General features: G+C 37.6%; 2 protein-coding genes and 1 pseudogene across 4 annotated transcripts in view; 1 reads left to right on the top strand and 2 right to left on the bottom strand.

The window, feature by feature from the left end:
• The window catches only part of LOC582362 (enhancer of mRNA-decapping protein 3), a 12,805-nt gene extending 1,522 nt beyond the window's left edge, over nucleotides 1-11,283 (top strand). The window contains exons 2-8 of the mRNA XM_782313.5: nucleotides 555-797; nucleotides 1,332-1,474; nucleotides 2,667-3,164; nucleotides 3,740-4,081; nucleotides 5,298-5,451; nucleotides 6,012-6,229; nucleotides 8,083-11,283. Coding sequence (XP_787406.3) covers nucleotides 631-797; nucleotides 1,332-1,474; nucleotides 2,667-3,164; nucleotides 3,740-4,081; nucleotides 5,298-5,451; nucleotides 6,012-6,229; nucleotides 8,083-8,417 — 1,857 coding nt within the window. The 5' untranslated portion in view covers nucleotides 555-630 and the 3' untranslated portion in view covers nucleotides 8,418-11,283. The remainder of the gene's footprint in view (nucleotides 1-554; nucleotides 798-1,331; nucleotides 1,475-2,666; nucleotides 3,165-3,739; nucleotides 4,082-5,297; nucleotides 5,452-6,011; nucleotides 6,230-8,082) is intronic.
• An 8,774-nt stretch (nucleotides 11,284-20,057) lies between these two features.
• On the bottom strand, nucleotides 20,058-48,761 carry LOC764011 (neuronal acetylcholine receptor subunit alpha-7). Of its 3 annotated transcripts, XM_011675847.2 has the most exons (10): nucleotides 48,623-48,761; nucleotides 43,676-43,720; nucleotides 42,943-43,052; nucleotides 41,319-41,581; nucleotides 40,306-40,500; nucleotides 35,848-35,934; nucleotides 28,404-28,513; nucleotides 25,876-26,076; nucleotides 24,163-24,279; nucleotides 20,058-21,008 (listed from the first exon to the last, which is right to left on the bottom strand). In XM_011675847.2, the coding sequence occupies exons 1-10, from the start codon at nucleotides 48,653-48,655 to the stop codon at nucleotides 20,829-20,831; spliced, it is 1,341 nt and encodes a 446-aa protein (XP_011674149.1). In that variant the 5' UTR covers nucleotides 48,656-48,761; the 3' UTR covers nucleotides 20,058-20,828. The 3 variants fall into 3 exon arrangements, with proteins under 3 accessions (XP_011674149.1, XP_011674150.1, XP_011674151.1); XM_011675848.2 differs by lacking the exon at nucleotides 24,163-24,279 and having other exon boundaries at nucleotides 20,058-21,011; XM_011675849.2 differs by lacking the exon at nucleotides 24,163-24,279.
• A 7,287-nt stretch (nucleotides 48,762-56,048) lies between these two features.
• On the bottom strand, nucleotides 56,049-58,769 carry LOC115920525 (annotated as a pseudogene).
• Nucleotides 58,770-72,089: the final 13,320 nt, after the last annotated feature.

Raw genomic sequence — 72,089 nt, 5'->3', positions numbered from 1 at the left:
TACTGATTTTTTTGAGATAGCGAACTTAGGTCATGTGTGAACTTTGGTCACACCACCATATACAGTGATGTGCTGTTAAAAACGTGGACAGCGATGTGCTGCCATCAGTTGGACGCTTCCTTCAATGCCTTTTACTCTTTCTCGATATGTACATTGTACGTCGGGCGCTCCACTTACCGGTGCCGGTACCGCTTCTAAACAGAGACTGAAATGATGTACATTATATGGGTTAGTGAGGTGAGATTACACAACAGTGACTGTTGTAAAGTGGCTTCTGTTGGCAAAAGAGGACAAACCATCTCTTTTAAGAATGCCTTCAGGAATGCCTTGATTTGTATTGGTAGGAGTCTAGAGATCTATGTGTACATGTAGCTAGTATGATAGTATCAGTTACTTATTCTTTTCATTGATTGTTATTTTCTAGATTATGTGAACAACAGCAAGAATATGACTTTCAGCAGAGAGAAAGTATTTGTGGGCATCAGTAGAAGATGTGGCTTGTTAAAGATGAATTAGTACTAATACAATCATTTAATTTGTTGCTATTATTCTAGATTTCCTGGACCAAAGAATTTTAGAAGCTTGACTGTCAGCCGAGATTCAATTTGTGTTTAATACTTGGTAGAAGACATGGCCAGTGAAAGCTTCATCGGTAACTACCTGTCCCTAGACTGCGGGCCAGCCCTAGGGACATTCCAAGGTGAAGTGTCTTCTGTGTGCAAAACAGGACAAACGATCTCTCTCAGAAATGCCTTCAGGAATGGTGTCAAGTATGGTGTCCCTGAAGTAACAATGAGGTCAGTTGTAATCTAGTTTTCCATTTATTTCTCTCCATTTTGAAGTTGAACTAAAATTATTATAACTTTGTTTAATTTTTTAATTTTTTAATTTTTTAGAATTTAGAATTTCCATAAATATATTATACGGGTAGAGGCGTGAAACTGAAATGTGCCATTTTAAATTTGCAAATGTGACGTGCAATCTAAAAATGCTCATATTTGTTCGAAACACTAATTGACAACACAGTCACAGAAATAATTATGAATTTGTGGCTTCAAAGTCTTATTTTGGTGTGTAAGTTGTTAGAGGTTCAGTAGAAGTTATTAGACCTTTATGCTTGAATTTCTCGGATATCAAGTCATTAAAAAACCTACACAGGTATGTAAACAACAAATTCACAACAAATTCAATTTGGAAAAAGGTACTTAACATGTAGATTTTAATGGTTCTTTTACCCAACCAATAATAAAAGCTCAATTAGATCTCCAGTTTGTGAACGAGTGTTGCTCATGCAAATAGTAACCAAGTTTGATGATGCCTTTTTAATCCAGAGCTTCAGACATCAAAGACCTGAAAATCCTGAAAACCAGTGCAGATTTGAAGGCGGAGGCGGAAAAGAACAGAGCGATTATCAAAGCTGTCAACAGTAAAGGAAAGTCAGAGGCAGTGAATGGAGATGCCGTCTCTAACAAAGGTACATGTAGGTTTAATATCACATGCTACAAGTTTGGCCAGGGGGATTAGACCACCCTGCAAGGTTGCTGACAGGTGGTTATCTCATCTAGTCAGCTCTCAGTTAACATAAGAAAAAGAGGATAATGGGGACCAGCATTGTTTGCTATATGGCGCAAGTAGTGTAGTGTGCCTTTAATATCACATGCTACAAGTTTTTGTCAGTATAGAAGGCAATCATTGTGCAAAGTTTAATAAAGACAACAAATGTGTAAAAAAGGGCTTTCTTGTATGAATTGATTTAGCCTCCCTCAAGTTCAGATCAATTTGAATCATTCTAATTTGAATCTTTATTCAACCTTTATAAAACAATTTACAATGACAGTAATCAATATAATGGTTAGGATCTCATAAGAAGCAGAAATCTGCTTGTACATGTAATTGGGGCCCTGTAACAAAACAATAACAAGATAATGAACATAAATATTAAAAAGTAAAAGACTGGCATAATACAAGCACGCCCATACATTCCAACAACACATACACACACACACACATTCATAAAGAAAGTTTCACAGAAAGAATAGAAGGGAGCGAAAAATAGGAAAGAAAGAAATAAAAGTCGAAGAAAGAAGGAAAAGACAAAAATGTAAAAGAGGGATTCCTGTTGTTGTTGTTTTACTGTTTACTGGCGTGTATCATTCATTTATGAGTATTTACGCCTTTCTTGTAAGAAATGATATATAGCCTCCCTCAGAAGTTCAGAAATACATGCACTTTCCAGATATCAGACTTCCTCTGTATCATCTGTATTGTATGGTATGCAAGATAACAAATTTGGAAGCTTTCTATTTTGGATTCATTGGTATCCTTGTGTTCACATTCCCAGTGAAAAGTTTCTATGTTAAGTATTTTATTTATCAGAGCATGAGTGCACCCTTTCCAGGGCCAAGTAATCCTGTCAAAAGAATATGTGGTGTAAAGGCAAGTTTCGCCAAAAAAAAGGGGACCATGGGGGATCAACGGGTACCGCTTAAGCATTGTTGGCTGTATAGAGGGCGCAAGTAGCTTCAAGTAGTAAAGTCCTGCTTTAATAGTGTTAGACTTCGATAAGAGTTATGTTGGACAAGAAATACATTGTATCCACCTCAAGCCATGTGTAAATATATATATAAAGTACCAGTATTAAATTACCTTTGATCCTGTTTGTACAGAAACTTCCAACAACAAGGTAAATGGGGAGCTGAGTAAAAGCAGCCTAACTGCTGTCAGGAGATCAGGAAACACAGAACGAGCTCACAGCAAGTCACCGCACAGAAAGGCCCCAACAGGAGACAATAGAACAACCAATGAAACTAGCGCAGAAGGAGGACCACATAAGAACAAGCACCAGAACAACCTCAATCACAGCCAGCGGTCCGCCTTTCACTCGCCCAACCGGAATGAGAACGGAGGAGTAACGGACTCGCAGGCGGGTTCGGAGAAAGCGAGGGTTGGGTTCAAAGCGAAGCGCTCTGCGTCGTTCACGATGCCCCAGGGGAAGGGGGATGACGGTGGGAGCGGGAAGTCTTCTGGTAGACCGGGGTTTCAGAGGGTGCACAGCATGGATGGACTGAGCAGACAGGGTGGCAATGAGAATGGTGGAAGAGACGAGGAAGAAGGCAGGCAAGGAGGAGGAGGAGGAGAGAAGGGAAGGAGAAGAACTACTTCTGGTAAGAATACACCTTTTGCTTGTCAAGACTCTGTTGTACCTAAAATGTTAGATGAATAATCTTTCATATTTATCATCTCACTTTCAAATTTTCAGGGATCTCGTTGAGTTTCTTCTATGATTATTGTACTGGCATTTGGCAATGATAATGATTTATCTGCGACGAAACCATAGATGTGCTGCAAACTTACTGTACATATATGTAAATGTCTAACATTGGTACAGGCATCAATTTCCTTGTATGTTTTTTGCATTCGTGGTTATGTACTGTATATGTAAGAGGGGTCGCTGCATCAAGTGACAATAAGAGGAAAATAACCTAACTCAGGGATAGAATTTTCAACACAGTCTTTGCTGAAGAAAACAAAAGAGAGCATGGGAAAAACACATTGAAAGTTGATTATCATGCTTAAAATTTTCTCAAACAATATTACAGAGTTTAGTATTGATTATGTTTGAAGTAAAATTTGAGGTTTATTCAAGCAAATATCAAGGGATAACGTAACATTCAATTAAATATAGCATCATCATTTGCATTATTTTGCTCTATACCTCTTCCCCTGCTCTTCGATGTAGGAAACCACGAGAGCAACCACACACGATCCTCGCCCGTCAAGATCAGCGGAGGCAACACGCGCAAGCACAACCGCGGAGGATTCAACTCCCGCAACGTTGAGTGCTTCAGTGCCCCTGTGGATACCTTCCTCAACGATGACTTTGACTTTGATTCAAACTTTGCCTTGTTCGACAAGGACAATTTTTACGAGGAGTTGGACGCCATGGGGGATAATCGACCTACATGTAAGAGGCAGGGACCAAGGAACCTTCGCTTTGATGAGAACATTTTAGAGAGGAGAGAGTCAGAAGAAGGGAAGAGGATTACATGCCCAGATGTAACAGGCAGGTGGTATCATACAGGTAAATTTGTCTCTCATTAAAAAAATCCAAACATTTAATTAATTCCTATCAAGAGTCAATTTATAGGAAAAAAGGATGGAAAGAGAACGTGTATATTGATTCTTTAACGATGACAGTGGCAAGTCTATACAGTATGATAAAAAATATTTTACATGAAATATCCTACCCTAAAAAATATATTGATTTTGAGCATGGTGCTATTTGTCGTCCTTGCATATTGGTAATGGGCCAATGTATGTAAATTGTATGTGATATGAGATCACAAAATGTTGTCATAAATGTCTCTGTATTTACAGAAACATCTACATGAGGGATGCCACTTTTCAGGCTTTAGACCCCCCCCCTCGACATTTTTCGCGATAATTTTTTAACGCAAGAAAATCTTGCACTGAAATTTTGTGAATTTTTTCTTTCGAGTCTTGCGCATCTTTTGAAAGAAATTTTTCGAAAATCGGACCTACCATTACAAAGTCACGTGTTCTTTTGTCTTTGCATGTCAGCCCGAAAATCGCTCATTTTTGTGATTTGTGTACAAAACATATGGAAATCTCATTTTTCAAATAAAGAGATAAAGCATTGGTTATTTGGTCTTGTTTATAGTTGAGGTGTTTATTTTGGGGTCAACATAGTTGAATTATAGTTGGAAATGAAAAAAAAAACAAAAAAACAATAAAATACATAAGTTAAAAAAACAAAGAAATACATAAGAAATTATCAAAACAATAGATAACATAAGGAATAACCCTGGTTTTTCAATTTGTTGTGTTATATTATTATTCCAAATGGTCTAACAAATATATGTAGTGAGAAAGAATGCTTAAATATGAATAATGTCTGATTTATGGGCAAAAATGTGAATTTTATGACCTTATTTGCATAAATTACCATAAATATGCAAATGAGTGAATTTTTCAAAAAATTGAAATTACCATAGTATTCTATACACTTCACTTGACATGTATGCAAATTTTCGAGGCGATCGGGCGTTTCACGGCCGAGATCATACATGTAGGGGGGGGGGGCCTTAGAACCCCCCCCCCCCCCCCCCCCGGGCAATGCAGTTTCAAAATAGCCCGGGCTAAATAGGGTTAAGGCCCAAGTGCTCAGTGACACATGAACCACTTTTTCTCAAAATGCCAAAAATGGAGATACGTCTTTGTGTCACTGACCCCTCGATATCTGTAATACTAACTGTTAAAATGTATGGATTGTGTAGATACAGACATGCAGATTCCAGGGATAACACCCGAGTTGAAGGCCAGACTGATGTCATCAGCGACTAAAGCTGGTCTTACTGTAGAGAGGAGACTTGAATCAGTAGGACTGTGTGCAGCTCAAGTCGCTCTACAGCTATTAGATAAACAAAGAAGGTAAACTTATAGACTTGGTATGTAACCCCGAGCCACAATGGTTGTTCTGTTTACTATTTTTGATAAACAGGGGGGGTTTCAACATGAAGCTCTCCCAATGAACATTTCAATGAGTAGAATATGGGGTGCATCAAAGTTTACTGGTATTGTAAAAGAGTAATATGATGTAATGATGTATTCAACAGTATGTAAATTATTGTCAAAATCTGGCATGTACATCATGTAAAACGTTTGTTTATAAAGGATATAGAAGATACACAAACTGGAGACAGAGACAGAAAGAGGGGATGGGAAAGAGGGAGGACGAGGAGAGAAAGAGAGAGAGAGGGAAGGAGGGAGGGAGGGGCAGGCGAATGTAGATAAATGTCTTGCTAAAGATTGTAATAGTGCAAAACTGGTGCTTGAACCGACATAATTGTAACCCCTATGTGTATGTTTTACCTATTGGACTATGCCAGAATTGAGTAAATGGAAAATGTTCAAACACTGCCCTGATTTTGAATACATGTAAATTATGTAGGCATCTGATCATCGTTCCTCTGTTTTTTCAATCATCTCAGAATACACAGCAAGAAGAGAGCCACGGAACCATCGGTTGTAGTCCTGTGTGGTCCTCACCTACAGGGTGCCCAGGGGGTCAGCTGCGCCCGTCACCTTACCCATCACGGGTGCACAGTCACCCTCTTCGTACCAAACTTTGTCAAGATGCTGGAAGAGCTGAAGCAAGAGATTGACCTGTTTGATGTAACCGATGGAGTTAAGCTACAGAGCTACAAAGGTAATTCATACAGTATGCAAGCAATCTGTCCTTATAAGACCACCTGTATGTAAAGGATGACTTTTTGTGTATTCCCCTAATTTGGACTTTTTTCAGGTTTGACTCTGTGTATATAAAGGCCCGGTCACACAGAGAGGACGCATGGGGAACGCACGGCCAGCGCATGGGAAATTTGCAATTTTGGCCAGTGCGTTGTCGTGCGCCCAACTTTTGACACCAAATGCATAGCGTGTTGCTAGCGCGCTGAGCGCATACAGGGCGCATACAGTACGCATACAGACCGTACCCAGAGCGCACATGATAACAACTTCCACGAATGCACAGCGTGTTGCTAGCGCGCTGGACGAATGGTCCACGCATGCACCGCGTTCTACGACGCACGGCCAGCGCATTGGAAATCGGAAAAGGTCGTGTGCCTAACTTTTGTCATGATTTTGGAAAAGCTAGCGAGCTGACACAAAATGCACAGCGTGTAGCTAGCGCGCTGTGCGTATACAGGGCGTGTGCCCCGCGTATGTCTGGCGCTGGTCTAGCGCGCTCAACGCACGTCTGGCGTGCCTTTGGCGTGTACATTCATGCGTCGAGCTCCGCGCACACTTTTGAGCATGCTCAAAAAATCCTGACGCACACAGCGAATGACGACGAATGCATAGCGCTGGTCCAGCGTTGGTCCAGCGCGCTCGACGAACGAGTAACGAGTGATGACGCACGCCTAGCGAACGACAACGCACTGGCCAAAATTGGAAATTTTCCATGCGCCGGCCGTGCGTCCCGCATGCGTCCTCTCTGTGTGACCGGGCCTTAAGGAAGACATTCAAATAGGGGAAAACTTAGACCCCGTTCTCACTCACTTTGAAAGTGGTCTTAGTTAGACCGCTCCAGAGGAACGGGTCTTGAGGAACGGTTTGCGAGCGTTCACACTTCGAGCAGTTTTTTATGGCTCAAACCGCTCCACGAGTCAAAGTGGTCTTGTTGCTATGGCAGCTCAGGTCAGCAGATCAATTTTTTTGCGCGCGGAATACAAACCGTATGTACCGTACTACATGTTTCGCACGGAACGTCACTAGCTCACTTCCGTTCAAAGTACGCTTCCGTTCACATTGCACGTTAGAGCGGTCCAAACCGCTCTTAATAAGACCCGTTCCTCAAGACCACCTCGGAAGGTGGTCTTCTGGAGAGGTCCAGAATTCCACTTCCTGGACCACTTTGACCGTTCTCACTCACCTAAGAACCGCTCCTGAGGAACAGGTCTTAGTTAGACCGCTCCAACGAAGTGAATGAGAACGGGGTCTAAGTGATGCAAATGCCTTGTATTTTTTGTGTTTACGTGTTTACATGATTTTGTTGACAATTACTTATTTTTGAGAATGAACTTTAGTATTCAGATCGAATATAACACACAGGCAATCGAAGATGAATATTACTTGTTTTTGTCTCTTGTCTTAGAAAACAATTGAAAATTCAGGTTGAAATTGTCTTTTAAATTCATTACCTGGCCATTTAGAAATAAGCAAATGAATAAGTATTTAAATTCACATGCTGGTTTCATAGTTCAATGTATACCACATGCTCCTCCATGTACATTGCATGTAGATACTTTTTGTTTGTACGAAAATACTGCATGAATGTGTACAAGTGTGTCTTTCTTGGGAATCTGACGTTTAATGGAGAAGTTTTGCATTGCTAAAAGAAGTGTGTGATAAGTGGTTCACTAGGGTAAAGCAAAACTGTGTAAGCTATTCTGCGTGTCTTCCTGGATTTAATGAATGAAATCTATTTTTAGTGTAAGCTGTGTTGGTTTGGAACTTTGGATACTTCCATTAGATGTAACACTGTGTATCTCTCTTCCTCAGATCTTCCCAAGAGCACTGACCTAACCGACATCGTGATCTGCGCCTTGGACAGACCCAATGACACCATCACCCAGGACCAAGCCTGGTACCGGGGAGTCCAGCAGTGGCTCGCGGACACCAACAAGGCCCCCATCCTCTCCCTGGACCCCTCCAACACCCAGTCCTTCTCCAGCCAGTGGGGCGTTGCCGTCGGTCTCCCCCTGGACTACACCAGCAAGGTGGGTGAGTTGTACCTCTGTAGTTCAGGTATCCCCAAGAAGGTGTTCGACGAGGTCGGTATCCGCTACATGTCTCCCTTCAGTCGGGGACTTTTCGTTCTCCTGGATGTCTCTTAGCAGACGATGGTGAGGCGTGTTCAAGTGCAATGCAATGAGAGAACGAACGGATGCATCATTGATCAGGGGCCCGTTTCACCAAGCCTTTTTTCAATGACAAATGACAAAAATCAGTGACATATCTGCTTGATAACCAATCAAAAGCAAGGATTTCGGTAGCTTATAACAAAAACTGTCATTTGTCACTGATGACAAGTTTTGTGAAACTCCCCCCAGATATATCAGGGTTTCGGGTGCTGCAGTTTCTTCTGCTACTCACATGCATGTTTCTTACCAGTTAAAGTAAAAATATAATACAGAGATCCTTTAAAAAAGTTAAAGGTTGTACATTAAATCAAAAGAAGGTGTTTTGAGGGAAATGTGATATTTACATTTTGAAAAGTGACTGTTTCAGAGCAAAAATGTGCTCAGAATTGACAGATAATCCCTAAGTGTGGAAGCTATCAAATAAAGATTGTCAACTAGGGCTCCAGGCTACTCTTTGTAGGGGTACAGAGTGACGTTTTTAGGATCTGGAAGCAATGGATCCTTGACAATATGAGACATTTAAGGGGTCTGTGGTGACTTCCTGTGTTTCCATGTGTACGTGACCGCTCTTTGTGTCAGGCCTTGCATTGACATTTCAATTGGACGTTGATGATATATGCCAAATGTAGACATTAAGAATTTATCACACTTTTTCTGTGTAATGGATACATGTATATGATAGCAGAGAGAGATGGCTCTAATATTTAGATACATTGTGATCATCTTACTCCAGATGAATACATTGCATTCATTCATTACGGTCGTTTTTCTACATATTACTTTTGTCCATAATATGATCCGTGTCTATGATGTGAGTCTTGTGAGATGAAACCAATTTTATGTTTGAATATGTAACAAGCTATGCTTTTTTTTTATATTAATGTCCAAGGAAGGAGGAGGAGTGTCAGTTCAGCTTCCTAAGATTTAGTTTAAAATAGTCAATATTTTTTGCATGACAATATGAATTAAAGGCATAATGTGAAAGCTCATTTGATGATAATGATCTTTCACATAAAGACGGAAAAAAGGAGGAAGATGCGGCAAATTTGTGTTACAACTTACTGTACAAGTAAACTTTGTACATGTATGTAACCCTTTGTACTCTGTAGCTGAAATTTGGGGCATTATATTTTGTAATTTCCATTTTATAAAATGCTAAAATTTATATTTCTTGACCAAAAAAATGTATGTGATGTCTCCTTGTTGTATTCACTTGTGATTTATACATAATGGACTTCCTGAGCTATAGTGAGTATGTAGGTACTCACTGGTTCAGATATCGTCATGCTATTCAATGATTTATCTTTTTGAAAGATTTATTATTTTAATACATTGAATAGTTGTGACAATACCTCACAAGTTATTTTGTGTACCATGTAAGGAGTATTGTTGTATTTAGTTTGTTTGTTTGTTTGTTTGTTTTGTTTTGTTTTTAGGGGGAAATGGTTGTCTGTGATTTAATCTGATATAAGGAAAGTGAATTCTACGGTGCATTAAATGTAATTTTTTTTAAAGTATTTTCGCTCCATAAATTAGTTGGATTTTAGAGATAGAACATACCGTCGACAGCCTGCAAGAAGGTCATTCCTGCAGCAATTGACATTACATACCTCTAAGTTCCTTCTTCCCGGCAGCTGACGATACATAATATGAGACTGCAACAATAATCATTGACTTGCAAAATAGTTTTGAAGGTATTTGTCATCAATTGTCACATACCAAGGCTAATTTTGAGTTCTTGTCATAGAATTTTAGTTTGATGGAAAATGATCTACAGTCGTTCTAAATTGTTAATTCATGGAGCAGATGGGTCGTCGAACAACTTGTTCTGAACTGTAGACCAGCAAAAAAAGAAATGCTAGAAATCCCATCCACTGATCAGCATATTTGCAATCGCACCAATTCCATTGTGTGTTATACACTTTGTTAAGACTACTACACCTGTAACTTTAAATCTTTCTTTCTGTGCTGGTGATACATTTTATGTTATACATTTTCTACCAAAGACCCAGTATCATATCATTTATATGTAATATTTTACAATTCTCGCTTGATTCTGTAATAATTTACTTCCATCATTACAAAGACCTACCTGTACTGTACCAGAACTCAAGATTATTTCTAGTTCTACTAATTCATTCTTATACATTACTATTTTTGTTTAAAGGAGCTTGCAGATTTTGTAATGTATGAAACATATGTTTGGTATTTATCTTCTTTAATGAAGAATACATAGGAATGATGGAAGAGAATAATTTTAGTGACTATATTTGATGAAAGATTTATGCAAAACATGAGAACCAAACCTTATAATGGTCCAGTATTATAGTTATACTTAAATGCGATGGTAATATTTTGTGTCAAAGTTTAAATACTATTTTATATATGAGCTTGTTATTCTTTTTTTTCTTTGAATTTCTTTCTTGCTCATGTACCAGAATATACCTGATTAGACTCATTTTCCTTTAATCTGGTATTTTGACTTACAAATTAGAAATAACAAGTATTGTGTATCTTCTTATCATGACATATAGCCAAACAGAATATGTTTGGTCTCACATTTCAAGACATTAATGTCAACACAATATATGATATAATATATGCCAAATGTGTATTTTTGTCATGTTCCTTCTTTTTCTGGAAAGGTTATTGATTTTTTGTTTTGTGATTCATATTTTAACAAACAAAACATATTTTGGGTTTGTTTGTGTGTTCTGAGCAATTGCTCTTTTCGTGTACAGTTAACAACTAAATTATTTATACCCTTACCAAGTTTTGTAATTTGTTAAGTTTGTGAAAAATGTATTTGTTCCAGTTTATCTTTGTAGAGAATATGACATTTTGAAGCTTACATCTAAAAGTATTCAATAATCCAACCAGTCTACCTTTCATTGAAATTCATTCTTGAGTTAAAGGTAAAGACCAGTATTGGAAACGCCCCAATTTCAAAAAATGAAATGGAAGCTCTCATTACCAATCGTGTGAAAGAATATGTTTTGACTAATACATGATGATAAAAAATTTGCCGGGAAACCGCCTACTAATTCATATATTTGGTAAATTTGTTTCTCTCATGGTCTGTGAGAGATATAGGGTAGTCCCATATACATCTTTCTGTGTATAGTGCTTGTAACTTTACAAAGAATGGGCCAAATTTTTTATCATTTTGATGATTCCAGAACCTTGCAGATGCTAGATGATCAACCTTTTCTGATCGATTCCACAACTTTTCTTTCACAATGCAATCGAATGACCATAACTGGTCTTTACCTTTAAGCAAAATACAAAACATCAAATTTACGATGGGTGTAAATAATTATGTTGGTACCGGTATATGTATTTTCAGAATTAGAACATGAATTACCCAAGTCTCACTGGCGAGACTGAACCCAGACCAAAAGAAAAAAAAACTACCGGTTTATTGTCCTTGATGGTTTGTTTGAAATAAGAATTTTCGCTTTGCAATCAGTTTATCTGTGTGATTGAGGTCCACATTTGAGACCATACTTGTTTCACAGATGCACTTACATGTACCTTGTAATGCATGACTAGGGGGACGATGTTCTACAATGTTGTTATTGTGCAATTAATGTATGGGCATGGAGATAATTGCATAAAACTTGATGGTACGTTTTTAAAGGTAAAGACCAGTTATGGTCATGCGACTGCATTGTGAAAGAAACGTTGTGGAATCGATCAGAAAAGGTTGATCATCTAGCATCTAGCATCTGCAAGGTTCTGGAATCATCAAAATTATAAGAAATTTGGCCCATTCTTTGTAAAGTTACAAGCACTATACACAGAAAGATATATATGGGACTACCCTATATCTCTCACAGTCCATCAGAGAAACAAATTTACCAAATATATGAATTAGTAGGCGGTTTCTCGGCAAATTTTTTATCATCATGTATTAGTCAAAACATATTCTTTCACATGATTGGTAATGAGAGCTTCCATTTCATTTTTTGAAATTGGGGAGTTTCCAATGCTGGTCTTTACCTTTAAGTATGAAGTAGGTAATCTTGAGAACACTACCTAAAACTATGAAATACAGTGAACGTGTAGGTGACCTACATGTAGTAGGAGAGACTGGGTGGGGATTCAGGGAATATAGCTGTAAAGCTTTAGGGCAAAATAGTGTACTTCTGGTATTTATGTAATCAATCTAAATAACAGTTCGATGTAACTATTAACATTCCAGTGGTACATGAAGTTGGTGAGCTTGCAGTGCAATAAGTTACAAAAATCATTCACAATAATTTTGAGCCAGTCAGTAAATGTGTTTTGATTAAAAACTAGAGAGTAAACAACGCAATGACGCGTAAGTTAGGATGAACACAAATTTTGAATATGGTAAGCTATTGAAACCGTGGCATGTGATTGACTGAGAGCATCCTTGCCATAGAAATCTAGCATTTGTTATTGATAACAAGTTGTATGAAACGGGTCCTAGATTCTTCCAATCTTTAATAACAGGGAAATAAGCCAAAGGTTAACAGATTTATATATTTCAGGAAGTAAAGGACCATAATATGTGTTTTTATGTGTAACAACAAGCTTGGGATATAATATTGTTTCAAGTAAAAAGTAGGAATTGAATTGTGGTAAATGAAGGTAATATTGCACTGTTGGCCAAAGCCTAAAAAAACTTCTAGACATGTTTGCTAAGATGCAAATGAAGTCTAGTTGTTGTATTCAGATTTTGATCATCATTAGATAATGGACCTCCATGTATGTGTACAGTAAGCCCATATGATTTGCTACTGTCCGAAGAGGTGGAGACACGGCATGTTCATAGATATGCATGCATGTGATATAATCATGTTGTGCTAACACGCAAGAAGTTTAACATCATCTGTTATTGTTAAGGACCAAAAGGGCGTTAACTCTGTGTTATAGTATATGAGTTAACGCCCTTCTGGCTCCAAACAGATGAAATGATAGTTGTGTATGTGTATCTCCCCCAAGGCCCTAAAAGACCTAAGAGAAAACTATTGTGTGTTTATAAAAGAGTTTTCTTTGTGGTTCAAATGTGACAAATGTATGATTGACTATGGCTGCTGTGCAGAGCATGTTGTTTATTTTGTATTTCTATGTTCTTATGTTCATTGAAGCAGCCTTTAAAGTTACTAACTTTGACTGCATTGTGCAGGAGAGGAATCACTTTAATCTGCATTTAGTAGGGGTAGAATGGTGGGGAAGGGGTGGTGGGGATAGGGGAGGGGTAGCAGAGCTTTGTTTGTAAGATGCAGGGCTGTGTTAAAAGATAATGTTGTACACATTGTTCCAAGAATACGCCAAATGGACAAATGAATATAAATAGTCTAACTGGGATGATCGGTTTTATTTCATGTATTGGGGATAAAGTGGTGGTGGTGGGGGGAGATAAAAATGTATTTAAGAAGCTTGCCATAAAATTATCCATGCTGCCAATTTTCTGCAAAGGTACATGTTTACTGACTGACAAATAAGCCACTTTCAATAGATTTGTGGCAGTTTTACATGTACATTGTACATGTAGGCATTTTTTTATCCCTTTTTTTCTGAGGATTTAAAATAATATTTGTTTCGTTTAGGCAAGTACTTCTTATACATATGTATTGTCTTTGCATTGTCAATTAAACATGACGTTTTGTACCATGTAGCATTTTTTTCAATTTTTGGTTGATACCACCATGATAATTTTTGTTGATTTTGAGCCATGTATGTTCCATGCTCAAATTGCATTAGATTTGAACCTGTAATGTACATGTATGTATTGTCTGGTCAGTGCTAACATTGTTCTGAGTGACCTCTGAAAGTTGTGTTCATTGTCTAAATCATGAGTCATAACTTGTCTCTTCATATTGCCTTCCATGTACAACTGCGATATTTCCTGAATCTTTCCTGTAGCATTTTTTTTTTTTTTTTTTTTTTTTTTGAGGGGAGGGGGGGGGGGGGTCATGATTTGGATCAGTCGTGAAATGGTATTTAGAAACAAGAAACGATCAGTAATTAATTTGCCCCTCGAGTCTGAATATCGTTTAATGAAACGCCTGTTTAAAAGCATCATTTCGAATATACTGAACCTCGTATTTTATGAAAATCATATACATGTAACTGGGTGGGGCTTATCGTGAGTGTGCAAAACTGCCCGCTGATATTGACCAACTGTTGTATCAATCGACCTCTTCACAATTTGTTTCTTTATACAACATTTCTTAATCTGATGCTGCTTTTTAGTCTGCACTCTCCTTTCTTTATACGTTTCTTTATATAAGTTTTGTATAAATTTCAACAAGTTTAAACAGGGCCGCAGGCTATGAGTTATTCCACAAACCAACCTACTTACTAATGTCAAGGGCAGGTACATGTTTAAGTTGTCCTTCGCCCTTACAAAATCTCCATAGGGAGAGGAGCAAATTGTGTAAATTCAGCTGCCGGTCACATTTTGTATTAAAACATTGGTAAGGAGTGAGAAAACGTAACAGTAATCGCTCTGGTTCTGAAGATGATAATTGGAAATTATATCTTGGCTCTTCCACTATTTGTTGATTTTGTTGACAAGAAATCCTATGCCTAGGGAAATTTTGAAGGCAGCAGTTCGTCAGTGGCTCTTTCATTATTTCACGTTTTAATGTCACAACAAACTGGTGCATTGAAACCTGCTTTAGCAACCACCAGTATAGAAAACCCACCTGTATAAAGTACAGACCACCTGTCTACAAAAACCACATTTTTAGTTTCCCTTGAATACCGTTTCCCTTGAGTGATCTGTTTTAACAGGTTTCACTGTATATGAATGTTTATGAGGTCAGCCGTATCTTGCCCTTTTGATAACAATTCATATGGTACCAAAAAAAAATCAGGTAAACCAGGAAACACCTCCCTGGGTAAACCTCTATCGGTAAGTGTTTTTGTACAAGTAATATACATGTACATGTAATGTGATTCAGTCTTCGTAATGCTAATATTAGCTCGTACACACGTGGTCATTTACAGTCGTACCTCAGTACCGCATATTTCCTGTTCAGGATAGTATAAACGTGATTTTGTTTAACGATTGGGTCTATTTTTGGTTTGATGTTGGTCTCATGGGTTTAACCGGGGTAACAAAGGAGGTTAAAAAACAGTTGACTTTAATGTTATTATTGTTTAAATGTCAAATTGGAAGTCTGTATTGTATTAGGGAGATTTTTTTTTTTTTTTTTTGGGGGGGGGGAGGGGGGAGGGGGAGGGCAGGGTAGGGGGGGGGGGGGTGACAACAGACAATTTAAATGTTATTATTGTTTAAGTGTCAAAATGGAGTCTGTATTGAAGACTAGGGGGGGTGAAGGGATGATGAAAAGTATTAGCACCTGATGAATATTTGGTTTTATCATTATTGGGTGCTATCATTTTGCATTGAGTCAAAGCGTTTGTTAATCTGAACAGGTGATATAACTCAATTAATCTTGTTAATCAGTAAACAAATTAATTCAGCTACTGTGTATTCAGTTAACGTGTTTGGAAACAGTGCAAGAGGTATTATACGTAAGGATTCAAGGATTAGTATTTTTGTACTTTGAATACATGTCCACCAGTTTAATATGTTGTTATATTATGTTCGCTGTAAGAATATTGTTTGATTTTATGAAGTTATTATATGATATATGTGATGTATGACATGCACATCCGCTGCAGGTGTCATGCTGATGATAAAGAACACCTGTTCTGAATAACTTGCAATTTTTTCCCAATTTATTTTCCAAATTTTTTGAAAAAATCTTTGTTAATGGAACGGGGCATTAAGTAGAACGTGAGGAACCGTAACACTAAATAATTGTTTTCAAACTTTTAATGGGAATGGTTATTTCTTCCTTTATAAGTTATAACCATACTGCATACTCGGGTATCAACCAATTTCTCCTCAACTGATATTTTGTAATATATTATTTGTTATTACTTTTTTTGTTGCTTTTGCTAGTACGTTCTATTTCTTCCCATCGATTTATTTCTTGAAACTTTCTTCAGCGTACCTTTACTTTGAAATAAAGAGGTTAAGTTCATAAATACTGGTAAACGTTCTTAATAATATTCTGAAGGGGGGGGGGGGGGGGGTAGGGGTCATTTTCAGATATTAAGTGATTGTCAAAAGCTTGCAACTTGGATTTATCAGTGATAAGTTCATTTGCCAATTATGAAAGTTCATTGTCATTGCATGCATTGGTGACAATAAATAATGAACTCGGTTACAATCAGTTCTTTCATTTCATTTGTGTGTTTTTGTTGAAACAGAGAAGAAAACTATGTATAGATGGTTGGTAGGTGAATGAAAAATTTTGGTGAGGATTGTGATACATGGATGGTTGACGACAGGCGATGGAGGATGATGTCGAATGAGAGATAAGGAAGTGGAGGGAGGGAGAATAAAGGGATATAAAGGGGATAGAGGGAGAGGGGTGGAGTTTGATTATAGAGTGAGTGAGAGAGGGGGAGAGAAAAAAAAGATGGAGAAGAGAGGGAGGAGGGGAAAGTAATCAGAGAAGGAGGTGATGACAGAGAGAAAGAGAGAGAGAGAGAGAGAGAGAAAAAAAAAGAGACTGACAAAAGAGAGTATGAGATGGGATGGAGGAATTTATTTAAATTAACTCCTCAAAAAGTTATGCAATTCCAAGTATTAGCGTTGATATCTCTCTTGTTAGTACATTATCGTACCTTACGTTGGTATCATTGAAAAGCATGTTTATATTACCCTTTACAACGAAGCCCATTTGTAATGATTATGTAATCACGGAATATGCAGTACACCTAAATATGGGCAAAAAGTCAAAAGAGCAATGTTGCAAAATGCATAGTTGTTGTTGACGGTAAATTCTTCATTTGTTTGGAGGATGGATTGTGTTTTGAAGGAATAACAAATGCATTATGCAACATTTTTAAAAAGGAATTTATCTCTGTCTGTCTCTCTGTCTCTGCCTCTCTCTCTCTCTCTCTCTCTCTCTCTCTCTCTCTCTCTCTCTCTATATATAGAATGACCGTGACATTGCTCATTGGGAGTAAGAGAAGGGGATGGAAGGATGGATAAAAAGAAAGAGAGTAGAGGGGAGAGAAGGAGAGAGATGGAAAGTGAAGATGTGATACCGTTGGTTATTAATGTGCATATTTTTTCTTCTTTTTAACCCATGGATGGCGCACACATTGAAGGTTGTGAAATATCATCGAGTCTGACAAAAGCTGATTAACACACACATTTTGATATTTTCCCATGTTTGATTTCATTTTCATTCCTTTTCATTCGTTAAGACACAGTCATGACACAATTAACATGATTCAAATTCAACAATCATTTATAATGTCTCGAGGAGTGTGGTAACGCTCATTTTTGAAGTGTCAAAGCTAATCCTATTCTACTATATCATTTGTACAATGTCCCCAATAACGAGACTAGACTATTCTGTAATTTGCCCCGTTTGGAAATAATAACTATCAACTTGTGTCAAATTTTTTAAACACTATTTGGTGCGTCCACAAAATAGCCACAATATAGACAAAAACATTTATCTTAAACATACATCATTCCGAAAAATTATTCCCCGAGACCCCGACTTTATATATTATGTAGAACTATACAAAAAAGCATCATTTACAGAAACTCTCGCCGTTGGAGAAGAACAGTCAAAAATTCTCTCAAAGAGGGATATCGAAATTCACATTCTCGAATATCACTCTGCATGTTAACATTATATTTCTGACATAACATTGTTTAAAAATCTTGCAACAAATTTCTCCGCAACTCAAAAATAATAATAACAAATCATAAGGAAGATATAAAAAGTAATTATATTCACATTTAACTGCGCTTCATTGAATCTACTTGACCGCTGCAATTGAAGGTACTGTATATCAGCGAAATATCTCCTACTTTGTTATTAATGATATAATTCTAGTCAAAATGTTATTAGCATTATGATAATTTATAGTATTTCTGCTCCACCGCTGCGACCTAGTATTTTCATTAACATTATGCATTGAGATGGCCCATGAAAAAATAAGAATCCCTTTTCCAACAAAAGATGTTCCTTATGCTGTGGTTATATACCTTAAAAAGAGTCGTCTTATTTACATATTTTTCGTCATGATCTGTTACATTCACCTTAGTCTAAAGACAAGGGCGTCAACATGCTCTCAAACGTAATGAGGGTGTGGAAGGGGGCTGCCCCCTCCCACGGAATGAAATTTTACAATTTTGGGGTGTTACAAAAAGGCATTTAATGCATTGTAGAGTTTTTTTTAATAAAACCCACACAAATTAATTGTGTTTGTGACTGTGTGGTGTGTGTTTGTGGGGGAGGGAGGCAAATGCTATGTTGTCTTTTTTTTTTGAAGTGGGGGGGGGGGGCAATTTCCCCATGCCCCCGCCTTTTGACGCCCCTGTCCAAAGACAAATAACGAATGATGTACGTCACAAGAAGAGTCATAGCCCTACATTTCAGCCATGATAAGAAACAATCAACGGGTATAAATCATAAACGGATATTCCCGAAAGTGATATCCTCAATTACATTCATACCGGTACTCTGTACATTACAGAATTAACGAATGCATTTCATAATCCGTATGCCAACGCACTCAAAATATGCCATTCACAGATACAATATTCGACCAGCGAAACATACAGTTTTCGGAAAACGGAGAACAGTAGTGTTAAATAGAATGATAACGAAGTACACAATACAATACTCAAAGATTGAAACATCTATCTAAAATATATTATTGTATCTAATAAAATTTGCCGCTACATGTCCTTGAAGATATAACTTACACAATCGTATCAATCCAATCTAAAGATTATGTATGAACTACTGTAGAATGGCAAGGTTCTCAATTTGATATCTTTTGTAAGTTAATCTTGAAACCTAGTTGAAGAAAATAAACGCTGTAGTAGTTTATTAACTCAATATTTGATCATTAAATTTAATTTGTTAGCTCTAACAATTTTTGATCTACTTTCTTATAAGTGTAACCATATTTCTTTTTTTCAAATTGACTTCTGCTATTATTGTGACTACTTGCGAGTTGCTAAAACAATAAAAAAACAAAATTAAATGGAATTTCTAAGTAAAATGCTATTTGATGTTTTTGTTCTATTTTTTAGTAATTTTCGGTAAATATGATATATATATATATAAAACAATGCAAATTGATAACAATCAATAATTACGAGAATCAAATTATTATTTGCTTTTGGTAGAAAATGCACACATTTAACAATACGTTTCTTTTTCAACAACGTGAAATCATCACATTTCTATTCTAACTAAATTCCAAGAGAGAGCAAATCCAGCTTCTATTTTATACTCGTAATTTTTATCTCAAACTTTCCGTTATAAAAAAGACAATGCGTTAATCAATAAGCGATATGTATACATTAATTTATGATACAATACTGAAAGATTGTATAATATATCAATAAAAGTTTACAAGATACACAAAGAAAGTCTTCAAATAAACTTATGATATCCACGTAAATAATTATTATGTCTAAAATCGTACCCCACGCATTTATGATTTTTAGATAACTACATTAAGACCTGCTCAGATTCATCACTTTGGAGTATGTTTGAAAGAAGAACATGAACAATACGTACATTTTTCCCTTTTAAAAATACTTTACTCAGCAAAATACACAATTGGTGAAAAGAAGCAATCTTGTTATAATAGCTAAAGTTATATATACATCTACCACTATATCCACTGAAAAGCAATAAACACCTTTTTATCAAGTTCGCCAAGCAGAAGGTATTTCAAATCACGTTTTTCAAAAGTATGGTTATTTCCCTCAAAGTTTCCCCGTAGTCTGATGTTTGTCTCATTTTTTTAAAGGCCAACGTAATATTTGAAATATCTTTGCCTTCCATATCATTAACAATCAATCGAGTCATAACCTCTCCTTGAAAAGGCTTCAATTCGTCGATCAGAGCTGTCTGGAAGACACTTTGTTGCTGACACAAAGGTATTCCTCGACGAAGACGTGAATGAGCTCGAGCTCGAGCATGAATGACATCGAACCATGTCCGCATGGCTCGAGACGATGATGTCCAGGGATTTACTCCCCAATGAAAGTGTGCAAACGTCTTTTTGGAAACCGTTGTAATGGTTGTCGAGCTCGTAAGTGTTGAACGTTTCAGATAGTTGTGGCGACAAATATTCAAGACTTAACGATTTCCCAATGTGCTCGGATGGGGTAAGCACGACAAAGTTCCGAACGACAAAATGATGCAATCTACCGCATCTGTGTAATTTTCGACAATGGCAAGTAGAGATCAAAAAGCGCGACAACTAACGGTTCTGCCTTTCATCATAAATCTCTTGTTCAGCATGGTAACCAGTATTTCCGAGTCTTCCCCCGACATCGTCCGACTAGGGGTGGTCGGAGAGGATGACGACGGTGGCGACGACCGTGAAGATGGTTAGGAAGACCATGGCGAAGCGGTCGATGACCATGGCCGCGAACTTCCAGTCATGGATCTCGTCGTCTTCCATGTCCTTGAGTTTGTAGCGTTCGGTCAGAAAACGGACCTCCCTTATGATTAGATCCAACTGCTGACGATAAAGAGTAACATAAAAATCAAGATAAAGATGGGCACTTCAGTTTTTAAGGTCATACATGCAATATGGATACGCCTTTGATGCCCTGTGTCCCAATGGTCATGTTGGTTCTATCTTTGGGAAGGGGCAACGTTACAAAACTCCGACAGGGAGGGGGGGGGGGTCACACCCCACCTCCTCTAGCAACGACCCTGCCAGCATATATTCCTTCTTAATATTGGGCGGTAATACGACCAATGGGATGCATTTTATAAAACCTATTTTTGTGTCCAATTTGTCTATATTCCTATCATGGTTAGAATTCGAGTGATGGGACTATTATGGCTAATTGCATTTTTCTTTCTATACAGTTCTTGGTCCTTTAGCTCGATTTTTGTTTTGAATTTACTGGAGATAAGGCATTTAGACCAATGTGACATAACTATATACTCGAATACTTTTAACAGAACTTTGTTTTTCCTGTTCGTGCGCAACTGATCATACCCATGTTTTGGAATTAAACAGATATTAACAATGAGAATATCTGTTATTTAACCGATGTTACAAAATCTTTAAAAAATATATAAGAAACCTCGAAACAATTTGCGTCGCCAATCAAACTGTTTATTAAAAAAGAACGTTTCCACATACAGAAATGGTGTCAGTACAGAAGAGTTTCTCTGTCAATAGTCCATCGCACTATGATCATGATGATAAATTAATCTAACTAGTGTTTAGTCCCCGAAGGAAGAAACATAATATACAAAGTGCAAATTGAAAAACAACATCATTGAATTTATAACATTATCATGAATTAACATAGAGGCCGAAGTTATACAAATAATCAACAAATCTCACAACTATTCTTCGTTTTCAAACTGTAAATAGAGAAAATTGCATATTGAAGACAAAATTCAGATAATATGCAATATGGTAGTGATTTCCATTTTAGAAGCGTATAGATGTAAATGCTATACATGGATGTAGGCTCTACTCAGAAACAGAATAATTATGTTCCTGTTGTAGAATATATTGGCATGAAAGAGACTAAAATATGAAAAAAAATAAGTGCAACAGGCAAAATAAGATAATTTGTGATAGTTATAGATAAATTTGTTCCATCGAGGAACTTCCAATGAAAGAGAAGGAGAGAGAAAAACACCTGCCAACTAGAAATCACATGCGGTTGATGCAACGCACGACATGGTAGTATGTGCTGAAAACAAACACCGCAAAAACACACGAGTTATAAATTAAAAGTAAAATTTTATAACACTGCCAATCAGATGCAATGCATTGGCGTGTCCATAATGGTTAACGGGAGGGGGGGGGGTGAGGTCGTTTAGGCAGCGCCGCTTTCTGTTCACCCATTGGGTTGTATTTTTTTCCTTAACCTTCAAACAGAGAACGGGAGGTGAACCCCCCCCCCTCCCCATTTCACCCCGACGATGGACACGCCTCTGCTATAAAAAGATAACAAGATTCTTGGACGCGCCAGTAATACTAATATAGGTGAAGAACTCTATAGGAACAAAATTTATCATTGTATAAATTATCGTACACCCGTGCAGCGAAAGAAACGTGCGTGGGTCACATTATACTCGTAAGATAATTGAACAATTAAGAGAAGAGTTTATTCATCTTTTCCCACAAATACTCGTTTTGCATAGCCTGCCTGCCACTCCATAAAAAGAAGCAGCAACCCTTTATTTACGAACCTCATTTACCAATTAATATGTCTGATATTTTGAAATGTATCCAATTCTCGCGCGTTTTTCTATTTCCGATTTGAGTTTTAAAACTAAGCTAATACGGGAAGTCACCAATTTTTCATTTTCGTGTGAAAACAGTATAAGACCTTATTCGACATCATATCATACAAATTGTGTTATTCGGTGTCATGTAAATATAGCAGAAACTTTAGAAATCCATTATGAACAGCCACTGGGGAATTTTCCCAGAAAAAAAAATCATCTATATTGGGATAACCTGGTGTACTGGTGCCGTACGATTATATCTTATTAGTGTGTTATAGATCAACCAATGAGAGGTAAGCTTTAATGCAGTAACCATGGCAACGAGTTTGAGATATGACTGGTAGAGAGGTCACTATACGTTCAATCATGGGCTTTTGATATGCCTAAAACACCTGAAAGAGGGTGAAAATAATAACTAAACAATCTGCGCAGCACCGGTTTTCAGACACCTGATTTGGAACGAAATTGAAGGCATGCAATATATCAAAGTTCACTGCGGTTCAGAATCTGTCGTGTAATTACATATTCAGCTGTACATAAATGGGTGCATTTTGGCCGAACATGACGAGTAAGGTCGGCTGTGAAGACCTTTTTTCACCTTCTTTCTTTAAACTGTGTTAAAGCTATCAGATGACTTGATGAAAATGCTCGGTATGAGTCAGGATACTCAGGAATAACCCGAGTCTTGGTATCCATAAGTATCAATTGGTATCAACTAAACTTTCATACAATCATTGCAATGATGGAAAGTCATTAAAGGTAACTAAAAGGGGAAAATGCACTGCACTCTCTTGTTCGATTATAAACGACATTGAAGAGTTTGTCGTAATCAAGGTTTTGAGGCTTGAAATATTCAAAACCTTTGCAAATCATGCATGCTGTACAAGAAATAGTGCCTTGCAGAGAACAAGAAAGAAATGGGTATGAAAGAGTGTCGCCATAATGTGTGCAAAGTGAGGTCAATGGGCAGTCGGAGAAAAATCCGCTTTTCAAAGACAATGAATGTCCCCCATTAACGAGACAAGTTCCGCATGAGTGAACAATTGTGACGATTAGGCAACGTCGCTCGCCGCAATCTTGCGTAGAATATTTTAGCATTGACATTTCCGATTTGAAATCTGTTTCGTAATTTAAAAAAATCTCCATAGAAAGTGGGCTATCATTTTTTGTCATCGACTTCTATAATTATCGGAGATATATTTCAGGGTAATATGAAACATAGCAGGGAATTTTTACATGACTTTAAAAAAAAAAATGAAATCGGACAAGACACTGCCATAGTGCAAAGCGGCTCAATGATCGCGCGTGTTCACTGATCAGTACGGAGCTTGTACCGTAAACGGAGGACATCCGATTGTCCTCAAAAAACGACCGTCTCGCAATGACTGATGGGGGAAAGTTGTCCTTACCTCACGTGAATTACCCTCTTTGCATGCTTTGTGATCCAGCATCATGGGCTCACTTTCCTCGTGGGCATAATTAGCGTACTTGATGCCTATCGTCTTTGCGTCATTTAAATACGTGCCCTGGAAAAATTATCAAATCAGAGAGAAGGACGAGTTTTTTTCAGTCATGTACGTGTGATTGTGATTAAAGTACATACTTTTAGGACTCTTTTTTGTCTTTGTGGTTGGAGTTATGTGCATGAACTTCAAGCAAAATTGGGTATGCTTTTTATTAAATCATGCTAAACGGTAGGATCACTCCTTTTAATGTTATTGTTGCAATCGTTTTGTATGAAGCATTGCAAAACATAAAACTTATCGATGAGATAAAGGAGCTTATTATGTACCGTTTTGTATAATTTTCTTGAGAATGTTACTGTTCATCTTCCATTCTATTTTCACAATATGAAAAATGAACATGATTTGTGTTCAAGGGGGCAACTAGTTTACAATAATTTGACGCTATCTCAATTTCATTTCTTTGCTATTAATGACAATACTAAAATGATCACACGTACATTTACGGAGGTGATTTGATAATTTTCCCCAAAAACTTGACCATATTACCTATCGTAATATAGCTAATTTTTTACAAGGGCAAAATCCTTATGGTTACAGGACATAAAAGTATTACAGTCTGGTTATGCTTGTATCGTCAACCCAAATAGTCATGCCAGTTAAGGAAAGTAGTAATCAAACGACATTCAAATATAGTCTTGAAGGGTGATTTGAAAATAGTGCATTACTCTGTTATACATCATCATTTAGTAATATCATTCCAAGTGATAGTACGTGCTTGACAGCATACTGTTGTTCTCTGGGGTATATCAGTTCCCCAGGAGAGAAAGAGTATTATAATTAAATTTCCAAACGTGCATAGATTTGTTTCTTGACCAAACTCTTTATCAAAAACATTACGAGAAAAACACTTCAAAAAACACCACCTGGGGGTGGGGGGGGGGTGTTATTATGGACCAAATCACTCTGTTAACAATTTACTCAAATGCTACATCCATAGAGATGATAAGAATGTTGCAAAGTAAAAATCAAACATCTTCTTAATGGCAGCATCGGGGGGGGGGGGGGCAGTCAACTCATATGTGAGAGACGGGTGGAGATTTGTGTTCCCTTTTTTGTTTCGTTATTGTTGTTGATTTAGTATAGGTGTAGAATATAAATAGGTCGACTACAGGTGACTTTGATTTGTCCTATTACCACCGTATAAGCATCTATTAAATGACGGATCAAGAATGATCATGATCAATTCCTTGCCCTAAACTTGTCTCTCCCTCCTAAAATCCTGGAACACCGATTGACATTATTAAGTTACCTAGGGGTATTGGTGGTATGGAGAAGTATATGCCATTCGTGATCTACTTTTCTATTTGAGCTTCCTTACTGGTGTCAGTGTCAACCTGATCAATGTAAATATCAGAACGAAAATCTCACACACTCCCACCCACGGACAACTATACTCCTGTAAAAGTACCATTAAGTAAAATAACGCCTCTATCGAGATTCTCCGGGAGTATTTGTCCGGACAAATGGTTGTTTCGGGGGTAGTTGTCCTCTGAAAATTATCTGATGGGATTGTCACGGCGGTAGTTGTCCTAGACTACAAAACAAAATCTAAAAATCCTATAGTATAACGAGGAAAAAGAAAAGAGTAGCACCCACCTGAGGGACCATCCCATTGGTGCCGACTTTCCGTTTGGGCGATCTGTCCATGAGCTGAATCTCTGTACTCGGACCGACGTGGCTGAAGACTGGAGGACCCATATCGTCACGAGAGGGCTTCGGCTGACACGGCGACCATTCCCTTCCGGGTCGCTTCATGTATAGTAACCATGGCAACCATTCTAGAAGCAGGCTGCGTTGCTATAGGAGGAGTGGATAGGGAAGGGGAGTGGATGGATATACTTTAGAAATACTGTGGGAAGAAAGCAGTGTGCCATCAGCAGATAAAGACGATCGCAAAGGCTTTCGAGACATGAACTCAAGGGCAAATTCAATACCCTATACGGTATATCCCATATGGTTCTAAATCACGTTCAGATTACGTAATGTGTTTGCGCAATAGTTTGCAAATTTACTATAAGATATGAACAAGGTTATCAAAATTGCCAAAGGTCTATTTTTCTCGAAAACCTTTGCTTTCGTGTTCATTGAAATTTGAATATTATTACCTCTATCAAACTATCGTAAATACAGCTGATATACTACTAATACTATTACTACTACTACTACTACTACTACTACTACTACTACTACTACTACTACTACTACTACTACTACAACAACAACAACAACAACTACTACTACTACTACTACTACTACTACTACTACTACTACAACAACAACAACTACTACTACTACTACTACTACTACTACTACTACTACTACTACTGCTATTACTATTACTAATACACGTACTACTACTACTACTTCTACTTTACACAATCCAAGGTTTGATTTTTTTCAACTGATATTACTACTTATATGTTAACACAAAACTCAGGAATCTAACAGTTGCAACATTTTTTGATAAATGTGTTGTTGTACATGACAACGATTGTTTTAATGGAAAAGACTTACACCAAAACACAACTCTAACTATTGACTTTGAACGAGACAGAACAGAAGATAATTCAATACCTCAAACGTTCTAGAACAACCTAAGGTATATAATCCTTAATTCGATACTTGTATTGTGTTCAGTTAGCTGAATAACAAAACAATAAACAACTTATATAACCACAGACACCACATATGGATTGATAATTATAAACGGATTTTTTTTTTCTTCACACAAATTCAAGCACAATTGGTTAGTATATATCATATAATGTCGGTGAAAATAATTTGGCAATTGGCAATGGAAAAAAGGAAAACCAGTCGACATACACCAAAATTACAAAGGTCAGTATAAAAGATTAGTCTGCAAAGCATCATGAAATGTGGACGAATGATTGTTAATTTAGGGATACATTGCGAAACACACCAAAAAGCAATGAAGATGATGAACCAAAATATTAGAATGATGTAAAAAGACATCCAATGATAATCAGCTTGAAGTACTTCACCGTTTTTATACATCATAACGGAGATGCATTCTATAAATATTACCTGTATTTACATGAACATTCTAAATAGTGCACTATTTTAGCAACCGCAGACTGAATTTCGATGGGAAAAGCTCAACGGAAGCAGAAATTCAAGACAAATATATATTATTCAACTTCATAATCATGATATACTATAGTGACTTCATTCAGCTCGTAGATGTAATGGTTAATAAGATATTAAAATTGCTAAATTTCATGACATATGAATCATACGAAACATCCAGGCAAGAAACTGTACAGTCCAAAGGAAAGGCATTATTGTGACAGCCAAGAAGAAGAAATGCATAAGATTAGCAGAATTTGTGTAAACGTAATGCCAAACATGTGTAAATAAGCGTGTTAGTGCAGCTTGTGTTGCGCGAGGTATCCCCGACATGGACTATCTAGACTTATTTTTCTTCTTCTTACCCATCTGCCCATGACGTGCGTTTCTGGGTGCCTGTAGTGCACGTTCAGAGTTAGAACCGTACTCACAACTGACATGGACACCATACATAGTACTGCGGTGAAGTACTTGGCTGCAAAGTCATGAAATTTAATTTTTTTTTCTCAATTAAAAAACAAATTTGATAAACAAATAAAATGAAATCAAGGGGGGAAAAAAAGAAAGAAAGAAAGAAAATGTTATGGTGATGAAGATGTGATGATGAAAATCATAGAATGATGCAATGCAGTGTATAGTGGATGCAAAGGGAATTAATGAAGGGCTGTCCGATGCAGAAGGAATTCAAGCGAAGTTTTGAAAGAATTCATTCAAGAAACAAGCGAATCTTTCTCTCCAACTTTGCTCAAGAGTCATTCTTTTATAATTTCTTAATACCCTGACGATCATTTTGGATGTTCTTTTTTTTTGAAAAAAAAAGGGGGGGGGTCGAGGGATTACAGTGCAAACGGGCCTTGTGAGTGATTCGAGGTAAATTTCACGAGATTCCTTCGAGCAAAGTTGAAAAGGGAGATTCGCGTCCCGTTCAGACGACGATGGCGGGTTAGTAATGTGAGCAGGCGGGTTAATTAGGTCATGATGGGTGTTTACATCTCGAACTCTCTTCTTTTTTCCTTCTTATATTTCCAGTTTCTTACCCAGGACGCCATAACATGAGAGTTGGGATGCCGGTAGTGAATGTTGAGGGTTATTACTGTAAACACGACCGATACAGCCACCATCATCAGGACACAGTCGAAATATTTGGCTATAGTTGGTGTGGAAGCGACAGAACGATATATCAGAATAAAAGGGTGTTCCATAAGAACTCGTAGATCATGTAAAGATTGTGACTATACGGTAAGAATGCCCGATCAACAACAAGTTCGCTAACAAATGAATTTCGTAATGAAATATCATTCTACGAATGCGTCCATACAGAGATTTTCCCCGCGATGTAAGCTTTGAATGAAATGCATTCGTTGTGCTTAGTCGATGAGTTAACGCTGTCAGTACAGTAGAGATGTCACACCGTGTTTCTCAGCACGATGAGAAATCTTGCCCCGGAGCTTTCCATATGCTATAAATGGTTCTAGGACACCTACCCCCTGGACATCCACCCCCGGATAACCACCCCCAGTCAACTACACACTAGGATAACTACCCCCTAGGGCAACCACCCTCTAGGACGACAACCTCCCGGGACAACTACCCCCCAGACAACTACCCTCGGACAACTACCCCCTAGGACAACTACCCCAGGACAACTACCCCCGGACAACTACCTCTAGAACAACTACCCCCATGACAACTACCACCCAGACAACTACCGCCTAGGATAGTTGTCCTGGGGGTATACGTACTAGAGGATGATTGTCGTAGGGGTAGTTGTCTGGGGGTAGTTGTCCAGGGAGTAGTTGTCCTGGGGGGGGGGGGTTGTCCTAGGGGGTAGTTGTCTGGGGTAGTTGTCCTGGGTGGGGGCACTCGTCCTAGAAGGTGGTTGCCCTAAGGGGTGGATGTCCAGGGTGTAGGTGTCCGGATACTGCTATAAATATTTCAGCTTGCTAAGAAACCCCCAGGTATGATAAATCGCACTGTAATATCACCGTATGAACAGCGAATTCAGATGGAATTATGCTGTCCATGCGGTATGAGCTATGTTTGCTTGCTGCATTTAAGATCTCGTTTCTATGACAGCGCAACCCTATCGAGTGAGGCCAACCAAATCAGGAGAATAAAAACTCGTATGAACGCATTCCGTTGCAAAGCCGTCCTCAACACAAAACAAATACGTGTAGAAAGAGTGCAAGTCTTTAAACTGAAGTATAGTTAGTGTCAGAAAACAAGACGGCTCAGAATGGGGATCTGCAACATAAAAATAAGAGAAGCCTGGAGGAAGAGCTAAAAGGTCAAGTGAATAAGATGAAATGTTAGAAAATAACCAACAATTAAATTTATTGGAACATTAAATTCATTCTGCAAGAACATGCATGATGTTATGCGTCATGAAATGTCAATAGGGTAGATATTTGATCTTGTCATTAAACCATACAGGAATCATATTTCATGGCAGAATTTGGTTTGCAAATCGATTATTCACATCATTTACTTCATTGGAAAAATAATATAGCTACTTAAGTAAGCATGTAATTGCGTTGTCAAGAAATATATTTCTTCTAAATCAATCAAAGGGATACAAAAACTCCAAACTAATCCAACTACCCCCATGACAACTACCACCCAGACAACTACCGCCTAGGATAGTTGTCCTGGGGGTATACGTACTAGAGGATGATTGTCGTAGGGGTAGTTGTCTGGGGGTAGTTGTCCAGGGAGTAGTTGTCCTGGGGGGGGGGGTTGTCCTAGGGGGTAGTTGTCTGGGGTAGTTGTCCTGGGTGGGGGCACTCGTCCTAGAAGGTGGTTGCCCTAAGGGGTGGATGTCCAGGGTGTAGGTGTCCGGATACTGCTATAAATATTTCAGCTTGCTAAGAAACCCCCAGGTATGATAAATCGCACTGTAATATCACCGTATGAACAGCGAATTCAGATGGAATTATGCTGTCCATGCGGTATGAGCTATGTTTGCTTGCTGCATTGAAGATCTCGTTTCTATGACAGCGCAACCCTATCGAGTGAGGCCAACCAAATCAGGAGAATAAAAACTCGTATGAACGCATTCCATTGCAAAGCCGTCCTCAACACAAAACAAATACGTGTAGAAAGAGTGCAAGTCTTTAAACTGGAGTATAGTTAGTGTCAGGAAACAAGACGGCTCAGAATGGGGATCTGCAACATAAAAATAAGAGAAGCCTGGAGGAAGAGCTAAAAGGTCAAGTGAATAAGATGAAATGTTAGAAAATAACCAACAATTAAATTTATTGGAACATTAAATTCATTCTGCAAGAACATGCATGATGTTATGCGTCATGAAATGTCAATAGGGTAGATATTTGATCTTGTCATTAAACCATACAGGAATCATATTTCATGGCAGAACTTGGTTTGCAAATCGATTATTTACATCATTAACTTCATTGAAAAAATAATAAAGCTACTTAAGTAAGCATGTAATTGCGTTGTCAAGAAATATATTTCTTCTAAATCAATCAAAGGGATACAAAAACTCCAACTTTTACTAGTCCCACTCCTTCTAATCGATGTCTTGTAAACAGTTTTTGCATATTACATCCCAAGATTCTTTACCTTCGACTATCAAAATGGGATATGTCCCAAATAAATCGAAACAACGTATTTCAAAATTATTGTAGGCCTATGAGTCAGCTTATATAACACTTTCCAATAATTCATATATAGGAAAAGATTTTGATATGTTTACCACTTAAAATTAATCGCAACTCCTGTATCTTAAGTTCCACACTTGCGATTAATTTCAAGTTGCGATTGATTTGAATCAATCGTAGCTCTTTATAATACAGTTCGCTAACAAAATGAATTTCGTAATGAAATATCATTCTAACTACGAATGCGTCCATACAGAGATTTTCCCCGCGATGTAAGCTTTGAATGAAATGCATTCGCTGTGCTTAGTCGATGAGTTAACGCTGTCAATACAGTAGAGATGTCACACCGTGTTTCTCAGCACGATGAGAAATCTTGCCCGGAGCTTTCCATATGCTATAAATGGTTCTAGGACACCTACCCCTTGGACATCCACCCCCGGATAACCACCCCCAGTCAACTAAACACTAGGATAACTACCCCCTAGGGCAACCACACTCAAGGACGACAACCTCCTGAGACAACTACCCCCAGACAACTACCCCCGGACAACTACCCCCTAGGACAACTACCCCAGGACAACTACCCCCCGGACAACTACCTCTAGAACAACTACCCCCATGACAACTACCCCCAGACAACTACCGCCTAAGATAGTTGTCCTGGGGGTAGACGTACTAGAGGATGATTGTCGTAGGGGTAGTTTTCTGGGGGTAGTTGTCCAGGGGGTAGTTGTCCTGGGGGGGGGTTGTCCTAGGGGGTAGTTGTCCTGGGTGGGGGTAGTCGTCCTAGAAGGTGGTTGCCCGAGGGGGGATGTCCAGGGGTATAGGTGTCCGGATACTGCTATAAATATCTCAGCTTGCTAAGAAACCCCCAGGTATGATAAATCACACTGTAATATCACCGTATGAACAGCGAATTCGGATGGAATTATGCTGTCCATACGGTATGAGCTATGTTTGCTTGCTGCATTTGAAATCTCGTTTCTATGACAGCGCAACCCTATCGAGTGAGGCCAACCAAATCAGGAGAATAAAAACTCGTATGAACGCATTCCATTGCAAAGCCGTCCTCAACACAAAACAAATACGTATAGAAAGAGTGCAAGTCTTTAAACTGGAGCATAGTTAGTGTCAGAAAACAAGACGGCTCAGAATGGGGATCTGCAACAAAAAAATAAGAGAAGCCTGGAGGAAGAGCTAAAAGGTCAAGTGAATAAGATGAAATGTTAGAAAATAACTAACAATTAAATTTATTGGAACATTAAATTCATTCTGCTAAGAACATGCATGATGTTATGCGTTATGAAATGTCAATAGGGTAGATATTTGATCTTGTCATTAAACCATACAGGAATCATATTTCATGGCAGAACTTGGTTTGCAAATCGATTATTTACATCATTAACTTCATTGAAAAAATAATAAAGCTACTTAAGTAAGCATGTAATTGCGTTGTCAAGAAATATATTTCTTCTAAATCAATCAAAGGGATACAAAACCTCCAAATTTTACTAGTCCCACTCCTTCTAATCGATGTCTTGTAAACAGTTTTTGCATATTACATCCCAAGATTCTTTACCTTCGACTATCAAAATGGGATATGTCCCAAATAAATCGAAACAACGTATTTCAAAATTATTGTAGGCCTATGAGTCAGCTTATATAACACTTTCTAATAATTTATATATAGGAAAATATTTTGATATGTTTACCACTTAAAATTAATCGCAACTCCTGTATCTTAAGTTCCACACTTGCGATTAATTTCAAGTTGCGATTGATTTTAATCAATCGTAGCTCTTTATAATACAGGGCTCTGATCGTAGAACCGATAGGTTCCGGGTTCGAAACGTAGTCGGTGCTCCAATGCAATTTTAAGTCACTCGTTCTCAATAACTAATTAAACGTTATCTAATCAGTTCATGAAAAATCACAATAAAAAATATTTAAAAAAAAACACATTTATTTTACTATCCCATTAAGAAAGTCCCTAGGACAACTACCCCAGGACAACTAACCCCGGACAACTACCTCTAGAACAACTACCCCCATGACAACTACCACCCAGACAACTACCGCCTAGGATAGTTGTCCTGGGGGTATACGTACTAGAGGATGATTGTCGTAGGGGTAGTTGTCCAGGGAGTAGTTGTCCTGGGGGGGGGGGGTTGTCCTAGGGGGTAGTTGTCCTGGGTGGGGGTAGTCGTCCTTGAAGGTGGTTGCCCTAGGGGGTGGATGTCCAGGGGGTAGGTGTCCGGATACTGCTATAAATATCTCAGCTTGCTAAGAAACCCCCAGGTATGATAAATCACACTGTAATATCACCGTATGAACAGCGGATTCAGATGGAGTTATGCTGTCCATACGGTATGAGCTATGTTTGCTTGCTGCATTTAAGATCTCGTTTCTATGACAGCGCAACCCTATCGAGTGAGGCCAACCAAATCAGGAGAATAAAAACTCGTATGAACGCATTCCATTGCAAAGCCGTCCTCAACACAAAACAAATACGTGTAGAAAGAGTGCAAGTCTTTAAACTGGAGTATAGTTAGTGTCAGAAAACAAGACGGCTCAGAATGGGGATCTGCAACATAAAAATAAGAGAAGCCTGGAGGAAGAGCTAAAAGGTCAAGTGAATAAGATGAAATGTTAGAAAATAACCAACAATTAAATTTATTGGAACATTAAATTCATTCTGCAAGAACATGCATGATGTTATGCGTCATGAAATGTCAATAGGGTAGATATTTGATCTTGTCATTAAACCATACAGGAATCATATTTCATGGCAGAATTTGGTTTGCAAATCGATTATTCACATCATTTACTTCATTGGAAAAATAATATAGCTACTTAAGTAAGCATGTAATTGCGTTGTCAAGAAATATATTTCTTCTAAATCAATCAAAGGGATACAAAAACTCCAACTTTTACTAGTCCCACTCCTTCTAATCGATGTCTTGTAAACAGTTTTTGCATATTACATCCCAAGATTCTTTACCTTCGACTATCAAAATGGGATATGTCCCAAATAAATCGAAACAACGTATTTCAAAATTATTGTAGGCCTATGAGTCAGCTTATATAACACTTTCTAATAATTTATATATAGGAAAATATTTTGATATGTTTACCACTTAAAATTAATCGCAACTCCTGTATCTTAAGTTCCACACTTGCGATTAATTTCAAGTTGCGATTGATTTGAATCAATCGTAGCTCTTTATAATACAGGACCCTGATCTTAGAACCGATAGGTTCCGGGTTCGAAACGTAGTCGGTGCTCCAATGCAATTTTAAGTCACTCGTTCTCAATTACTAATTAAACGTTATCTAATCAGTTCATGAAAAATCACAATAAAAACAATTATTAAAAAAAAAAACATTTATTTTACTATCCCATTAAGAAAGCCCCTAGGACAACTACCCCAGGACAACTAACCCCGGACAACTACCTCTAGAACAACTACCCCCATGACAACTACCACCCAGACAACTACCACCTAGGATAGTTGTCCTGGGGGTATACGTACTAGAGGATGATTGTCGTAGGGGTAGTTGTCCAGGGAGTAGTTGTCCTGGGGGGGGGGGGGGGGTTGTCCTAGGGGGTAGTTGTCTGGGGTAGTTGTCCTGGGTGGGGGTAGTCGTCCTTGAAGGTGGTTGCCCTAGGGGGTGGATGTCCAGGGGGTAGGTGTCCGGATACTGCTATAAATATCTCAGCTTGCTAAGAAACCCCCAGGTATGATAAATCACACTGTAATATCACCGTATGAACAGCGGATTCAGATGGAGTTATGCTGTCCATACGGTATGAGCTATGTTTGCTTGCTGCATTTAAGATCTCGTTTCTATGACAGCGCAACCCTATCGAGTGAGGCCAACCAAATCAGGAGAATAAAAACTCGTATGAACGCATTCCATTGCAAAGCCGTCCATAACACAAAACAAATACGTATAGAAAGAGTGCAAGTCTTTAAACTGGAGTATAGTTAGTGTCAGAAAACAAGACGGCTCAGAATGCGGATCTGCAACATAAAAATAAGAGAAGCCTGGAGGAAGAGCTAAAAGGTCAAGTAAATAAGATGAAATGTTAGAAAATAACTAACAATTAAATTTATTGGAACATTAAATTCATTCTGCTAAGAACATGCATGATGTTATGCGTCATGGAATGTCAATAGGGTAGATATTTGATCTTGTCATTAAACCATACAGGAATCATATTTCATGGCAGAACTTGGTTTGCAAATCGATTATTTACATCATTAACTTCATTGAAAAAATAATAAAGCTACTTAAGTAAGCATGTAATTGCGTTGTCAAGAAATATATTTCTTCTAAATCAATCAAAGGGATACAAAACCTCCAACTTTTACTAGTCCCACTCCTTCTAATCGATGTCTTATAAACAGTTTTTGCATATTACATCCCAAGATTCTTTACCTTCGACTATCAAAATGGGATATGTCCCAAATAAATCGAAACAACGTATTTCAAAATTATTGTAGGCCTATGAGTCAGCTTATATAACACTTTCTAATAATTTATATATAGGAAAAGAGTTTGATATGTTTACCACTTAAAATTAATCGCAACTCCTGTATCTTAAGTTCCACACTTGCGATTAATTTCAAGTTGCGATTGATTTTAATCAATCGTAGCTCTTTATAATACAGGGCTCTGATCGTAGAACCGATAGGTTCCGGGTTCGAAACGTAGTCGGTGCTCCAATGCAATTTTAAGTCACTCGTTCTCAATAACTAATTAAACGTTATCTAATCAGTTCATGAAAAATCACAATAAAAAATATTTAAAAAAAAACACATTTATTTTACTATCCCATTAAGAAAGGAAGTCTTACCTATCAGCGGGACGGAAACCGAAGTAGCAGGCATAGCTTCGGCAACGAGCAACATAAACACAGTCAATGACAGTAAAATGGTAATTCCTGTTGAAGAAAAACAAACCCATTAATACAACATGATCTTATACAACTTAGATATGTAATGACTCGCATCGCATACTTCCTCTGTTTCTGGGTAATTGGTAACACAAAATGCCCTACAACCCATAATATCAAGTTGTTATTGTCGTTGATTGCCCATCAAAAGTTCAACATTTTGTAAAAACCTAGAGGATCATTAGAGTGTTTTGAATGGGGGCAGAATCGTCAGACGAAATAGTCAGCTAGCAAGGGGATCTAGGATTAAAGAGAAGGTTGAGTTCTGGGAAGAGGTGAAAAATAATTTGTGAGCATTACTCATTCTTATTATGCAAGTATGGAAGAACATCAGTTAAGACATGTTCCCTGAAAAGCATGGCTCTTCAAATGCCTTCATATTTTAAATATGCATGTAACATCGTAAAAATCGGGGGGGGGGGGCGGCTTTTTACGCCACGTGTTCGTGTAGTCCCATATACATCTTTCTGTGCAAGTGTTTGTAACTTTACCAAGACTTGGCCAAATTTCTTATCATTTTGATGATTCCAGAACCTTGCAATACACACAAATTCTTATTGTTTGTTTGTTTTATTTCCACTTTTTCATATCAATACAAAGAAACATACAAATGAATATAATGAATAACATGTAAGTTTGACAAAGTTTGTTTCTAGTTTAAATAAAAGTTTCATACTGTTACAAAAGGAAAAAGCAGGAGACCACATGTCGTAAGCGTAAATGCTTGAACATGACCGTGGCCTCTGCCGAGTTAACAAAATAAAAGAACAACCCATGCAACTGCATTGTATTCAATGTTAAATAAGATATAAGTGAAGTGATTAAAAGTGAGCATGGCTGATTTAATTTTGAGTGAAAATAACAAAACAAATTTAGTGAAATATTTCGTGTTGAGAAGTGCATTTGTGCAAGGTGCAAAAAATTTAGCTTGGTGGAACAAAAAGAGACTAATACCGTGATATTTAATTGTGTGTTGGTTTCAGTTACGGGTGATAATATTAAAATGTATGCAGGGTCCATTTCTGTTGACAAAGACAGAACAATTCAAGACATAACAAACTAGATAATTTTTAAATTTCTATGTTATAAGATCTAGTAAACTATACTGAGTTAACAAATATGCTTTCATATAAGCTTTAAAAGAATAAAGGGAGGTCCTAGTTTTAATATGGTTCGGTAAGTTATTCCAAATATCTGGTCCATGGTGTCTAATTGATCGTAGGGCTAAACTAAGTTTGGGATTATTAAGATGGTAATCATGAGCATGTCGAGTTAAATATGAGTGTACGTTTACATTTAATAAATAAAAGTTTAAGAAAGATGCTGGAAGAGTTTTGGAAGTGTACTTATACATAAAAATGGCAGTTTGGAGCGTATGTATATCATAAACCTTTAATGTTTTTAATTGACTAAATAACGGGTTCGAATTTGCAAGATAGTTAGAGTGTGTACAAATACGAATTGCTCTCTTCTGCAAAAGAAATATTGAGTTTATTTTAGTTTTACTACAGTTTGCCCATATAATATTACAATATGTTATATATGGTAAAATTAAAGTATTATAAAGCATAAACAAAGATCTATCATTTATCAAACATTTCATTTTATACAAAATACCAATATTCCGGGATATCAAAATATTTATGTTATGAATGTGTTCGTTCCAAGACAAATTTGAGTCAATAATAACTCCTAAAAATTTCGTTGATTGTTTTTCTACCAGGGATAAACCATCTATAAACAAATTACATTGTGGTTGGTCTTGGGAGTTAATAGTTCTAAAACGGATAAAATTAGTTTTACTTATATTTAAGGATAATTTATTACATTTAAACCATATTGAAATATTACACAAATCATGATTTACAGTATCAACGAGTGTATCAATATTTTTGTGTGAGTAAAGTATATTTGTATCGTCGGCAAAAAGAATGTAAGTTAGAATATTTGATGATTTTATTATATCATTTACATAAATCAAAAATAAGAGCGGGCCTAAGATGGAGCCTTGAGGAACTCCACATGTGAGGTTCAATTTTGAGGAACTATTAGAATGATAATAAACATACTGTGTTCTATTTTTAAGATAGTCCTCAAACCAGGATAGAGCAAGGCCTCTGATACCATAGTGTTCTAGTTTATGAAGTAAGATTGTATGATCAATGGTATCAAAGGCCTTACTCAGATCCATAAAAACACCTATAACATGCTTCTTATTTGCGAGAGATTCAATTATTTTATCACAAAGTTTAATTAAAGCAAAATCAGTTGAATGATTTTTCCTAAATCCAAACTGGTTAGGAATCAAAATATCGTGCTTATTCAAAAAAGAAATCAATCTTTTATATACCAATTTCTCAAAAACCTTTGAAATACTTGATAATAATGATATGGGACGATAATTTTGAAGTTTAGATGGGTCATCTTTTTTATGAATCGGTATAACCTTAGCAATTTTTAATAAGTTAGGACAGGAACCAGTAGAAAGAGAAATGTTACATATATGAACCAATGGAGAAACAATAAAGTGTATTATTTGCTTAATGAGATTCATACTTAACCCATCTGGTCCTGATGACTTGCTTGATTTCAGTGATTGAACTATACTAACTACCTCATGAATTGTTGTGGGAGTAAAGAATAATGAATTTTCAGAGGGTTCTAAAAGATATTGAGAAAAATGATTGTTGCCAGCATCTATCTTAGAGGCTAATGTGGGACCTACATTAACAAAGTACTCATTAAAATAATTAGCACATTCATTCAAATTATTAATGTCTTGTCCATTAACATTAATGGTTGTATTAATATGTTTTTTCTTACCAGTAAGATCTTTGATAATATTCCAAAGAGAATTATTGTTTTGAGTACTCGCAATTTTATTTGAGTAATATAATTTGCGGGATAGCCGAATAATAGATGTTAACTTATTTCTATATTTTTTATATTTATGTAAATCAATATGATCTTTACTTCTTAACGCTTTCTTATATAATCGATTGCGAGTCGCAATCGATCGTAAAATGCCCCTCGTTGTCCATGGTTTCTTAGCCTTTTTTTTATTTAACTTAATTCGAACCAAAGGTATATTTTTGTTGTAATAATACATTAATTTATTCAAAAATATATCGTAAGCATCATTTGCAACTACTAAATTAAATACATCAACCCAAGATTCTGATGCTAAGTCCGCCCGAAAGCTCTGAATGTTAGCATCCGTTTCTTTCCGAACGTATATATACTTCATGGACTCATGTTTAAATAACTGAATTGTAGGGGAAATAACAAATATGGGGAGGTGATCAGAAATATCAGAATACAATATTCCATTCTGACTGTTTTCATTAAAAATATTCGAAAATATATTGTCTATTAAAGTTTCAGTTATACTAGTTATTCGGGTAGCTTTGTTAATATGTGGATGGAGGGAATAAGAAGAGAGTGTAGTTAGTAACCTAAGTCCAATATTATTCAATGCAGGTGGTAGAAGATTAATATTATAATCCCCCATAAGATATATGATTTTATTTTCACGCGATATTAAAGAAAGACTTTCTTCTAATCTATCTACAAACGTATCAATATTACTATGAGGAGGTCTATACATTACTCCAACAAGTATATTTTTAGCTTGTTTATTTATAATTTCAATAAAAATATATTCGGAGCCATCTACACTTAAGTCAGGTCTCTCTTTAAATGTTAAGGAATCATGAATGTACAAGGCTACTCCACCCCCTCGTCCATAATTACGATCAGCTCTAATTAGTTTATAATTTTCAATATTAAATATATATGCTAGATGATCAACCTTTTCTGGTCGGTTCCACACCGTTTCTTTCACAATGCAATCGCATGATCAGAACTCAACTTCATCTTTAAGCTGGTCAGAAGACAAAAATTTGCTCGATTTCCCGTCCCCATCTTCATTTTCTCACTTATTAGTTACAATCACTTGCTAGGCATATATTAAAGTCATTCAGGATCTAGGATTTATTCGTTAGTCTTGGACGTTCAGTGTAAGTTCTGCTGGACCTTTATAAAATCAGGATACTGAAAACGCCTAGAGCGTCACGGCGTGCGCACGTGAGCGCTATACAAGAAGTCTATATCATCAACCATTATCAACATTACCACCTTTAAAGCCTCACTGCACTTCTTACAGCTACTTGCGCCCTCTATATAGCAAACAATGCCTAATCGGTGCCTGTTGGTCCCCCATGATCCCCTTTTTCTTATGTAAATTTAGAGCTGATTTGATTAGATAACCACCTGTCAGTGACCTTGCAGGGAGGTCTAATCCCCTGGCCAAACTAATGCAGACGGGCTTTAAGTAGAAATAAAAATTAGTTTAATTACCAAAGGACAACTTTTCGCCGCTCTCTACGGGTAGTGTAAATCCAACCAAGGCCAGAGAAGAGATAACCAAACATGGCACCAAAATATTAAGCGTATAGTATAGCGCCCTCCTGCGGATGGTGATATAGAAATGCAGGGATGGGTATGTTTCTGGGCAGCATGTGTAGTTCTTGATCTTTTTCTCGGCTGGCATGCCTAAGAAATTAACAAAAAGAAAAGAAGAATTAACAAATATAAAGTCAATGAAAAAAGAATGAATAACATAAGTATCAACTTTTAGCCATTACTGGTAAAGGTAATAAAATAATAATGCTTTTAGTCATCAATCCATTGTGTTACGTTTCGTAATTAGGAATTCACGATGTATCCATAAAATCGTGAGGAGGCTTCACATTTACTTTGGCTTGTATTTGTTCAAATATGGCAAAAGATCATTTCTGATTCGGAATAATAAAAGTAGTCTAAGTTGTAAGATGAATTATTTCTCTAGTGAGATCCTTGCTTCTGATTGGTTATCAGCAGATTTGTCTCTGATTTTTGTCATTTGCCATTGAAAAAATGCTTTGAGACCGGGTCCCTGAAAAGTAATTTTGAAACAGAATTCCAAACTACAGTATTCTTTCGTGTAACCTAAAGACGCGTTTCGAAAAGTGCACTCTGTTCATCGTCAGAGTACAATCTTTAAGGAGGCGCGATAGCTCAGTTGGTAAGGCATTAATCCTTATTACCAGGTCTTTCGGAGAGGACCTAAAGCCGTCGGTCCTCTGGTTGCTTACTAGTCTTAGCAGTCAGGTAATACAGTCAAACCTGCTTAGTGACCACCTGTATATAAAGACCACAGTTCTGTCTACAGAGACCACATTTTCTGTTTCCCTTGAAAATGGTTTCTCATTGGAACATGTACTAAAGGAATCCGTACATAATGAGCACCTGTCTATAAAGACCACTTTTCATGTCTCCCTTGGATGGTCGTTATAGGCAGGTTTCACTGTATAACCACGACTATTACTTACCAATCAGGTTCCATTCTCCATTCTTGACGAACTCGCTGGTATCATTCATGGCTACCTCATCAGACAGGAGCTCAAGGTCGACGGTGAACCCGCCGTAGGTCCAGGACCCAAACTTAATCTCGCACTCCTGGATGTCGAAAGGGAAGTACGTGACATCGATGGGGCAGGAGGTCTTGAAGATACCCGGTGGGATCCACTCACAGAGCCCCTCGCTCGTCACCGTAACCTTGGTGTGGAATGTCGGGTCGAACTTGGGGGCGGCACTAAAAAACAAATGGTCATTGTTCTCATTAAAAGGGTACAATGTTTAACAACATAAATTAATACAGTAATCATTATAGACGTCGCGAACGCCAGAGTTCTATTTAGTCACACTGACGAACCGACTCCAAACCGGCTATTCCGTTTAATGTAATAGTTGATTGGTTCGTCTGGTGTCGGTGTCAATCGTGTGACTTAATTGGGTATAAGATCTCAAATCTCCATATTGACACCTTATAGCAATGCATAACTTCCACAATACTCCAAAAACAATTACGACAAAAATTCTTCTAAATATGGGTGAGGTCCTTAAACCTTGAAATTTATGCCAGAAAATTTAAATGGGGAGAATGGAGCCATGCATGTTCATTGTATGTCCAATTTACCAGGAGCAGTATGGTGCGTCATATTGTCACCCACATATCACCTTACCCTTTATCTACACTACGACACTCTTTCCATGCCAATAACAAGCGACAGCGACTAACAAAATTAACATTTAAATTTGTGTAAACTTCTGAAAGACATGCAAAAAATAGCCCTTGATACATATCAGTTTACACTACTTAAGGCCATTTTGACTCTCAGCAGATAAAAGTTAAATTCATCTAATGCGATGCATGTAAAAGGCCCTTGATTCTTATCACATTACATGGAGTTAATGTCCTTCTGGGTCTCAGCAGTAAGTTCAATTTGTCCCCTGAAGGCCATGGAGAAGGTCCTTAACTAAAATCACTTTGCATCGAGTTAACGCCCTTCTGGCTGTCAACAGATGAAAGTCACATTTTGTCTACTGAAAGCCCGGATGGAGAAGGTCCTAACCCATATCACTTAACATTGAGTTAACGCCCTTTTGATTTTTAGTGGATAAAAGTTAAATTCGTCGACTGAAAGCCATGCAAAAAGGCCCTTACCCGTATCAATTAAAGGTATAGGCCAGTTTTTGAAACACCCCCCTCTCACAAAAATAAAATGGAAGCTCTTATTACCAATCATGTGAAAGAATATGTTTTGACTAATACGTGATGATACAAATTTTGCCGGGAAACCGCCTACTAATTGATATATTTGGTAAATTATCATATCGATCCGGCCTGGATAGTTATCGCGAAAGCACTTAAACATTGAACATTATTTTGGTATATATTTCTGCTTTTTTGCGAATTTAGGTTGAAGTATTGCCATCTTAACCTCTGAAGGCAATATTTAAACAATACTGAATGGATATTTTGCACCCAAAACCGTTGAACCGCAATTTTACCACTACCGGTCTATATCTTTAACATTGAGTTAACGTCCTCCTGGGTCTCAAGAGCTGTAATTTCATCTAATTATCTGAAGGAGAACCTGGCGCAACCTTTACCTGTTGTACACCAATATGTCTGGTCGCCATATCATGTCCGGTAAAACACGAATCTTATCCAATCCTCCGTACTCTGATTTGTTCCACGCTAACGTCGGATCAGTCCATCTCTGTCTCATCCAAGATGAGGTAAGAAAGGAAAGGAAACCAACAAAACATAAATGGATAAACTCAACGGATGGGTAACAGAGTTTGCCTGTATTCGAAAATAGTAATTCAAGACAATTAAATGATAATCATATGAACAAACGTTTAAACGTTAGCTACAAATGTGATTATCATTATTATTGTTGTTATTGTAACCATTTTACCTATAGAGTGGGTCTATTATATACTAGGCATAATTGACACCTATTCTTTACAGTGATTTAAATGCAATTTACAGTTATATTAAATAGAAAACATGGCGTGGTCATATTTATCAAAAGAGTAGGTCTACTATGATTGTGGCCGTATTGAGTATATTAACACTATTAAAAAGAAGTAGAGAAACGGTCTATACTTCTTTTTCCTCTTCCTCTTCTTTCGTTTTGGGGCAACGGACTATTAGCTAATGAAATTAAATTATCATGTGCATTTCAAACAATAATTAACATATGTTATCTGATAACTCCGATGGAATGCAATAAAATCAAACCCCTATATAAGAAATATTAAGAAAGAAAAAGGAAAAACGAAGAATAAATCTTCGCATAAAATACTATGCCAATTATTCAATCTGGTATTAACTCACCACTGTCATCCACAGATTCGAAATAATTTGTTGATTCTTTTCATCCTGTTATAAAAAGAAAAAAGAAAAAAAAAAGAAACATCAATATCAAACACAACAAACAATTTTAAAATAAAAACTGTCAAACTCGAAAGAAAGAAAAACAGAGGTGGCTTGATTGTCAAGAACAAGAAGTTGTATTAAGTACAGGCAATTTATTTGTGAACGACAAACTGCAAAATTAAATGTTTCAGTATTTAACTCCACTTTCACACTTCATGCACATGGATTGCTTTTCATTCAATATTCCTTTCACATCGTGACGATAATAAAAAAATCCATCGCAAATCTATAAAGCAGAAATTGTGGGCTTGAAAAGAGAAGGAGAAAAGAGAAAAACCGAACAAAATGACCTTCAAAAATATGATGCACTTCTCTCATATTTTTATCACGTTGAGTACTTACAAAATTAATGTAGTATAATAAATTTCAATAAATCCTGGTTTGTTTTTTAGTATTTGTGAAACAACAAGCAGAATCGTTCCTGGAAACAGGAGGTCTTTTTTGCCTAGAGTAATCTCCGAGTCGAAAGAAAGTTCATCATCAGAATGATAGAGCTAATTTACAGAGTAGCGGCACGTCAACTTGTGAGCGAGTCCTGAATATTAAATAATGCACATGAAAGGGTGATCACCGACAAACTTGAAGACGGCTCAGCTTTATATTTCGGAAAGAAAAAGTCCCGCGAAACACTTTAATCTCTCAACCATCTACCGGTTCAAGACATACACACAACCTCCGCGCGCTCTTTCTAATCGAGTCTTTTGTTTTTTATTACAGAAAAATGTTTGACGCAGATCATTTGATTCTTGTTTAAATCCTGTCTGTACTAGTTTGGCCAGGAGGGATTAGACTACCCAGGGGGGCCACTGATAGGTGGTTATCTCATCGACTCAGGTCTCAATTAACATAAGAAAAAGAGGATCATTCATGGGGGACCAACTGTCACCGATTAGGCATTGTTTTCTATATAGAGGGAGCAAGTAGTCCAAGTAGTACAAGTTGGGCTTTAAACTATATTCAAGGAGAGCTCTCTGCTATAAAAGGAAAATATGGACATTTCGTTAAAAATGCGTCTAGTGCAAAGATCGAGCAGGTATTCAATAGCAAGCTATCTTAAAAGATATGCTTTTGAAATCAGTGCATATAATTGGCTATGAGCAAATTCGTTTATAATGGAAATATGGCCCGGTTACATTCATGAAATAATGAAACAGGGCTCAGTACGGTTAGACAAACATAACATGGGATAGAATAATAAAGCAGCCATTGATAATTAATTCAATTATGTATAAAAATAAATGATCAACACTCTACCCTCCTATTCGTATAGGATACAGAGCTATTTTGAGATATGTTTTGAACCAGGTTGCTGAATCAAATAATAGTGATTGACTTTAAAAAAATTGACTTGTATAAAAAGTATAACACGACCCCAATGGAAATCAGTCTTGTAACTGTTTGGGATTTTTCGACCGTGTATGAATAAAGATATCAATTCAATTCAATTCAATTCTATTCAATTCAATTCTATATAATCTTTTCAAATGTAATTCAATTGCAGTTATGATTATTGCTTTTCGGCCACTCTTTATGATCCATCACTTAAAATAAACGCCCCTCTGGAGTCCACTTATTGATGGGCCACTGGTTTCACAGGGGGAGGGGCATGGCGGACATCGGTATATAATGACATGCGAGAGAACAGAGCGATCAAGAAGGAAGAAGGTGTCGGAGGGACTTGATCATTATTATCCCCCCTCTCTCTCTCTCTCTCTCTATCTGTCTCTCCCTTCTCTCTCCCTTATTCCCCCTCTCTCTGTCTCTCTCTGTCTCTCTCTCTCTGTCGCTCTCTCTCCGTCTCTCTCTCCCTCTCTCTTTCTATCCCACTCTCTCTCTATCTCTCCCTCCCCTCTCTCTATCTATCTGTCTCTCCCTTCTCTTTTTATATGTTTTATTGCGCCCTATTTTTAGACGATCGTCTTTAATTCATTATGGCTCTTGTGCCTTAGCGCCATTTATGTATCGTAAATTTTGCGAAGGATTTAATATATCAAATTATTGATAGATTGAATTATATCATAATTGCAGCGAAATGCCGTATGATTACCAACATTATGGAGATGGAACTATTTAGAACTATACTGCGTGTAAATTTCACAGTGCACTGCTATAATATGTTCATTGCTATGTGCATTGCATTTACCTCTCAGTATTTAAAGCCCTACTGCACTACTTATAGCTACTTGCGCCCTCTACATAGCAAACAATGCCTAATCGGTACCCGTTGGTCCCCCATGATCCCCTTTTTCTTATGTTAATTGAGAGCTGATTTGATGAGATAACCACCTGTCAGTGACCTTGCAGGGAGGTCTAATCCCCCTTGGCCAAACTAGTACAGGCGGTCTTTAAATTACAAATAATAAAAATGTTCCACTGTATTACATGTATGTTTGCAATACCCGGAAGTGTTCATTAATTTCATTAACAGGAATATAAAAGTACTCTCGTACGAGACATAGTCTTTCATTATTCGATTTGTAATGTACTCTTGTTTTTCATAATATCCCAATGTCTGATTATCCTTCCATTTTTTGCCAGAGATATGATCAATTCCTGTAACTGTTTAAATTGTATTAAATAGATACCCCCGAGCTCTCATATCCACGTACACAATTCATTGGCTTGAAGCTAGAATCGCCCCATTTCTTTCCCAACAATACCTTTACAATACACTAATCGTTAATATATTTCTCTTTCCTCAATTTTGTTATCAGTATAATAAAAAAAGAAGCTATTTCAAGCGCACTCTTGCCATTTTCCTTCGAGGCACCAATTAAGTTAATGAGCGCGACTAACGCAGACAAGAGAAGAGACTGTTCAAAGGTTATGTATACAATAATTGGCAATACAATGGCGGCAGGTATTGTCCATGAATTCCATGCAACGCCCTCTATTGTCAAGCATCCATTCTGTCTGCAAGGTAGAGAAAGGTGCTCATGAACTATTGTAAATGTTTTGGAAACACCCAGAAAAAACAAGAAGACTTCTCAGAGTGCGAGAAATGTTATGTCGAATATCAAAAGAAATTATAACATTCAGTAACTTGGCATTCCTCCTTTTGTCATGATTAAACATTAAAGGTGATGTTATAAAATGAAGTACACTAGGCGGAAATTAAAAAAACGATGGTATAAATGAAAGCAACTAAAAATAAATGGTGTAGTGAATCGTTCCATTTCGGTGCCCTGCATATCTCAATCTCTTACTTTGTAGCATTGTAATGATTATGTTATACGAATAAATTTCCTTTCCGAAGCCAATCATAAGACTCTATTCAGTCCGTCTACATGGATTTTCTTCATAGTAATGACAATAATGCTCATCGTGGAATCGTGGATGTCTTGAGCCAATTTGAAAATTGTAACAAAATGAAATAAAATCTAATTGTATGAAAGTCAAAAAATCATTTCGCAGTCTATGCTCTAAGCTAGGCGGAGTATAGTAACAATGGCCACATACAATCACCATCAAAATGTTGAAATAACATTCATGCACATATCTTAACGTAACCACTTTCGCACATCCCGACCGGTGTAAATTCATGCACCACTCAACCAGGGAACCGAGATGCTGCTCTATGACGTCACAAAGGGCCCGAAGGCACACAATTTGCAAGGTCAAACTGCTGTAGTTGGTTGGATAGGGTGTGTACTATTACTAGCCTAGGAGATTGAATTAAGTAGAGGCTAGATTCAGTAGCCAGGGCCCCATTTCTAAATTTTCAGTTCTGAATAAAATTGAGCTCGTTTTTGAAAATACATTATTTTGATTAACCCGTCAGTCCTAATTTTGTTTTGCGCTCGTGAAATAATTATTGAGGTTGGGTCTGAGAGGAATGATGGATATATGATGAGCGGATATCTTAAGAATTCAAGTTATCTGTAATAGTGGCAGAGGGGGCGACTCCCATGACCTTTCACTGTATAAAAAGAAAAATGGAATATGTGTTACTTAATCTTGAATCATCATTCCATTATGAAAATAAATCTAACTCAATAATCAACGGCTTTGAACTGTGGAATATCTAGCTCTGCCCCTGAATCGGCAATGATAAAGCGAAATAATAATGAGACTTTTGAGTGTGATGAAATTACTCAAGCATTGCCATTGTACTGTATGTTTACTGGCAGAATGGCAGAAAGTTCCCTGACTCGTGAATTAAGAGAGGAAATCCGAAAGAAAACGTATCCGATGGAATGAATGTATTTCTACCATCCATCACGAAGATGAAGCTCGTATTCTATAAGCGTGGAAAGGTTGACCAATTTGAATAACTAGATTGAGACAGCTGTATACACAATATAATTTATTCCGAGAAATAAATATCAGGATCTACTTGGAAAAATAATCACAAAAATCTTTTTGGTTTATGTAGACCTGCTGACAAACGTACCATAACGCCAGTATGTGCGATAATGTTAACAATTATGATGATGACAATAATAATAATGATAATAAATAACAAATATGAAAACAACAGTAATAATAATTTGTTATAAGTTTGAAGACATTACATTTTGTTGATTGATGTCCTAATGTGTGTGTCAGACATAAACATTTATCAAACCTTTATGTGTTCAAAAAAGCAACAGTGAATTAGGCATCGCATCATGTATGATAAACAAGTCAAAAAGATAGAGCGATCGTCCCGGAAAACATGAAAAGGGCATTTCGGGGGGGGGGGGGGGGAGCGTTTCACAAAACTTGTCATCAGTGACAAATGACAGTTTTTGTTATAAGCTACTGAAATCCTTGCTTCCGATTGGTTATCAGCAGATTTGTCACTGATTTTTGTCATTGTCATTGAAAATGTTTTGTGAAACGAGTCCCTGATATCCATCTTACCACATCAATAATCTGTTGGAGAGCGATCCCCATCTCGACGCGGACGGGTTCGGAAGGGTCGTTGGATGGTCGAGTCAAATCTCGATAAGGGCAGTCATCGAAGAGGCTTCGGAGTAGATTGCGCTCATGAAAACCAGCTTTCGTTTCTGACAAATAAAATAATAAACTTTGATATTTGACGTTGCTAACATATCATTATATACACCATTGTCGACAAATTAGAAGACTTTACAACATTTTTTATAAGACGCCCAATGTCATCAATGATAAAAGATCCTGATTTACTGCAAGTAAAATTATGTTGATAATGATCAATATGAAATATTAATCTACACAACATATAGAACAGAAGAAATATTGAGTTGCAGATTAGATTGTTAGATCTGTATCTGAAATATTTAAACTGTCGAGAAAAAAAATCACCATAAAGGGGTAACATAATAGCCATAGAAACCGAATTTATTCCATATTTTGGCATTTCATATGCATTAACAGAATAGCTCTTTGAGTTATGACGCACACATACACACACGCACACACGCACACACACACGCACTCCCACACACATACAAATGAGTATAAATAGCATACTTACCAGGCTTTTCTAGTTTATCGGATGTTACTGTAAGAGAGAAAGGAGGAAAAGAGAAGAAAAAACAAAATTAGTGTAAATAGGATTAATATAGCTTTACTCTGAAGCAAAGTGAATTTTCCCCGTTCTCCTTAATTGATAAACAGAGAAACCCTGCCACTTCTCTGAGAAGAGCATCCATCGCAATTCCTCTTTTTAGTATTGTTATCTACTCCAAGTTTCATTTTCTCTTCGATCAAGCACACACTTGAGTAGAAATTGCTCGGAGCTAAAAAGTGCACTCGACTCTTGGAATAATATGATTCTTAATTCATATATTAATCAGCCTCTTGCAAATTCGTTTCTCGCCGCGCCCTAATTTCATTCTTAAAATACGCTTTCCAGTCTTCTGAAAATACAACAACAAAAAAGGGTTGGCTTTCTAATGGTGTCTTTGAAGAGGAAAGCTGGAGCATGAGTCGATACAAATTCATATCATTTTCATTTGTGTAAGTGATGCGTTTAGTAAAAAGGTGTTGGGTGTATCAATTGCACAGGATATGACTGTAACGAAACGCAGGCGATACCTGCGTCTGGTAAAGAACTTTCACATTGGCGTCAATTTTTTGTTGTTGTAAATGTGTTCGAGAGAATGTCATAGATACATTTGTTATCAGTTTTCCATGTCTGGGAGATAATGTGAATGGTCATATTGGGCCTTGCCCTTTGAAAACTAGGTCAGTCATACTTACGTTTGTAATTCATGAAAAGTTCAATGTGTGTCAGGTTTAAATGTTCTCATTGAAAAATAAATAAAAGACAAGAACATGTGGTCGAAAACAGACGATGATGGACAAATACATAGATGAATAGACGCATCATGCAAATATAATTTTTGTATTGATATCCATTGTTCAATATATCTGAAGAATATCCTTTTTCACGTGTATCTAATGGGGTTTTGTGTGTGGTCATGATTAGAAATTAAAATAACCATTATTAAATTGTGTATCTACCAAACTATTCATGAGGAATTTCGTTTTGATGATGGAAAGTATTGATTATAAGGCTCTACCTAGAGGCCAAAGTCGCTCTCGCAAATTTCTGTTAAAAAAATGTTTTGAGGGAAATATGTATGATTTAATCAAGAATTAAGACTTGCAAATTAAAGAAAAAATGGACTAAAGACCGCAATGGGTTTATTGATGCCTTGTAATATGAATTTTGGTGACACGATTTTTATTCCACTTCTGGGTCAAGACCACATGAATTAATGTATTACTCAAGAGAAAACACTTTCTAAGTATAATCCATTCTGATACGATGTGTGGTTAAAGAAGCACACAGTTGTATACAGAATAATTGACTTGGATGGTCATGATAGTTATTAATATATGAATAACATAGCATCGGTAAAACGGATATTGGCGTACGTACATAAAGACCAAAGCGTCGCATTCTCGCTCATCAGTATACAACTCTTTAATATGGAAGGAAGAAACCCCGACCTCCAAATTCATCGGGAGTGGTAACACCACTTAAAGATGTAGATAATGTTTGAAATACAAATACGTTTTGGTGGCTTGGGGCTATTGGGATGCGCAGGTGACGGGTTGAACGTGTATTATATTATGATGGGGGTCCTGTTAGGATATACATCGCGTCTTTATCGAAAACTAAGGGTGAGCACACCACCATCATCAAATTAACTTAGTGATATATTAGCGCCCGATAACGGGGTTCTAATGGCGCCCCCAGGCTACCTGCAGATGAAATGACGACATCCTAGGGATGGGATGGGATGAGGAGGAAGAGAGGAGGAGGGAGGAGAGGGAGGAGGGAGAGGTGAGGAGGGAGGGGTTGGAAGGGGGAGGGAGGGGAGGAAGGAAGGGGAGGAAGGGGAAGGAGAGGCGGGAGAGGAGGGAGGGAGAGGGAGGGAGGGAGAAGGAGGAGAGAGGAGGAGGGATGAGGAGGGAGTGGGAGGGAAGGGGAGGGGGATGTAGGGGGAGGGAGGGAGAGGGAGGAGAGAGGAGGAGGAAAAGAGAAGGATGAGAGAGGAGAAGGGATGAGGAGGGATGGGAAGGAGGGAGGGGGAGGGAGGGAGATAGAGGGAGGGAGAAGGAGGAGAGAGGAGGGATGAGGAGGGAGTGGGAGGGAGGGGAGGGAGGGGAGAGAGGGAGAGGGAGGAGAGAGGAGGGGGAAAGGAGAAGGATGAGAGAGGAGAAGGGATGAGGAGGGGGAGGAGGGAGGGGAGGGAGGGAGATGGAGGGAGGGAGAAGGAGGAGAGAGGAGGAGGGATGAGGAGGGATGAGGAGGGAGTGGGAGGGAGGGGAGGGAGGGGAGAGAGGGAGAGGGAGGAGAGAGGAGGGGGAAAGGAGAAGGAGGAGCGGGAGGAGAATGGATGAGGAGGGAGGGGGAGGGGGAGAGGGAGGGACAAGATGAGAGAGGAGAGAGATTGAAAGACAGAAAGAGAGAAAATTAAAAAAAAAAAGATGATGAGAAGAATAGAAAGATGTTTAAGAAGAGAGAGAGAGAGAGAGAGATGGGGAGGGGGTGAAAGGGGCTAGAATGTTATGGAAATCATACATGTATATCATACAATATTTACTATTTTGATTTCATTAATACGTTTAACCCTATCATAATCATTTGATTTTTTTTTTCTCAAAATGCAAGAATCGTGGGGCTTGATGAATTCCACACCCTTCATTACGAAGAGGTATTAAGAAGGGGAGGTAGAAGAAAAAGAAGAAATAGAAGAAGAAGAAGAAGAAGAAGAAGAAGAAGAAGAAGAAGAAGAAGAAGAAGAAGAAGAAGAAGAAGAAGAAGAAGAAGAAGAAAAAGATTCCTTTTTTTCTTCGGATTTAACTGACACCGTACATTTCCTTTGTATAAAAGAACACTCTCAATCTCGATTTGGTTTGGAATGAAGTTGCGATTTGGTTGTTAAAAGTGCAAATGTAATCAATCTAAAATGCAGAATAATTTCCAAATTTCAAGGGTTACAGTAGCTAGCGCTGAAGGACAAATTCTGAAATCAAATTTATTTGTTGATGTATGCGCATCAATGATTTATGTCTGATTACAGCTATAGCTTATTGCCAACAACGTTGATTTCGATTTCGGTTCTGTCCATCCGTTTTTTCTTCTTTTTTAGGATCTGTATTAAACCAAACATGCAATCTTTTCTGGCCAGTACAGCATTGCGGTTCCCTTTAAAGCTATCGTTTAAAACATAGACTGTGTCTGAAAGTATCACTTATAAGTTTGTCTTAGAATGTGGGGAAATATCACTGAGAAAGTTGTATGCCCCCAAAAAAATGACATGAGCAATTAATGAAAATTAAACGAATTCCTGTTAAAAAAAAAATAAAATAAAATACGAATAGCCCTAAAAATCAAAGATGTTATCGTATCCAGAAGAATAATTGTAAAGGACTTCGAAATCATCGTTGCCATCCATATAATATGGCATGGTATGACCAATTCTTAGTAGGTCCATGGTATGACAGACTGCACGACTCCATGCCTTCATTTGGACTGATTTCACGAAGGAGGTGCGTAGACAAACCTACATTGTAGGTTTATGTGCGTCATATCACGCGTTTTGACGCGTTTCAGACCAAGGTTTGTCTGAACCTCGGTCTGAAATACATAAAAACGCATCATATGACGCATATAAACGTAGGTTTGTCGACAAACCTCCTTTGGATCTATGTCTCTAAAATAGCGACTCAATGCTTTCAATTTCACAAGACCATTGTTTCAGCTTCAACGATTGTAATCTTCACAAACAGACAAAATATTTTAAGTTGAAAGCATCGTATGGTCGTCTGCTTGATCTAAAAACATGTGCAGGTAAAGGTGTTACTCTTCCCCACCTTCACAATACATTATTAAATATGCTAAGCAAATTAGACTTCAGTCATCCTCCTCTCCGTGGAAAAGAAAAATATCTTGTCTCGCTACTCCTGCAAACTCGACGTCCGATCACATCATCTTCAACGGGGCACAGTCCCGACAGGTTGTGTTACGCGCTGTTTGTTTGAGGACAAGCGCTCCAAAAATGTCACAATCAATTCTGTCTTTCGTGAAGGGGTCGAATCTAATCGGCAAAGAAGCTTTCAAAGAGAACATTTCTTGAGTTCAACCTGGTTAGGAGACACCTGAGATATAATCTTGAAACCTTATCTGTGTATGTTTCAGACAATGTGTATTGCGATGTTTTGCAACTGAAGTCAAGATTAATTTTAATATTAGAACGATATAGAAATTGAGCAACGGAAGACGCAAGAGTACACTATACGACCGGGGTGAATGAAAAGTACAGATGTCTGAGACCTGGGAAAATTCTCCAGGCACGCCTCATTAGGCATCTTTTTAAATAAAATCCTAATCATGAAAATGTGCGTGAACAAATAAAACTAAAATGTTCACTAAAATAGTGTTCATACCCCGAGAAAATGAAAAGCACGTTTTGTGCCATTACCTATCAGTCGATAGTGTCTGATTATTTATCTGTAAGCGTGTAATTTCTTCCATTTTATGTACTTCAATGCAGTATCATAGCATTGCCTTTCTTCAATGAAATTACCATTCAACATTTCGACATGGAATGATACGATTTTACCTTTTTACAGTTTCACCGTGACGGTTAGTATTACAAAACATCATTTCAACATCGTGACGTTTTGTGGCGCCAAATTTTCGTAATACCAGCATGTGCGGGAAAATTTCGTCATGGTGCCTTGTGTTTAAATGATAATAATTATTGTGAATGATCACAATCATGTCATTTCCAAGTTTAATGATCCGAAAATGACATTCCCTAATCGAGAAATCCATTCCGGGAATTTTTACATTGATATGGCGTGCGGCTAAACCGAGATTCTCAGAGAAAAAAGGCCCTGGTAAATTTACCTTTAAGGCCAAATGTTTGTTCTATCCATACTGCAAGTCTAGATTATGCCATTCCGTATTCTGTTTATGAAATACACTTTAATGTTAAATGACTGGAATTGTCCAATAACGCACTGCTCATGGGGCAAAACCATTCTCCATGACTTGGAAAAACAGGACTTTTGAAATTAAACTTGGCGTCTTTTATTGTGATTGCCACTTATCGTTATATTCAGAATGGTCATGCTAGCAGACTTGAGTACTTCTCTAACGTCCTCATGCCATACGTAATGGGTCTTAGAGAAGGCAAAATGTCCCGTAAAGCCATCCCAGCATCGCTATGTCTTCAACTACGGCATGCTAATTTACGTCAATTTCGAACCCCATTACGACTTTCCACAAGACAAGACGCGGAGACGCATTCCTGCATTTGGTTGGAAACCTGATGGCCATTATCTAATTTCCACTGTTTGCTTCCGATCGAAAAGTCACATTTGGAAAGTCGTCTGCATGATTTTGGTAAAGGTAAGGTACCCGTGCGGACTCTGATTTGATCAAGATTATTGTCTTGGTAAGCAAAGGTGGCTGGCTACTCCATCCAGACCGGCCCCTAGCATCCATCAGGTGTAATGGCAGACAAAGCAGATAAAAGCTCCGAGTGAATTGTGCAGTATATGCACTGTACTTATATGAGACAATGTAAAGAAGTTGTGACGTGATCAATGTTGATCAGTTTTTGGTTCGTTATGGAAAGAGAGAGGGTTTATAGAGAAAAGAGGACGCAAAAAGTTTTACACATTGGAAAACATCCATGGATAATTCTTTTGAAAACTTATGGGGAAACAATCTTCCTAAAGGAACGAATCGTTCGATATTGTGTACGCCACTGGGAAAGAGAGAGAGAGAGAGAGAGTTTTCCGGCAAAATTTGTATCATCACGTATTAGTCAAACTATATTCTTTCACATGAGTGATAGAGCTTCCGTTTCATTTTTTGAGAGGGGGGCGTTTCCAAAACTGGTCTATACCTTTAATACTAATAGTCCAATGCACCGCCTTTCCAGAAGGCCCCTCTCTCCATTACTCAAATTCCCTCTCGTCCCATGCATCCTTACTCATCCCTCATAAAACCACATTGATAAATACATTTAACATGAGCGGCGTATCCAGACCTCGGTCTCGGGAGGGGCAGAACTAGGTTAGGTTCAAGAAGAATAGTTTGATGAAGAAAGGGGTGGGGGCTTGGGAGGGGGCTCGGGGTTTTTGAAGGGCTTTATAGGGGGCTTGTGGGTTCTTTCATTAATTCCGACATTGATTTGATTTATTTACCAACAGCAATACATTTCATACAATGACTTTTACATACAAGAAGAATAACTATTGGTTGGTAAAAGGGTTAACATGTGCCTCGCTTAAATTTCTTTAGAATCAAGAAACCTTTTTTTCTTTCCTTGGGAGGGGGCTCGAAGAAATTGGAGCTGGGGAATCGCACAAAATTACTTATTTTGCAATCGTACAATGTTATTGATTTTGAACTACTAGAAAAGGTGGCTGCTTTATCAAAATTAAAAAAAAATGATGGATACCTTTTTTTCTTTCCTTGGGAGGGGGCTCGAAGAAATTGGAGCTGGGGAATCGCACAAAATTACTTATTTTGCAATCGTACAATGTTATTGATTTTGAACTACTAGAAAAGGTGGCTGCTTTATCAAAATTTAAAAAAAATGATGGATATTCTGTCAGTAGGGCAACTTGCCCCCTTTACCCCTCCTCCAAATATACCACTGTTAAACATTAGAACTTGTTCCACAGTGTCTATTATGTTCATGATACGAGCGGATCAGGTTCGATTAAGGAAGGTATACAGGGATTCGGGAACGTAACGGAGAAAACACGCAGATTGATTTGAGAGAATGGAACTGATGGAGGAAGCATTGATGTCTAGAAGAAATAAGATTTAGACAAGTGTGAAGTATTCTGTAGTATGAGTGAGGAAAATGGAGAAAACATAAGGATTGTTCTAAAATTGGAAGATAATAATTACAAAAAAACATGGAAGTAGGCTTAAAATAAACTTCCAGAGGAAAGGATATCTCGGTATAGATCCTAAGATTATAAATGTAAAGGAAATATTGACATCAATGACGCAAACTTGTAGAATTAAGAATAAAATGAGAACACGGGATGGTATAAACCCTTGTTTGAATATTGCCTAGAATGTATTAACTTTTTTTTAAATATCGATTTGAATTTCGACTTTAAAAATATATAATTCCTTCATCGTTATTACTTTCTGTCCTGTATTTCTATAAGTGTGACTCAAAATCACTGAAGTCCTAAATTTGTCTCTTTCTCCTCTCTCGCTCTTTTTCTCTTGTCTCTGTCTCTCTCTCTCTTTTTTTTTTTTTTACTGATTCTGGTATTCTTATTATGCTATTCTCCCCTCTCTTGTTAGTTGTATTACCCATTCTGCTACCCCCTACTCTCTCACTCTCTCTCTGTCTGTCTCTCTGTCTCTCCCTCCTCTCCTACCCATCCTTTCTCTGTGTGTCTGTAGGTTTGTCTGTCTGCCCCCCCCCCCCCTCTCACCCCATCTCTCACTCTCTCTCCCCTTTTCCCCTCTCATCCCATCTCTCACTGTCTCTCTCTCTCCCTTTCACCCCATCCCCCTCTCTCCCCGATCTCTCTGTCTCTCTCTCTCTCTCTCCCCTATATCTCTCCTCTTAAATCATCATGCCATCATATTCCATCTCGAGCGATGGGAGTGAGTGTGGGTGACATGCGCTATGGAATGTGAATGCATATATCAGATACGATCGAGACGAGCTCACCACAGACACCAGGGACTGATACATGGCTTCAGGTCGCCTGCCTGGTCGACGTCACAATGACCATGGCCTTCCACCAATCATGTCAATGGCGTATTTTATCTTATCAGCTTGTTGTGACCTTTCAAATCGATTCACTTCGGATTTAAAGTTCTAGTACACTCTACAATCACAGTCACGTGATTTCAATTGAAGAGATATTGATTTTACAATGGAATGTTTTACCTGTGAAAAGTCTTGTATAGGCTTCTTGAACACGGTATTATTTTATTAGATTGCTCTTTCACGACCGCAATCGCAAAGCCACATTTCTAAACGATGTTATGACGCCAAATCTTGCATTATTTTGTTCAAAGATTCAGATTCAGCCTGACTTGAAACATAGCTTTACGATATGGAGGGGTGGGGGGGGGGGGGGGAGGGGTGCAGAAGCCGAGAGATTTTGAAATTATTTATAGGCCTATTTGGCAGCCGTCAGGTCATATTCGAGCAGCGAGATGACCTATTTCTATTTTTCATATATCACTGTTATATTTTGATGTCGAAACTACATTCTGCGTATTATATAATATCAAACTTTCAAGAGGAAAGACAATATTCGGCCAGAAAGAGCAGCCACTCCAAGTGCTTTCGTGAGCAGACGACCGCTGTGTAAACGGCGGGAAAATGAAAGACCGAAGTGGAGTATGCTCCACGAAGGAACAGGCTCGTGTAAACACAGCCTGAGACTTCTTGTTAACCTTGAATTGGCTAATAATAATCTCTCATCGACAATGAATGAAATCCTTCCAAAGTTCCATACATGCATGGTACTTTCCGGATTTGTAATTTCGACTATTATCATTTTGTTATACAAATGTGAACGTGGTAATGAGTTATATCTATGTAATCTGATCCTGGGTTACACCAGCATTCACAGTGATGATGTCAGCATCCGGGTAATTCATGTTTTTCGTGATTTTAGTTTGTTAATGGAACAAGATTTAAACCTATACAGTACAACAAGGGGAGTGTTAGATCTCAACCTATTTAAATCAGTGTAGGAATGCAGTAGGTTACATTTAAACGAGTATCTGCGATCATTTTGCTAGGAAAGCACGTCTTAGTTCCTCATTTCATTTTTCGTTGTATAAAATAATGTGTAATCAACTACGAATGACATTTCTCAATTTACTTAAATCATTTTAATAACATAATATGCAATGCAATGAAACATGAACGTGAATTGAAGCATTCGATGTAATCAGTGAGGGTGGAAACTCAATGAAGGTTCATGATACAAAATAACACCCCCCCCCTCTCTCTCTCTCTCTCTCTCTCTCTCTCTTTCTCTCTCTCTCTCTCTCTCTCTTTAGTTGTCTCTTTATCTATCTCCACATACTGTCTCTAAACTTCTATCCCTTTATATATATATATATCTCTCTCTCTCTTCGTCTGGCCTTTTCTCCCTGTCTGTCTACCATCTCCCTTGACCCCTCTCTTTCCCCCTCTCTTTACCTCTTTCTCTCCCCCTCTCTTTACCTCTTTCTCTTCCTCTCTAAATGTCTTGCTCTCTCTCCTCTCTCATCTTATCTCCCTCTATTCTTTCTCTCTCACTTACTCTCTCGCTTTCTATTCACTCTCTCTATCTCTCCCCCTTCCATTGTTTCAGTTTATAATGTTCTCCCTCTTTCTTTCTATCTGTCACAATATACACCTCTCTCTCTCTCTCTCTCTCTCTCTCTCTCTCCCTCCCCCTCTCTCTCTCTCTCTCTCTCTCTCTCTCCCTCTCTCTCTCTTTCTACCTCCTTTAGAGCAACCAAGCAAACCAGAACCTTGATTAGAAGACGTCCCAGATTCCGTCGCGTCATGCAGCCACTATATCGGCAGAAGAAAAAAAATTAAAAGAGAAAAAAAAAACACAACCACAACCCCCTCGTCACTTTGATATCGAAATGAAGACACCACTATATAACCAGCATTGATTTGTAATTTCACGCGACACTGTTGATTATTTTGGGTTCAGAGCGAGATTTTCTCACGGAATATTCACACGGTATATTGCCTAACACACGTATAGTCGGTGCCCTCTAGTACTGGGATGATGTGCCAGGTAATATATTGCGAAGCACACTGCACGACAAATTAAAAAGGTCATGAGACATGAGCATTTAAAGAGACCCATCATTTTTTGAATTGTAAAAGAATGAAGAAACATGATCAGAACTAAATATAATTGAAATACAGTTGAAATTAATGAACAACAACAACACCAACAACAATGATAATGATAATGAGAATAATAATGATAATTATAATAATACTAGTAATAAATATGATGATAATAATAACCATAATATAACAATAACAATAATGATTATCATTATTATAAAAATGATAATGATGACAATACTAATAACAATAATAACAACATTAATAATAATAATAATAATGATAATGATAAAAATAATAACAATAATATTAATAAAGATAATGATAATTTATGGTTCGTTAGTCTCATGTTTCTTTTATTACAGATGAATACCTAGTGCATTACTATGTATTTTTCATGGAAGGGTCCACGGCTTTACAGAGGCCGTTGAATATTAGAATAATAAGTTTTATGGTAGTAGTAAATCAAATTAATTCCTCAAGACAGCATAATTATCCACGACCCTGAACTACCGCCCACATCAACTATCCATGGACAACCGGAATTACCATCTCACAGCTCTGAGATTTGTTTTCTTCTGTATGTGCTTAATATTCAATGGGAGTGGGAAAATACCCATCCATAGGCTTCTAGGTCGTATTATGAGCCATTTTTAAGGACAGTGTCAGAGTGCATAATTATAGAGATCTCCTCTATAGATGTCAAACAAACAAGATGAGGAGAGTCTAAACGAGTTCTTCATCTCGTGTTTGAATGAGCTATGAACGCTGTCTTGGAGTGTTGATGCGACCTTTCACCAAACTGGATCCTCTTTCAACAAGAGTTAGTTTATATTCAGTTATAATAATACTCCAAACGCAGTTATCGCGTCCTCAAGATTTGAATTACCAATATGATGAAACGCGGTTCCCTCCTACGCAAAAAAATGGCGCCTCTGTTTGAACGCCATTTTGTTTCCCATATTACGCAACAATTTCATTTCAGTGTGCATGGGGAGCTCCGGTATGTTCTGATTAGAAAGATTTTGTGCTTCATTTTCTCTCCCCCTCCCCCCCCCCCCAAAAAAAGGCGAAGATCCATATTGCATCGGTTTCTGTAATGGACTCTATTGTCCCTTCCATAGTCATTGATAATGAGAGTTTGGCCAACCCGGATCGAGTTTGATACAGTATAATGGAGAATATTGCTTTGTTGAGCAAGCTCAAAATAAAATAATATACACCATAATTTGACCAAGTGAAACCAAGTTGATCAAACTCATTATATAGATCTTTAATATATCTCGATGGTATAGATCACTCCGGTCACTTAATGAGACTAGCGCCCTCAATTATTCGACGACTATACCACTACCAATCATAATTGTGCCAGCTTTTATTGTGTGTTTTGTATTGATAGAACGTGATGACTCATTATTTTGACAGCAAAATAATGATGTTGATTTTCAACATATCACCACAGTCAAAATAATGCAGTGCCTATTCAAAACGCGTTTGTTGATATCATTTCGACCTTTACATTCTACCCAACTCAAGTTCATAGGAAAATACTGAGCAGTCCATGTCACGTTGAAATAACGAATCCATACATATATGTGGTGTTGGTGTCTCTGTTTGTAGACCGCATGTTAACAAGTTTAGGGGTTAACATAACACAGTTGTATTTCAGAAATCATTTCAACAGGTTTAAAGTTGCTTCTGCATTCGTGGCCTAACATTGAATAATGAGAAAGATAAACAATAATCGGCACTAACAATGACTGTTATTCAGCTTGATGAAAATACATACATAATGTATATACATTATATATGAATACTATTTTTACTACTATTATTATCATGTAAACATATACTTTATAGCTTGGATATAAGTCACATTTGATGCATGGCCTGGAAAACTACAACTTCATGAATTTCCGAAATGATTAACAAATACATAGGTTCCACATGGATGAATAATGTTGTTACCTTCACCTTTAAGGGATCCGCCCCCACTGCCATACATTCCTACTCCATGGAAAATGTAGACGTGTGGCGGATTATAAATATATATACCTGTATATATAAACTGTGTCTATGTGAACAATCTTTTAAGCTGGCGGAAAGCACAAACTGACACCCCGGTCACGCTGACTGGGCACCTGAAATAATCAGATGGTCACCTTAGAGAATTGGACTGGTACCGCGGCGCTAACACCGCCTACCTCTACTCTACAAAGTTAAGTATACAGCACTGCAGTGGATCACAAAATGTTATAAGCTCGTCGTAATATCGTAATGCAGAGATGTCATATCAAACACGGTGCCCTGAGCATACGCCGCTTCGAATCCACATTTCGATGTCCACCAACGATTCGCGATACGCATTTCATTCATGAATAAGAAGTAAAGAATTACCTGTACATGTTTGTATATGTAATAAAAGAATGATATTTGTATTTATAATTCAAACATAATATTTTGTTTTACAACGTAAACGCAAGTTTCTCACTATTTTAAAGACTAGATGCACAATACATCCGCGGTTATATTAATCCATTGTTATCATTGAACCTCACGGACAATTTCACATAATTAGGAATAGTTGAACTATTTAATGATAATTGATTTCACTTTCGATTACAGAAAATTCCTCATCCACACTCTGAACTGATGATATTACGCTTTTTTATAATAATTCTATGCATTCAAGATCGAGCTTTCTTTTCCAATTCATTGATTTACAGAAATGATATAGCTGACGGCCACTAACGAAATTTTAGTAAGAAAGATAAACGCCAAGACGAGATCAAAGCCATGACTCATTTCACCTTAATATGCCCTTTTCCATTCCATCTATCTGTCTCTCTGGCTCTGTCTCCCTCTCTGTCTGTATGTCTGTCTCTCTCTCTCTCTCTCTGTCTCCCCCTCTCTCTCTCTCTCTCTCTCTCTCTCTCTCTCTCTCTCTCTCTCTCTCTCTCTCTGCCTCTCTCTTCTCAGGTCCATGGTCTTTCCGTCTCCTCCTTAATCATTTTTATTTTAGTAATTGGCAATAACGTTTAAGGATTTCGGTAAACAATTATAGAACGCAATAGTATACAAGGCCGTAAAACATTGGAGGTAGTTAGACTGATGTCTGTATTAAAGTGGCATAATATGACAAATTCAGACTGACAGTGCTCACCAGCCGAGAGAATCCGTTTGGTAAACACCAGAAAGATGGAACGAATCGCTATCACCTAATTATCGGATACTTTAAATCGATTGACAGAAGTAATTAAAAGGTTTGTATGAGCTTGTAAGTCAACGTCTCTATCTAACTAGCTCACTTCCATACAGAGTGGATTGTTTCCTATCTTAGGAGGAGGAAGAAGAAGAAGAAGAAGAAGAAGAAGAAGAAGAAGAAGAAGTAGTAAGAGAGAGAAAGAGAGGCAGAGAGTTTGGGAGGGGAGAGGGAGGGGTAGAGGGGGAGGAGTGAGAGGTAAAATTATTTTCATGGCAGTAACTACGTTGAAGGCACGGTAAATATTAAAAGACTGTATCAAATTGGCATTTTTTGTTTCTTATTTTCTTATCAGCAATATCATGAACATAAATAGTAATTCCAAGCACCTGTCAAGAAATAAGATGAAATCTTTCAACTTGGCAACTTAAGTGTATGACAAATTATTACTTTGATATAAACTACCAACTGAATTGAAGTAGATATGGTGGCTATAAAAAAAAAATAAGAAAAAAATGTCCTTTTCACACAGCAATCAAACTGATTGTTATGTTTCACGAAGAAAACAAAATCAGCACAACATGGGCGACATGTGGGAATTTTTCCAATCCCACAAATCATATAAAATCAATAACATCTGTGAACGAGGCTCGGTTATGACTGTGTAGGCAGGCAGGTATGGGAGTATCATTGTGACGTGGAGAGGAAAAAAGGGTAATCGATAAATTAAGAAATGTCATGGCCGTCGAGAAACACAAAAAGCAAAGCAAATTCTGAACCGAGTGGAATCGGCGAGACGGGACCCTCAACATTGGTGCGAGAGATCTTGGCCTGCCCATTATTCAATTGCACTTGAGTTTCGTTCCTATTTTATTGATTTATTCGCGTTTTCATTTTGGTCCCGATTTTTGTTTATCATTCATATTCATGACGTACAAAATGAGGGAGGAGTGTTGAGGTGCAACGGAATTTAAACCAGACATGCTGGTTGGTTCAAAATAAGTGACAGTGTTTATCACTACTGATTCCTATCATTAAGAATCATATTTCAGGTCGCTTATAAAAAAGAAAATATATATCAACAAAACAACATCAGACTGATTTTTTTTAGTAAGATCGCTCTCTATCCTTGGATAAGTAGAGAGATGATATGTTTTAAAAAAAAATATGTAATTGTTCATTCCTAGATACATCCTACCTACATTCATGTGGCGGATGCCGTTCAGTGTCTTTCATTACCATGACTATCTTCATTCATTTAAAAATTCGTATGAACCTTGGATACACACAGTACGTTAGAGAAAGAACAAAATACCACCCCCCCCCCCCCCCAAACAAAAAACCCCAAAAAGAAAGAAAAGGGATATAGACATGAAAGAAATGACGGGGAAATGCAGATTAAAGGATACAATGGAAGATTTCAGTCCATTTCAAAGGGAAAGTTTGACAGGTATTAAAATATATTGGCTTGCGTTCTGAATTTTAGATAAGGAAAGTTTGTCGTCTGCAATGCATTCATCCCAATATACACCTACCATGTATCACTACGTCTTTTATACTGCAACTGCATAATGAAAGATGCCGTGCAATAAACTGATAATTTATGCGATATGCCACTATTTAATGCCTGTGTGGTGCACTAAAGATAATGCTATATACCTATCGTACTTTCATTGAGGATATATATATTGTAAGAGATGGCGGCTAGTTTGCCTTTGAGGGGCGTCGAACAGTGCCCCTTAGCATGTTATGTGTGTCCAGCTTAGTAAACAGTGCCCAAACCAGTAGTGATGATTGTAAAGCTTCCGTTCGAAAGCAAAATGTATTGTCGAGGTAGGGGATAAGGGATGTGTGGTATATAAGCAACGGATGACAAAATATCATTCTCTATATGGTATCAATTATTACATGAGAAGGAAAAGAAATATCTGAAGAAAAATTAATAAAGAAACAACCGAATGATTAAACACATTACCTCATATACTTTCTTTTAGGTATATTAGTTACTGCATGTTTTAATTGTTTTAATTCAACATGGTAGACGTTCAGGATTGATAGTCCTCCGAAGAGAACTTTTTTGTCGAAAGTGGGTATATTTCATACAAATATAAAGCAAAAATTATATTTCCAAAAACAATATACTCGTGAACCAAACATAATTATCGTTCAGACTAAATCAAAAAAGATTATTCTACTGTGTAGACAATAATATAAACCCTGCGTATGGTATATTCTAGAAACCGGCAGAAGTCTCATTTAAAAAACCGAGTACGAAAAAGAAAAATATGGCTATAAATTGTGGTAGGATTCAGACGTCAAGAGACACCTGAAAATTTGATTTATTTGTTTTTTTTTAATTTTTTTTTTGCTTGTCATAGGAGATTCAGACTCGTACCCCCCCCCCCCCCCCCCCCCCCCCCCTCCCCCCCCCCCCCCCCCCCGCCCAAGCATCTTGGTTTCGCCACTGAACTGTTTTTGAAAGGGGGCCACATGAACACGACAATCCCCTTTTTACCGAGGCAGAGGAGTCTCGAAAAAAGTGTTCTTCCTTTAAACAAAAATAGAATCTTGAATCCTCACCGAAATGGAGTATAAATAGTTAGAGTGTGTCTGTTCTATCCTCATGATGTACACTGACTATATTCTGAAGTCATAATTGTAAGAGAGAAGGAATTATTTCAAAAATATTTTGACAAGTCGGAAGATGAAACGTGCATGGGAAGAGGAAAGAGAGTGGAGATGATAGAAGAAGACACTGAGGAAAGAATTTATCATGCATCTTTGAGCATATGAACAAGTAATAGGGACATCGTTGTGACATCGCCTATCTACGTGCAGGGCTATATGAGCTCCACCGGAAGCAAGCGCTAGGGCTCTTCTGCACTTACGACAACGCATGTGCAACCTCAGTTTCAGTTAACCTTGAAATATCGGGCAATTGTGAATCACAAAAAAGTGACCACCTCCACCACATCAATAGTCATCTCAAAATTTAATACATTGTTCTCTTGCCAGAGTATACGCTAACGTGTTCCCCTGCCTCCCCCTTCCCCCTTCCCCCGAGAATCCTGTATCTGCCACTGAACTGTATGATTCGGTTGAAAGGGGTTCATGAGTACACTAGCATGGAAGGCACATAACGCGCTAGCTGGAAAGAAAACTATTTACATAAATCTTGTCACCAAGAATAACTGATTTATGAGATGACATTCTATACGTGCGTCGGCTTCACAAAGAACCAAGAGAGGGAATAAGGAAATAGTACTTCCTACAAAGTTCGTGAAGGGACGGATATAGCGATGTTGTCTAATCTGTATAGCCATTTTATGACACGCCGAATCAACAGCGTTGGAAGAAATTGACAGGACAGTGATTATCATGATGATGGTGCTCTCTGAATGAAACGATAGTTTCATGAAATATCAAAATCTTCATCATCAAAATCACCTAAATTACATTAGCTACCCTTGTAGTCTGTTATAGCAGATACAAATTATGGTCGTCATCGTAATAGTAGCAGCAGTATATATAATAGTTGTTGCATTAACAGTAGAAAAATATACATGTAGGTTTTTTTTAATGGCGCCGAAACATTTTTACATTTAGAAGATCTCTATTCAAATATGGTATTTTCATTCGGTTATTAACCCAAGCTGAATTCACTTCCGAATAATTATACATGCTACACACTCGCAGAAAGAGATAAATGCCTTTTTAATGCTAATGCAAGCCGGTGCACTGGCATGCTGGCAATAAACCTTGATCTTCAACGGTCGTACAGTGATTGCAAGCCGTGTAAACAAACGATAGCCCATAAATACATTATTGTAGCCGAATATAATCTGCGTCTTGTAAGACGGCAGAGTTCAAGGTAACGGGCTGATATTTCTATCCCAGTGCCGTTAATTAGACTCCATCAAGCCGCATCATGATCATTATTTAATTACCGAGAATTCTCCATGCACGGGAACGGGACGTCGCTTCGTAAAAACTATGCCACTTATGTACGGTAAGCATGTACATATACAATGCTTTGGTATACTATTTCCTTGTTCAGGAGAAGGCTAATAACTATAATTATGCACGGGTTTAATAATAATTTAGGAGTAAGGGCGTATCCAGAAAATGATATAGGAGGGGACGGTGTATTCCTCATCACCGAGGGGAGAGGGAAGGGGAAGGGGGTATCATGTTTCTAGGGTAACCCCATTCCGGGCAGTAGACCCATTGCAAGTTATATCGCCCTTTTTTTTATAAACCTCATTCAATAGTAATGTGGCTTGTGTTTTCTTTTCTTCTTTTGTCGAAATCCAATAGTCCTCTTTAAAAAAAATTCTGATGGAGTATCTGTTGTTTTGAAAAACGCACAAAAGTAAACGAAAACAACTAATGCAAAATGTTAGACTAATTAAGTTTTGTCCATAGTGTCATTGTATATCGACTCCTACGCACTTTTCTTTCACACCTACCGTTCAAAATTACAGTTCCCTGCTTGTATCATCAGTCAGTTGCTTACTCAAATAATAATTTAAGGCGAATGCGTCTGCCAGTCGTAGGGAAATGGACAGATAAAGTGCAGATGAGATAACGAGGTGGACACAAGGTTCTCTGGCAAGAGGGAGAGGGGGAGGGAATCGGAAATTCTCCGATAAGCGCCCCGCCCCCTCCCTTATCTCCCTCCCCAAGTGATCAGAATATTAACTATACTAGCAGGACCCGCGGAAATCCGCGGGATTATAGAGGGGGGCGGGGGGTGTAAATAGATATATAGAGACTGCCTAAATTAAAACCACCAAGAACTTTATTTGCCATTCAGGCTATAAAAAAAATATACATGTTTAGCGTCCCCACCCGCTTCCTTTTTGGGGGCCGCCTCCTATTTTTTTTTTGTTGAAATTTTATTGAATTTTTTTTTTTTTTTTTTTTTTTTTTTTTTGAAAGAAAAAAAAACAGCGTCCCCGCCTGCTTCCTTTTTGGGGGCAGCCTCCTATTTTTTTTTTTTTTTTTGTAATTGTTTCATATTTTTTTTTTTTTTTTTTTTTGAAAGAAAAAAAAACAGCATCCCCGCCTGCTTCCGTTTTGGAGGCCGCCTCCTATTTTTATTCATTTATTTATTTTTTTTTATTTTTATTTTTATTTTTTTTGAAAGAAAAAAAACAGCGTCCCCGCCTGCTTCCTTTTTGGGAGCCGCCTCCTATTTTTTTTTATTTTTTTTTTATTTATTTTTTTTTTTTGAAAGAAAAAAAACATGAAAAGCACTGCTAAAATGTATTTCTGATTTTAAAAAAGAAAAAAAAAAAAATTGTCGGTTGCCATCTTAAAAAATAGCCAGAATGTCAGGGAAAATGTACGGAGCGGCCATTTTGAAAAAAAAAGGGCCTCCTCCTTCCCATTTTTCGAAAAAACAGGAAGCTAAACATGTTTTTTTTTTAATTTGGCCTTATATAAAAATAAAAAAAACGATCCAACTGTACCGGTAGTTATTCTTTAAGCCACTGGAACTGCGTAGAGTTCCGTAGTGTGGCGTACCGACTACGCAGAAATTAGGCTGCGTATTAATGGGGAAATAGTCCCTGCGTAGGTTATGCGTAGGCTGGCGAAAAAAATTAAACAGGTTGAATTGTTTTCGTTCATCTTGCGTACCCCTTTCCGTCCCTCAGCATATAGTAACGTAGGCCAGCGTAGTTGTTACGCAACTCTACGTATTGACCCCACGCCAATTAGTGACCCGCAAGTGTCACAAATAAAGTATTAAAAATATGCTCATCTGACCCTATACGCCTAAAACCCCCGAGCTTTCGGGGGTTTATGGCCCCTTGAAACCCGTGGACCCCACGCCTATATTATATATACACTCAACTCAGGACCCGCGGAAATCCGCGGGATTCTAGAGGGGGTGCGCAGACAAAAAATTAAGTTTTTCATTTCGGGGGCTCCATTTCAAAATTTAGGGAAATTTTCGGGGGCTCTTTTTTCTTGGGCTACTTTTTCATTAATTCATATAAGGATAGGCCTACACTTTGTTGAGATTTGTTTAGTAGGCTATTAGGTTTCAGGCTTCCTACTTCATAATTGCCTATTTTTAAAAAAACAAACATTTTTCTAGTTCAATAACTAAGTTTTCATGCATTGATTTGATGCAAGAACTGTAACATAATAGACCCTAGATTGTGATTATTTCTGACCATGAATTTCGATAATCATTTTTCAAAGTAAAATTTTCACAGGAAAATCAAACAGTCTTTTAAAAACGTAGACATTAGAGTCTAGTAATACTTTTACTAATTCTAAGCTCAGGTTTCGTAAATCTATTCACGAAACTATATTGAAATCGCGGCAATAATGATGCAAACCAACAGATAACAATTTCAAAGTGTCAAATCTCTTCGACTCGAATTCAACTCACACACTTTCAACTGCAACTCAGCTCATCTCACACACACTACACAGTGGCAATGCACTGTCAGTTACGGTGATTTTGTCTGATTTTCTTTACTTTGAAGAAATGATTATCAAAATTACGTAAACATGGCGAGAACATCACAAAATAGGCTTTAATTTCATACCTCTATTTATGGAAACTTTATAATATTGCAGCAATCGTGAATTCGTGATGGCATTTGATTGCAGTTTCGCGATGCCGATGTTTAGTGGTTCATGGTCTAGATTCAGCTTCTACCAAAACAAAATCGACCGCCAAAAACTCGAGCCCTACGCTCCGTCTCGATCTCGCAACTGCGAAAATGTACGTGTTTCGGCGTACTTGCGTGCGACATGGTAAGCCAGGTAAGGTATGGAATATGGTTCGAGTTCTTTTTACGACCGATTTTTATACGGATAGTCATCGGTCGTGTGTCTACGGATGCAATGTTGAATATCCATGAGGTATCTCTGTCGTCACGCATATCCTGCATTATGCATGTCGCGTCTGTTTTCGCCCTGGACGTCGACACGGAGGAGGACCTCGGGCGGAGTATAGCCAATTCGCTAGAGTAGACTCTCCCGCGGACGACGGCACCGGTCACCGGTACCCCGAGGGGAGGGTTCAGGAGGAGATAGCTGCACCAACTTGGGTCGGCGATCTCATTAAAAAACAATAGAATACAAAGGCCGGCGGAGACGTCATGCCCCCCGCGGAGCCTTAGCGTATTACTATTATAGATGTGCCTTTTGGCGCCTAAGATTGCTGATGGGGGAGTGCACAAACGGTGGGTGGGGACACACCACATCCTAAAGATACTTCATATGTATTTGAATACATGAATATACATGAATGTATTTGAATACGAAATTGGGTTTTGCCTGTGGGGCGAGGGGGGGGGGGGGAAGCATTTTACCAACTTCCCTCTCTTATCCGCGACTGATTACAAAAGTAGGTTGGATGAATAATATTGCTCCCCCAAACAAATCAACCTGTAGCTTTGAATCATTCTGTATCCCTATCTCAGCATCATCTGTCGTTTCATCTCCTTCCTATTACACTTTTCGTGTTGCTTTTGTGCTTCGTGTCGCCCAAATTAATCGACATCTAAGAACGCTTTGTCGTCACCTTTTTTTCTAGAATGTAAGATGCTTGACGTCTTCAGAAAGGTTAAGGTTTAATATAGGAAGTACCATCGAAAACAATCACTGAAAACCCCGAAGCTGATAAGACCCGTTTGCACTAAGAATAAGGCTCATCATAGGCCTACTCACAAAACCTCAACAATATTTCGATAAGTATGATCCAGCCAAATTGCTTTCTGAAGGGCGATACAAAGTAAGGTTTGATACCAAAGCATAAACTAAAAGAATATCGTGTTCAAATGTCTGGATGTTTGTGAGAACTTACTGTTGACATTGAAAGGAAAATTGAAAATAAATGTATTTATGATGCAAAACTATAGTCTCTTTGCAGAAATTACTTCATGCATCCAAAATTAGCGCATTCATTTTCAGCATGCATAGAATAACAATTGTAAAAAATGAAATTAAATAGCAACAGACAATAACAGAAACTCTAACTCAGTTACTGGCCAACAAAGAAAATAAGTTGAAGTCTCAAATGCACTCTTTTTAATTTGGTCGAATCAGTGAAGACCCTTTTGTTGATCCCTCATTCTAATAATTTTGTTTTTGTCTAATTGCTCTTTATTGATTTCTTTTGATGATACCCTGTTGCGTATATATTTTATGTATGTTGTTTTTATTGAGAGTGTAATATACTGAACTGACTGAAGTGTAGATCAATTTCTGATAATTTGTATGAACCTAAATCACTTACAGCTATAGAGGGGAAGAGAGGTCATAATAATAATTGTGACCGGAGCAGAACTTGCCAATTGTTTTGCTAGAGTATTTCCCATCAATCAACGCGAGGTGAATAAGCAAGCCTAGTTACAGGCACAATCAATAGCAAAAAGAAATGACGACACCGTATTTTCACATCAGTTTTATCCACACCCAACAACGTGACGCCGATATTTCAAAATGTCTGCAGTGAGGCCGGAATCAAAAAGAATAGAAAGGAAAAGAAAAATGGTGTAGTTCTGTCTCTCTTCGGTCTGTCAAGCCGTTCATTGACCATACACCAACGATTTCAAGAGAAACGGAACCAGTTTATGTTTGCTTTTTCATTATTTCGTATTGATTTTCCCTGAGAAAAAAAATTGTGAATACATTTTCCCCCTTCGCTCATATTATTTTTGGCGACCTTCGTATCATATTTGATTGACTGTACCAAACCTGTGCATAGTATAATATATCAGAATAATCGTTTTCATGTTCTATATTTATTGTACAAATCTTAACGTATATCAACAAAGTGATTGCCGAAATAAAATCTAAATTGCGTTTTGCATGTTTTGATAAGATTTGTTATTCAAATGAATACTTGTAGGACAAAATGCATTCATGTAATTATCGTTCTGAATATTTCTTGACCTCGGCCAATAATAATACACAAATTATATGAATGCATTCTTAAAGCCTATCTGCACTGGTTTGGCCTGGAGGGATTAGACCTCCCTGTGTGATCACTGACAGGTTGTTATCTCATCAAATCAGCTCTCAATTAACATTTAAAAAAGGGGGCAATGGGGGACCAATGGATACCGCTTTAATAGGCATTGTTTGCTATATAGAGGGTGCCAGTAGCTACAAGTATAGTGCAGTCCCGCTATAAAGGTAAACAATAGGTATCCGTCAGAAGAAGAAGAAAAAACAAACAAATAACAACAGTATGTCACGTTATAGAATATAAACAATAATTCAGCCTCAAAAATGGAAAGAAACGCAAGGACAATTATTGCATAAACAGGCTATGAATGTTATGAATAAGAAATAGATCTCATGATTTGAAGTAAACCTTGATATTTTCCCAAGGCCGAAAACCACACAATCATCTGCATCAGCAACCCGTCTAACCTCGACCTCTATAGGTGGGACTACATCATCGCGGTCCACATTTTGGGATATACATAAGATTTGTAAGGTGCCAAATACACTTGACAATCAAATGTTCAAGGCGCATCTTGTGCAAAAGATGAAATACATGATAAATATACAAAAGGACAATAGGAAAAGGTAATGATAGGCTAAATTAAATAGATATTTCTTAAAATTATGCATTACAAATACAGAGAGTGACATTTGATCTAGTGCACATATTTTGTTGTTCTGTAGTGAGAGACAACAGAGGGTTACTAACAGATATATAAATGAGTAGGCCTACATATTTCATCTGCTTGTTTCTTTCTGTGTTTTGTTATTTCATCATGAACTAACGCATGGAAACCCTTTTCTCTTACAAACATTTATATGTAACCATTTCTTTTTA

The sequence above is a fragment of the Strongylocentrotus purpuratus genome, unplaced genomic scaffold (genome assembly GCF_000002235.5).
Source record: "Strongylocentrotus purpuratus isolate Spur 01 unplaced genomic scaffold, Spur_5.0 spur5_scaffold_9, whole genome shotgun sequence".
NCBI lineage: Eukaryota > Metazoa > Echinodermata > Echinoidea > Camarodonta > Strongylocentrotidae > Strongylocentrotus > Strongylocentrotus purpuratus.
Note: the sequence above shows the minus strand (reverse complement) of the source record. Positions and strands in the feature narration are given on the sequence as shown.

Excerpts from the sequence above, each read along its gene's own strand:
- LOC764011 (XM_011675847.2), bottom strand. The coding sequence starts at position 48,655 with ATGGGGATCGCTCTCCAACAGATTATTGATGTG. Across the intron at positions 26,077-28,403 it reads CTCATGTTATGGCGTCCTGG|CAACGCAGCCTGCTTCTAGA; the intron begins GTAAGAAACTGG and ends CTCCTCCTATAG. Across the intron at positions 21,009-24,162 it reads AAGAGGGTAATTCACGTGAG|TTGGATCTAATCATAAGGGA; the intron begins GTAAGGACAACT and ends TATCGTCAGCAG.